The sequence below is a fragment of the Trichosurus vulpecula genome, chromosome 2 (genome assembly GCF_011100635.1).
Source record: "Trichosurus vulpecula isolate mTriVul1 chromosome 2, mTriVul1.pri, whole genome shotgun sequence".
Taxonomy (NCBI): domain Eukaryota; kingdom Metazoa; phylum Chordata; class Mammalia; order Diprotodontia; family Phalangeridae; genus Trichosurus; species Trichosurus vulpecula.
Window position 1 is genome coordinate 248,725,352 of NC_050574.1, and position 72,089 is coordinate 248,797,440.

General features: G+C 39.0%; 1 protein-coding gene across 1 annotated transcript; it reads left to right on the top strand.

The window, feature by feature from the left end:
* Positions 1-4,078: 4,078 nt before the first annotated feature.
* Positions 4,079-41,808, top strand: WDR75 (WD repeat domain 75). The gene is made up of 21 exons (XM_036746391.1): positions 4,079-4,501; positions 9,279-9,408; positions 9,951-10,016; positions 11,162-11,252; positions 13,387-13,511; positions 16,645-16,715; positions 17,562-17,678; positions 19,554-19,642; positions 22,832-22,990; positions 24,409-24,468; positions 24,559-24,674; positions 25,830-26,005; positions 26,476-26,633; positions 32,665-32,845; positions 33,363-33,457; positions 34,358-34,453; positions 34,834-35,003; positions 36,638-36,697; positions 39,082-39,228; positions 40,903-40,994; positions 41,421-41,808. The coding sequence occupies exons 1-21, from the start codon at positions 4,416-4,418 to the stop codon at positions 41,626-41,628; spliced, it is 2,493 nt and encodes an 830-aa protein (XP_036602286.1). The 5' UTR covers positions 4,079-4,415; the 3' UTR covers positions 41,629-41,808.
* Positions 41,809-72,089: the final 30,281 nt, after the last annotated feature.

A 72,089-nucleotide genomic window follows, 5' to 3' on the forward strand; every position in this document is an offset into this window, starting at 1 on the left:
ATCAAACACTGAATTACTGAGTTCCATTTTTTCTGATTCTACTTGGTCACGGATCTATTTTTTTTTTTTTTAACCAATAGCAAGCAGATGGCTTTGATAACTGCTGCTTTAGAATATAGTTTGAGGTCTGGAAATGCTATTTCCCTTTCCTCCCTATCTCTTTTCATTGTTTCCTTTGATATTCTAAATATCTTATTTTGCCAATTTTGTTAATCTTTTGTTGAGGTCTATAAATTATCTCCTTGGTATTATCATTGGTGTAGCATTAAAAAATGTAAATTAACTTTGGTAGCACTGCCATTTTTATTATATTGGCACAACTCAGTCATGAATACCAAATAAATATTCCCCAAACTATTTAAGACGGGAGTTTTTTTTAATAATTTTGTAATCAAATGGGTGTGAATTTAATATCTATACATATCTGTCGATTTCTCTAAGTATTCTAAGTTTTTTGTGTGCTTTAGTAGATTTATTTCCAGATACTTTACACATCTTGTAGTTATTTGGAATTAGATTTCCCTATTACTGACTCTTGGATTTTGTAATTAGTTGGATAGAAATATAGATTTTTGTGGATTTTGTAGCCTACAACTTTGCTGAAATTGTCTCAATCAGTATCTTTGTTAATTTTTTAGATTTCTAAGTAAATCATCATATCAGCAAATTGGGAGTTTCATCTCCTCCTTACCTATTTTTATGCTTTTAATTTGTCATATTGCTGTAGCTAGCATTTCCACAGAACGATACAAGAAATGGTCGCGAATGGAGTATATATGTTGTACTTTGTAAAAGTTTTTTTTTTTTCTGTACCTATTGAGATAATCGTGTTTGGGGATGTTTTTGTTTCCAATATGATTGTGCTTTCCTAACATTGTTACAATCTGTTTGGCTAGCAGGATGTTCTTTAAAATTTTTACATTGGTATTCATTATTGATGGACCTATAATTCTCCTATGCTTCATCCTTAAGTATTATGACTATATTTGTCTCATAGAAGGAATGTAGCAGGGTGCGTTCTTTCCCAATTTTAGAGAATATATGTTATATTGGTACTAATTGGTTTTTTTTTTAAGTTCAATACAATTTTCCTATGAATACCTCAGGACTAGGACTTCCCTCCCCCGCCTCCTTTAGTGCTTTTACACCAGTTCCTTTCCTGAATTTTTTTTTAAAGCTATTTGGTCTTGTTAGTTTGGGTATTATGCATTTGGAAAGTATTCCTCTATTTCTTTTATGTTCTCAGTTTAGTTGGACCATTAACTGCGTATAGTGGGTTCTAAATTTTTTTTTAATTTCTTCTGGCTTTTTGATTTCACTTAACTCATTTGCCATTTTGTTGATTTATATTCTACCCTCTTTTTTATCAGAATGGCTAAAAGCTTATCCATTTTTACTCTTTTCAAAGAAGCAGATTTGGGTGTTTTTTTCCATCTCCACTAGTTTTAGGGGTTTTCAGTTTATTTCTTACTTTCAATATCTCCTCTTCTGTGTTTAATGTTTGCTTTCTAACTTTTGAAGTGTATATTCAGTCATTAATTCTTTTTTCTGTTGTTAGTGGTTATCTGTCGTTATAATTTTTAGGGGCATTCCAGAAATTTTGGTATGTTGCTTCATCAATATTTCCCTTCACATAATTGTTTCTATTATTTGTCCTTTGACCCATTCATTATTTTCCTTGTTAGGTCTCCATTTTAGCCTGTTGTGCTTTCTGAACCAATTAGTATTTTTACTGTAATATGCTCTGTAAAGAATGTGTTCACTAGTTGTCTTTTTATATTTGCAATATCTCTGTACCTTAAAACAAGACCAGTTTTTCTGAAAGTTCTACGTGGTATTGAGAAATACTTTTATTCTTTATCAGTCTCATTTAGAAGATGCCGTAAAACTTTTAGCTCTAGTTTCTAGAGAAATTTACTTAGTTTTTGTATTTTCCCTTTTGTACATCTGTTGGTCTTAGCCAAAACTGAAAGGCCACTGAAATCTTCTGTCACTATTGTATTACTGTTTTCTTCTTGTATTTCAGTCAATGTTTCCTTTATTAATTCAGATGCCAAAATGCTTGTAGTATAAGTTTAATATTGATAATAGTTTGTTCTCTATGGGTCCTTTCAACATAGTGTAGTTTGATTTCCCTTTTTTTGCTTTGTCTGATAGCACGATTGAAACTATTGCTTTTTTTGGACTCAATTAAAAATAAAAAAAATCCAGCCCCTTATGTTTTTCTTTGTTTTTTAAATGTTTCCTGTAAGCAATAGATGGCGAGGGATTTATTTTCTTATCCAATCAGTCACTTATAAAAACAAGTGAATTATTTAATCCACTCACATTTAGTTATTTGGGTTACATTTCCACCCATTTGTGTCCAATAATTTTTTTTCCAAAACTAGGATTCCTCCCCCGACCCCACAAGCCGTTCTGTAAACACAGTAAATACATGTCTCCAGTTACTTTAATCTATTTCATGTCGCCCTTATTCCCACCAGCTTTCTTCCTCTCACCCTCAAGACTCCTCTCACTCTCATTTGTTATCTCATCCCCTAGTTTTGGAGTTTTAACTTATACATTCCTTTTTCTTTTCTCCTGTTAATGAAAATTCCTCTCTCTCCTCTTCGTTAGTTTATAAAATTTTTAATACCTTCTAAAAAAGAATTTCTTTTCCTGTCTCGTTTATCTACTTTTTAGGTCTGTTTTAGACTATTATTCCTCGATTTATGACCCTTCTTTAATCCTTCTTTAGTCAAGAAATTGCTATTTTGGGTTCCGTCTTCTAAAGAGTTTTCATGTTATTGCCTTGTTGGCCTTACTTCTCATCACCCTTTTCTGTTTTGCCCCACTCTTAGAAATATCAATCCTGCAGGTGATGGAAAGTTTTCTATGTCCCTAACCTTTGCCCTGCCCATAGTCATATTTTCCCATTTGCCTTGAAATCTCCCTCACAGATCCGTGTCTTCTCATTCTGCTGGGTGTCAGCTGCCCCTAGAGCTCTGATTCACCTTCTCCTAGGCCAAGACGAGTGGCCTCTAAGCACCAAATTTCTGAACATTGTAAGGTCCCAGTTTCCCTTTATCTTTTCTCCCATGGCGGTATTCAGCAGTGGTAGCCTGTACTCTCTTTTCCCTTTTGCATCCTTCCTATTACCTCTTCACCCAGCCTGGTGGAGTCTCTCTTCTTCCAGACGGACAACACCCATTTCCTCTTCACTGCTGGTCTAGCTTAATTTTTTTTTAACACTGAATTTTTTTTTTTTTACAACGAGCTTATACATTGCCCTGCCTTTAATTCAACAAATACTTAAAACCTACGTGGAGAGATTAGGCTTTAGAATAGTTTAGAAAACATAGTCTTTCATGCCTCTGATCTTCGAAATCATTGTGACTAATTTCTTAAGTTAGAGTAACTCAAGAGATACGACAAACTTTTACTTGATTAGAAGTCTATTGTTGTAGTTACGTAGCGCGAAACAGCGCAGAGTCCTGCCTGCCTTTACCCTAATAGATCATACACGCTTTGCCACTAAGCAGCTAGACCAAGATAATTAGCAAACCTTTACGATTAGATGCCCAATTTCACATTGCCCCTAACGCATAATTTTCGGATCTAGCTATGCATGAAATACGGGTCAGAATTCTTCCCGCTGTACTTAGAACCACACTAAACGATCACATGAAGCATGTTTTCTTATTCACGCTTTACCCTAGCGCTAAAGAGAGCGGCATAACCAGAACCACAAAGTCGATTAAGGTACAAAAACCCTCAAAGTCTGCCCAGGCAATCTTATCAGTTGAAACTGAATGTTTTCTTTTGGATGCGCATTGTATTATTCTTCCTCCTCTTTCTGCTTTTCATCCAAATTTCGGTGAAGCAGAAGAGAGTCCTGGAGAAAGTACCGGGGATGGACTGGACAGCAGAGCAAATGTGGTCAGATTCGAAGGCTTAAGAAAGGAAGAAAGAACGAAGACCCAGGTAAACCTCTGCCTTTGCGCGCCGGTACTCCGCACGCCACGAGAAACACGTTTGACCCCCACCCCCCCCCCCCCGGCCTCCCTGTTATAACGTTATCAGGAAGCGCCGAGACAAGCTTTAACTCATGCGCCTTTCACGGGGGGGAGGAGCCTAGTGTGACCATGGAATTGCCATATTTACTACGGGCGGAAGAGACTTTCGAGTCATTTCTTTGGCCAAAATGACACGACGGTTTTTTGTATTAAACTGGGTGATATCTATATGATAAGTCTCTGCGTCAACCTTCGTCCATTCAGAGTATCCCCCAGAAAGATTATCGGCCAACTTACTACGTAACATAGACTCTTCCGCCTAGAATAATCAGTGGCTGTGCTCGTGGAGCTGTAAAAGACAAGCTCCGCCCCCAAGGCCGAAAGTTAGAGGTCAGAGGCTCCGGCGCCGGAGCCAAGATGGTGGCTGAGGAGCACCTTCGCGTGGTTCGCAGCGGAGGCAGCAAGTTGAACTTCCGAAGAGCGGTGTTTTCGGCCGATTCCAAGTAAGGATTCCACGACGAACGGGAGCAGCGGGGAGAGGTCACGAGCCGAGCTCTCTCTCGCGCGCGCCGGCGGAGGTGCCCATCGGGAGAGCTGGGGCGGGGGAGAGCAGAGGGGAAATGCGGGGCTGGGGGCGGCCGGGGCGATCGAGAGCGATCCCGATATTTTCTGCGCCTGCTCCCGGAGTGGGCAGGGCCGGGAGGTCCCGAGCGCCCCGTGCCCGATGCGTGAAACATACACATCTGCACATATACTCGCGTACGCCGTAACACACGCGTGGAACACACCCACACCCGCACATCTACACACACACACACGCTCTGTAAACAACCCGGGGACAAAGCCCCCACGCAGCATTTCGCAGCTCTTTATCGTCCTCTTAGAACCACTCATTTTGCTTTTGGGGATATTGGTCTTTTTTCTCCACGAGGATGTGCAACATTTCTATGGCTCTGGTGCTACCCGGAACTTAGAGTCAGGAGACACGTCTGGGTTTGACGGCTTCCTCTGATGGGATCTATGAACGATGCTTTCTTGCGTGCCAGGCTCAGTGCTAAGCCCTGGGGATACAAAGGAAAAAAATACGTAGTTCTTGCCCTCGAGAAAACGCTTACATTCATTCCAATAGGAGAAGCAGCGTTTATTAAGCTGTCTCTAGATGCCCGGCATAGTGCCAGGCACTCGTTAAGCCGGTGTTTCGTATGTACTTTGTGTTCCTCCACTAACACAGCCACTCATGAATTTACCGACCCACTCGCTGTCTACAGCGGCTCTTTAAGATCTTTTCATCCTTCCTCTAAACTTCCCGTGGCTTTCCCTCTTCTCCTTTGTTCCCCATCCCACATCGCTTCTGCCCCCAAACCCTTCATCCTTGTCTCAGAGAGGTGGCCTTCCTCCTTACCAAGGCAAACCCCTCCACTTCCACAGACGATCCCACGCCATCCCATCTCCTCCAACAAATTGCTCCCTTCCTCATTCCCGCTCTCTCACTTTCAGCTGCCAAAATCATTTTCCTAAAGCACAGATCTGTCCTTACTATCCTCTTCGGTATACTCCAGTGACTCCCAGTTACCTCCAGGATCAAGTACAAAATCCCCTGTTGGACATTCAAAGCCCCCATTTCTGCACAACCTTTGTAGTTTTCGTATATCTTATTCACCATTACATTCTTTTCAATCCAATGACTGTTCCATGAACAGGACACTCCATCTCCTGGCTCCAGGCATTATTTCTAGTGTCCCCTATACCTTCCTCATCTCTGCCTCCTGACTTCCCTTGCTTCCTTCAAGTCCTAACTAAAATTGAATGTTCTACAGGAAGCCCTTCCCAACCTCTCTTACTTCTAGTGCCTTCCCTCTTTTAATTATTCCCTATTTATCATAGTATATTTGTACCTATTTGTTGCTTGGCAAGGTTAGGGACTATCATTTGCCTCTTTTTTAAGCCAAAGTACTTAGATTGTGCTTAGCACATAGTAAGTGCTTAACAAATGCTTTGTTCACTGACTTCAGGATGTTAGAAGCTCTGTTCAGTACTGTCTTTAAAAAAAAAAAACAAACTATTGCTATCTTTTTTTACATTACCATCATTTCCAAATACATGCTTCCTTTTTCCCTACCCAGGAAACCATCCCTGATAACAAAAACAAAAAATGCTTAAGAGAGAAACTAACATTGAATGACTCTGATAGCATGTGCAACGTTTCTGCACCTCTGCAGATGAGGGAGAAAAATGTGTTTTCTCATTTCTTCTTTGAGGTCAAACTTGCTCATTGTAATTTTATGCCATTCAGTTTCATTTTGTTCTTTCATTTACATCGCTATAGCTGTACATGCATATAGTGTTCCTTCTTTTGCTCAATTTTTTCCGTCACCAGTTCATTTAAGTCATTCTGTGTTCCTCTGCATTCTTCATATTCATTTCTCATAGTATAGGAAATATTCCATTAGTCACTGTTACTACAGTCTGTCTAGCTTAGCCATGCCCCAATCCACAAGAATCCACTGTTTCTAGTTCATTGCCACTACAAAAAAAAAAGTGGCTGTGTATATTTGAGACCTCCATGGATATATACCTAGCATTAGTATCTCTGTCTCACTTCTTCACATAATTCTAGATTGGTTTCAAGAATGGTTGACAGCTTCACCAACAGTGTATCATTGTACCATTCTTTTCACAATTCCTCTAAAATTAACTTCCCATCTTTTATCATCTTTGCTGATTTGCTGAATGAGGTAAAACCACAAAGTTGTTTTGGTTTGCATTTCTCTCTGCAATGATTTGTGGTATATTTTCACTAGTTTGCATTTCTTTAAGAATTGTTTACTCATATGAATCCATTGACCACTTATCAGTGGAGAAATAGATTTTGGTCTTATATGTTCATTCTTTACATTTAATATGTGCCTGACTCATCTCTTTTTCTAATGAGACATGCCCTTAATTCTCTATCTCATGTAGAAGATATTGAAATAGTTGTTGAATTAATTAGTGAGTCTCCCAGCCATAGCACTTTCTTGTAGATAAAGTCACTTTCTCATATAGTTATTCTGGTACTTAGAATAATAAAATGTTTTAATTGATCCCCTCAACCAACTCCCTCATTTTACAGATGAAACAAGTTTCTAGAAGGTAAATGACTTGCCCGTAGTCACATATCAAGCTAGTGGCAAAGGTAGGAAAGTAACTCAGAACTCTTTATTTTTGGTATACTGCTCTTTCCACCCCACAGCTCCCATTCATTCTTTCCCACTAATTATGCACACAGAAGGTCAAAGGCAGTCATTTCTTTGATGTCAAGGGCATCTTTGGTTCACATCTTGCTTATGTCATTCAGGAGCTCTGTGGTCCTACACAAGTCACATCTTTGAGCTTCAGTTTATTCCTCTCAAAAATGGGGGCACTTATACTGACTTTGCAAACCTTACCATTAATTTGTGTCAGTATTTATAGCAAAATTTTAATATTGAGTACACATTGTAGAGAATGAAAGTGATGGCTAGGGGAGTCGATGACACACAAAAATACGGCAGTGTGACTAAGTTTTTAGGATAATAGAGAGTAGTAAACGTTAGTAAATAATTCTTAAACTCTGCCCTACACCTGAGATGAGGATAATGGCTAGCTTTTGTTCTTCCAGTCTTATCCTGAAACCTTTTCAGACACGGCAGTTATATCATTGACATGTATAAGATCAGTGGATCATCTATCCAAAGATTACAGAGACTTCAAAGACCATCTAGTCCAACCAAAGACCATCTAGTCCAACCACCTCATTTTACCGATGAAGGAAAATCAGAGGCAGGCTTTGAATTCAGACGCTCTGACTAGAGAGCTAGTACTCTTCCTACTGGTCTGTTATTTCTAAAGAACCATATTATAACTCAATACAATAACTATTTAGATGGCTTCGCTATTCTAACACATCATATGGCATATGGTACCTGGGTTGGAATCAGAGGGCCCCTTTTAGCTCCGATGTTTATTACTCAGGTGACTTTGACCAAGTCATTCCACTTCCATTATGAGAGATTTACCTAACATAGCAGGAATTCTACTCTTTTCTCTTTATGAAGTATTTACCTGACATAGTAGGGATTTTACTCTTTTCTCTTTATTCTCTGAAGCTACTGTTCAGCTTGTGTGTCTGTTGGCAATATTAATACTTAAGTTGATGAATGAAACGTCAATTAAATGTTAAATTCAGAATATATTTTGGGTAAGTCAGGGAGTATCTAACAGTTAATTTTAAAAGTTTCATTATTAGGATTTACTCATCCAGGATACTTCATTCCTCAACCCTGCTGGAAAATGAGGTGTTATTATTTCTACCGTTCTTTTCCAAAAGTGATGGTGGTGTCTAACCTAAAAGATCATAATAGCTGAAGCCACAAACCAAGAGGGAATGTGCATGGGTAGTGATCTTTTATTTTTTTTAACACCAAGGATACCCATATGACTCAAATGTGAGTTGCATAGAGTTTTATAGTAAGCAGCTATATATACCGTTTTGTTTCTAGGGTAAAAAGATGTTAAATATTAGTTACCACTTACACCACATAATATTATTTGAGCTTCAGCATGAAAAACTATAAGGACTAAAATGCTGCTTTGGAAATTTCGTTAGGGCATGTGTTTTTCAGTGCTGTCCTCCATATAGAAAATAACATAGCTCACCTACCATCAGTAGAACACTGCTTTGTTCTGTCTTTCCGGTGCTGGCCATGGATTTGCATTGATGTATTTATTCACACAGTGACCTAATTCACTTTGTGACCATGGCTCACTTCTGCTTTAGTAATGGAACAAAAGGCAATGGAAAGAGTTGGGAGTTCAGAGCTTATCTCCGCCATTATTACCTCTGTGTCATTAGGCAAGTATTATTTTAGTAGGGCTTCAGAAAACTTAGTAAAATAGAAGTAGCAAAATATTACTAAACTAAAAACACCGGAAAATGACATCTCTCCTAGCTACAAAATTCTTTGACTGTCCCTCATTGATATGCTGCTCTAGTAAAAGAACTCTTAAGTCACAGATAGCATTTTAGTTCAACAAATTTAGTTGACCAGACATTTATTTAATACCTACTATGTGTAAAAACACTTTCATAGTATGCTATGCCACTAATTTATTTTTACTGTATAAAAACCATAATATTGACGGAGGGGAAAGTTTGTTGCATATCCTCATTTTATCAGAACTGCTTTTGGTCATCTGTATGGTTCCTGGAACTGCCCTACATATCTCCTTTCCTCTATTTAATGTGTCTTTTATTTCTAGGTACCTTTTCTGTGTCTCCGGTGACTTTGTGAAAGTATATAGCACTGCTACAGAAGGATGTGTGTATGTGCTGCAGGGACACAGCAATTTGGTGACCGGAATTCAGCTCAATCCTCAAAACCATCTACAGGTTGTCTTATTACTTACAATGAAGTATTTTAGCATTTGCCTCTCTGATTTTACCAGAAAATTGGGAGTTGAAGCTAGTTTAGAAACTTTAGCAGGTGTCTGCTAGGAATACAATACCACCCTTTCAACAGGCAATTTTATAAACTGCTCATGATACTAGAGCAAGTTCCCCACCCCTGTGCTAGAGTCTCTCAGACATAGAGTTAAATAACTTTCCTAGTCCCTTCAGAAATGAACGATTTGCTGATAATATAAACACCCAATATCAGGTTAAACTTCAAGCTTTAGTAAACCGGACAGCCAGCTAATTCCAGTTAGCCAAGACTTCCCAAACTAAGGTGGCTTAAAACTGATAAGACTGCCCAGTATAGAGAAAGGTGGTAAGATGGTCCATTTTTCAGAGGCAGAAAACGTGTCTTAATTCTTCAGAGGTAAACAAGGAAAAGTTTTATTATTTATAAAAAGCTTATTTTTTTTTAACAATTTGATGTTCTTATTGAATTCTCTTTTCTAATCAGTTATATGTTGCTTTCACCCTTTCAGCTATATTCTTGTTCTCTTGATGGCACAATTAAACTCTGGGACTTCGTAGATGGCATTCTGATAAAGGTATGTGGATTGGCCTTCTGTCTCCCAGCATGTGATAGCATGAGCTAATAAAATTACATCCTTAGTGGTCTAGGTCTATTTTAAGTTGTCCATAGGACATATTCTCCAAGCTTGGAAAGATAAAGAAGACAAGAATGACTAAAGAGGATACTCTGAGTGCAAAGTTTTTTCTTTACAATTATTTGTGTTGAAAGGAAGGAGAGAAACAGGCATTAAGTGCCTGCTATGTGCCAGGCACTGGATGAAGTGCTTTTCAATTGTCTCATGAGGCAGACGTGAAGTGACTTACCCGGGGTCACTAGTAAGTATATAAGGCCATGTTTAAACTCAGGTCTTCCTGATTTCCAGACTCTTTGCCACATAGCTGCAGAAATTTGGTAAGCTAATTATCAAAGTTTCCTTTTGTTGTAGGGGGTAAGAATCATTCTTAAGGGGCAGCTAGGTGGCGCAGTGAGTAGATTACCAGCCCTGGAGTCAGGAGGACCTGAGTTCAAATGTGACCTCAGACACTTGACACGCTTACTAGCTGTGTGACTTTGGGCAAGTCACTTAACCCCAATTGCCCTGCCTTCCCCCCTCCAGAAAAAAAAAAGAATCATTCTTAAAATTCCCATTGCAATTTAGAGTCTTTTGTTCTGCCCCTAAAATCATCCTAGTGTACAAATGCTGACACATTTAGAGCAGTGTACACAATGACTATTAGTGCACATGCAGAAAGAAAGAGAAGTGCCTTCTAAACATTTAATCAGTATTTTTTAATTGACTATTGATGAAGCTATTTGTGTCTGTAGAATCGTAGGGCTGTTGTTTACAGATGACTTTGTTCTACCTCAAGTGCTAAGAAGAAGCCTGGACCAAGCATAGTCTCTTCTTTTTAAAGCACACTTTGCAGAAAAAATCATATAGCTGAATCTTAAGAGAAAATAGAGTCAAGAATTTTCAAATTCATGTTTTTCTACTAGATATTGGTAATTGGGGAAATTAAAAGTTTGTAGAAATTGTTTTCTGACTGAACTATGGAATATATGCCATCCTGTATGAGTTATGTTTAATAACAAGCACTTCTTGATTTGCCAGCTCACAATAGCAATTGATTATTTTAATTTTAAATTTTATAATATCTTTGTGTGATTTTTATCTTTCAGACTTTTGTGGTTGGGTGTAAAATCCATGCTTTCTTTGCACCTGCCCATCTTGAGGACTCATTATTTATTATAGTAAATAAAGAAACACCAGGTACCTTTTAATAACTTTTCCTGTATAGTATTGAGTACAACATCCTATTTTCGGATTCCAGGTTCTCTTGAATGTGTAATTCAGGGCTCAAACAAATTTCTGGTTGTAATTACTAACTTAATTTTTATATGTACTCAACAGTTTTTGTAATTGAATTTTAATTTTATATGTTGTTATCACATTTGGGGGTTTATTTTAACTTACACCTACTGTAGGAATGATGTAACATAACATTCCAAGAAACTTGAATCTGTAGTGCAGTAAAGGAGTGATTGCAACAAAAAATAAGTCTAATAAGCACAGATTATTTTTTCATACTGGCTTGTAATGTGGTCTTATAACTGAAACATGTTCTTTTTGAATGTCTGTTCTTCATTCTATATTCTTAACCATTTCTATTATGCCAGATATGCTGGACAATTTATTTGCTGAAAGTGTAGGGAATAAGGAGGGTTGAGGTATTGCTGCCACCAGTATATTATCAGAATTTAAGTTGTTTCAAAAACTACTACTGGATTTTTGTTGTTAGCAGTTTCATAACAACTTATTTTCATCGCTATAACATTTGGACTCTTTAACACTTCAGTTCCTAATATCCTGTAAGAGAACGTCACTTGTTGTCATTTAAGAAAATGAACTAGACCAAATACTCTTATAAGAGATCTGTATGAAAGTGACAAAATTGTAATAGTTCTGAGGGGAGAGGACTCATTTTTAAGGTATTTAGAAGAAAGATACCAAATCATTGGAAAAAATCACAGTATCATTACCAGAGTAAAGGTTATTGGAAGGCATTAACAACTACAACCTCTGTGGTTACTTTGTCTTTATGAAATCTTTGAGGATGTCCTACTTATGCATGAAGGGGGTCCTTGATGGAAATGAGAAGGGAAAAGGCAGAATTTAACAAATAACTGTGTAAAGAAGACCAAATCTTTTGTCATAGAGTTGACAAAGGTATAACGAATGCAAAAAAACATTGATTGGGCATAGCAAAATATAGATTTACAGACCCTTTCAATGCATCTGTTAAGATTATTTAAGATTCACGGATAAATTCTTCCCCACAAATGAATTTGTTCATTGATTCCCTGACTAGCAATATCCAATAAAAGATAAAGCAGAGAGAAATATTTGTGTTCACTTTCTTTTTCATGGATGATGTCCCAAGACTATCAAGCTAGAACAGAACCACCCCCCGTCCCTCTGTGTTATCTACTTTATCTATGATCCTTGAAGACACTAGGATTCTTAAGGGGACCACTTTTTCCTCCACCGTTAGCATGTACACAATTCATCATTACATAGTCCCTTTCATTTTATCAAATGTTTCTGTCTTTCTATATTTCTATTTTCTCCTGCTTTTCTGTTTCAAAGTATCTACTTAATTCTAGCTTTTTCATCTAGAAGGCTTGGAAATTATTTATTTCATTAAAGGTCCATTTTTTCCCCTGTTGGATTATATTCAGTTTTGTTGGATAAGTTATTCTTAGTTTTGAGCTTTAATGTTTTGGAATATCATATAAATAGTATTAATATTTATTTCGGTAGTGCCTTCTGACTCTAACTCGATTATTTTCTGTTATACCACAGTGCATTTTAGGGTTTGGAAAAATTGTTAGAGTAAGAGAGGCTATCCAATAAAGGGAACCTATCTTTGCTTTTTATATAAGAATCAGCATCACAAAAGTAGGGTCATGGTGATCATAGGTTTAGAAATGGAAGGCATCTCAGACGTCATATAGCAGTTTAGAGAGTCTCATTTGTAGGAAACTTTCCTTGTTTCCAAACCAGTTTTCCATTGCTTTCAAATGCCTTATTTATCGGTAGAATTATTCTCTGTGCCTTTAAACTCTGTAGTCATTTTTCACATGGTTTAAGACTTTGCAAAGTGGAGGCTTGTGGGAAAAAATGTTTATCTTTTATTTATTATTGTTTTTATGGTATAACTCCTGTTGCCAGAATTTCTACTTTGAAAGGAATATCTTTAATTTCCCAGAATTACTAACAGTTACTAAGAATCACTAATTATTAAGCATCAAATGGATTTCACGTTACTGATATAAATTTCTTTGTTTAAAAAAATGCTTATCAGTTCCTCTGTAGACACATTAATAAAATTTTCTTTGGCTAGATGGGTTCCAGTTGGCTTCACTGAAACTTCCAAAATCACCAAGCCAAGAAGTAGAAGCTAAAGAATTATCATTTGTCTTGGATTACATAAACCAGTCACCTAAGTGCACTGCCTTTGGAAGAGAAGTAAGTTTTATTTCTAGACTTTCTTTTTTGTGTAAGACATCTACCATGAAGTTAATAATTTTACGTTTTTGTTCAAATGACTTTTTTGCTCAGAATTTTTTAAGTCGCTAAAATTTTAGTGCCCCCAAGACTAGAGAACTCCTTGTTTTAAATGTCTGTGACATCTTTAAAACCAAGCATAAAGAAAAGTCACTGAATTTACCTAAAGTGAATGGCATTTTAGTTTTGAACTTGCAGAAAGTTGTCATCATTTTTTTTAAAGCATTTTAGACCCTCTGAAAATGGTTGACCTCACAAAATGAAGTCTTCTTACCGATAGAATACAATTTGGGATCTTAGACATCATCTAATATAGAAACTTGTGTTCCAGAGAAGGGAATTAACTTGGCTGTGGTTACAAAGCTACCTACTGGCAGAACTTCCGTGCTGCCTTTTAAGGTTTCGAAACTTTCAGTCCTACTGACAAAAGAAAAGAATCGTTGATATTTAGCCCCAGGAATGTAAATTCACTAAAAGATCAGCAACAAATTAGAGACAATCATCATTTTATAATCCATGTAGGAATTAACTTTCATTGACCTACAAAATTGGCTTAAGTATACTTTGCAGGGTCTACCGTACTAGTTACTCATCATTCTTGCTTATAACTACAAATTAATTTACCATCCTACCATCTTCTTCTCCAGAACAATCTTATTCCTTATCCCAGTTCTCCCAATACCTTATGAAATCTAGGAAATGTCTCATTTCTGTGAGATGCCTTGCCCGTATAGGAAAGTAAGGATGAGTATGATATGGGACACTGGAAACACATTTTCCAGCTCATTTTATCTACCTGGTCAGCAAATGCTGTGCATGATAGGTAAAGCTTCATATACTTTAAGTAGAAGACTGAGTGGAATCATGTTAATGCACCCTGATGTACCTTTCCTACTTGACCACTTGCCAGGGTAGCATTTTTGTTTTGTTTCTTGGCACCTGTGGCTAATTCCTATTTCAAAAGAAGAATAAATATGTTTTAACATATACAGATTTTGTTTATTTATCTGAGTAATAGAAAATAGTTTGCCATGGTACATAGAGGACTGGACCTAAAATCACATCCTACCTCTCATACCGTGGGCAGTTCATTTAAAATCTCATTGCTTTAAGCGCTTCTGTTAAGACAGTGAGTTACTGATCTGCTTCAGGAACCCACACGTGTAGCTGGCCACCCCAAGAAATAGTAATGCTGAAAGTCTTAATTAATGATTCTCAACTTACTTATAGATTAGGGGTGGGGAACCTGAGGGCCACATATGGCCTCGAGGGCAGAGGTTCTCCACCCATTATAAATATTCCATAGATTTAAAGATGTACATGGCTAGCTTGTGTTGGGTACAGTCAGTCAACCTAGCATTTATTAAATTCCCACTATATGCCAGACCCTGTGCTAATCGCTGGGGATACAAAGAAAGCCCCACCCTGATCTCTGCTCTCAAGAAGCTCCTAACCTAATAGGGAGTACAACATACAAACAACTGATGCAAGACGACATATATAGACCAAATAAGTTGAGGTTGGTCTCACAGAGGGAAGGTACTGAAATTAAGGACTAGAAAAGGCTTCTTGCACAACACGAAATTTAACTGAGACTTTAGGGAAGCCAGGAGGCAGAAATAAAGAGGGAGAATGTTCCAGCCCTGGGGAGATGACCAGTGAAAACACTTGGAGTCTGGAGATAGAGTGTCTTGATCAAGGAACAACAAAGAGACCAGTGTCACTAGATCTGCAATTACATGAAGGGGAATAAGGTATAAGAAAACTGGAGAGGTGGGGAGGTACCAGATTACAGAGGGCTTTGAAAGCCCAACCAAAGGGTTTATATTTGATCCTGCAGGTAATGGGGAACCAGTGGAGTTGGTTTGAAGGGAAGGAGGTGATGTCAAACCTGTGCTTTAGGACGATCAGTTTCACTCGAGTTTAAGATGGGTTGGAGTAGAGGCTTGAGGCAGGGAGACCAAACAGCAGGCTAGCCCAGGTATGAGGTTATGAGAGTCTAGAACAGGGTGGCAGCAATGTCAGGAATGAAAGGGGCATTTTCCAGAGATGTTACATAGTGGAAAAGACAGGACTTGACCACTGGGAGAGTGAAAGACTAAGCAGAAGGATTTCATTCCGTTTTAGACGTGTTGAGTTTAAGATGTCTATGGGACATACAGTTCTAGATATCCAGTAGGAAGCTGGAAATTCAAGACTGAAGATCAGGAGAGAAGTTAGAGCTGGACAAATAGATCTGGGAATAATTTGCTTAAAGATGATAATTGAAGCCATGGGAGCTGAGGAGATTACCAAGTGGAAATAGTTTAAAAGAAAAAGAAAGGGGCACAGGATAGAGCATTAGGAGACTCATGGTACCTCAAAGGACCAGAATTATGTACACCACGTCATGTTGTTCCATTTATGACATTGGCAGGGTGACCACTGTTGTGGCTATAGAAAGGAGAGAATATTTCTGATGAAGGAGGGAAACTTCATTGCTCTTTGTATCATTAACGACTTTACTGGCTTTGAAGGGGAGGCAAAAGGGATGGTAAACATATATTCTCATTGACTTTAAGAAACACCTTAGTGATAAGCTATAATATCCAGAGGTGCCTGAGAATTTTTTAAAATTTGATTTTCTGATTAACCAACATTCTCTTTCTCTCTACATCTCAACCCCCGCCCCTCCCCAGTCCCTGGCCATTCAAAAACCACAACAACGAAAAAGACCCTTGTAACAAATATCTATAATCAAGCAAGCAAATTCCATCATTGGCCATGTTGAAAAAGATGTATTTCTCATTTGTGTTTTAAGTCCATTGTTTCCCTATCAGAAAACAGGTAGCATGCTTCATCTTTGGTCCTCTGGTTTACCATTGCATTGCTAAGAGTTCTAAAGTCTTTTCAAGGTTGGTTTCCTTTTTAGGTAGCACCCCTTAGTTTCTTTTTGGATGCATACATCATTAACCTAATAAACTTTAAAATGCTTTATTTTGGCACATTTGTAAGGAGAAGAATATTTGCAATTAAGTGATTTTGATGATTCAGTTTTAGGGATGTAATCAGCTTATCATGACTAAAATCAAGTTGTTTCTCTTTCAAAACATAGAGCCAGTATGTTGTTGCAGCTCGAGACTTGTATTTGTCTGTATATTTCTTCAAAAAGAAAAAGACATTTAGGTAAGAATTCATTTTGTTATTGCCTGTCGCTATTTGTGTTTAATATATTAAGTTTTTTCTCCATAAAATTAAACTTATTCTAAAACTTAAAGTTGTTGTAGTCATTTAACCTGTAGTATTCTAAATTTCAGAAATGCTTCTTGTTTAATACTGTAATGGATTAGGATTTTCCTATCTTTTTATGTATCGATTCTCTGTGTTATTTTTCTGAGTTAATTGTAATAGCCCACAGTGCCAGGAGGTTGACAGTGAATGGCCCATGCAGTGAATCTAGGCCAGTTAATAGGTGCCAAATGCTCCTCAGTCACTCTGTAGCATGGGTGGGTTGATATTTTGTTTATGGTTTGACTGGAAATTTCACCCTAATGAAGGGCTGCTTAGTCCCCAGTCATAGAATTGTCTGGCTCTCACTCAAACTTAACTGAATTTAGACTGTCAGAAGTGGAAGAGAACTGAGAAATTATGTAGGCCAATTTGGTCATTTTATATGTAAGGAACCTGAGGCCCAAAGTTTAAGCCACCAAACAAGGTAGTGGCAAGCCCTCTCATTTACAGATTAGGAAATTGAGATCCATTCGGATGACATCCAATCACATACACCAGGGTCTCTGAGAGGATTAATGAATAAAATAGGGGCATGTTACATTCAAACACTCATGGAACTTGCATATTATTGTTTACTTACCAAAGAAGATTCGTGGTCTGTTTTTTTGTTTATCTCCTAATCTTAATAGGTTAATAGATTTTGAAAATCCCACTACTTTTAGGACTCCCTTTTATATAAGCATAGCACTACTGACGTAGGCAAAAGTTATGTTTATAATCATGAACAACTTTCCCTTTAAGGTTTTCTTTGCCTTCCGAAAGTAAGAAGAACGGCAATAATATCTTTACTTGTGTAGCATGTCACCCCAAAGAAGACTGCATAGCCACTGGGCATAAGGACGGCAGGATTCGGCTCTGGTAGGGCGATGCATGAAGGTCATACCAATCTTATATGTAATATATTGCATTAGCTTTGAAGAACTTGTAATTGTACATAATCAAAAGAGAGAACACTGAAGACCTACTAAATCAATGGAAATTAGCTCCTGTTGTCTTCTGTTATTGTTGCCTTCATTAACAAAGTTTTTATATTGGTCCTTTGAAGAGAGTAGCTTTTATCTCACCTATTTTAAAAGGAAAAAAGTGAAAATAGGTGTGTTTCAGCACAGTTACTTAGCATGATGCTACAGATGATAGGTGGTGAAACAGAAAAGTATGTTGACTTTGGCATGTTAAAAACAATCATCTTCATATGGTGATTCAGTCAACAAATTGTTAAGTGCTTGCTGTGTACAAGACATTGTGATAGGTTCTGGGGTTCTAACAAAAATGAAGCAGTCCATACTCTTGGTGCTGCTTTACTGTTCTGAGAAGATGTGGCATACACAAATAGTAAGTAGAAGGGTACCAGACACTGAGGTCCTTACCCAAGCTAAACAGCCAAGCATTTGAATTCTGCTTCAAAGAGCGCAACTCTGATGGGCTGGCCGTGTTGTTCGAATGTGAATGCACGCTTGCCAAAAAGACTGTCTTATGGAGAACCCACACAGGGCAAGCATTCACATGGTGGGTCAGAAGAAGCTGTGCAAGGACACTTTCAAAGTCTCTCAAGGACTTTGGAATTGATTATGTGACATGGGAGACACTGGCACAAGACCACTCATCATGGCATTCCCACATCAGAGAAGGTGCTGTGTGCTCTATAAGCAAAGCAGAATTGAAACAGCTCAAAGAAACAGGATGTGCAAATTTAGAATATCCACCCCAAATGTTCACATGGACTGTTTGTGCCCGACCTGTAGTAAAGCATTCCGAGCTTGTATTGGTCTGATCAGCCATAGTCAGATACATTGAAACTGGACTCTAGCATAGCGATATCATTTTGGTCCTCTTCAAGAATGAGAGACAACAACCAACCAGAAATTTTAAGCTATCAGTGTTTTAAGCTTCACTAAAACTTTTGGAACATGTCATACATACAGTAAAGTTTTAAAAAGAGAGAGAGAGGCAGTAGTATTTGAAATGATAAGGAAAGGCCTCATGGAAGAGGTGGCATTGAACTGTTTTGTAAAGAAAGCTAAAGATAATGAGAGACAGAAGTAAGAAGCAAGTGCATTCCAGACATAGGGGATCACCTCTACAAAGACATAGGGGTGGATGTCATGCATGGGGGAGAACATAGGCAAAAGGTCAGTTTGGCAGGAGTAGAGAATGTGTGGAGGGAAGAATTAGGAACTAAGACTGAAAAAGTAGGTTGGAGTCATTGTGGAGGGTTTTTAATCCTCATCTCTAGATTTTGTATTCTAGAAACAATAGGAAACCACTGAAGTTTTTTGAGTGGGGGTAGAAATGGTTAGATACATGTTTTAGGAATCTCAGGTTGTCAGCTGTGTGATGGATGGATTTGAAAGGGGAGAAAGTGAAATCAGAGAGTAATTGGGGGGCTGTAGTGTTAGTCTAGTAGAGGTAAAACCCTAAACTTGGATAAAAGCCACGAGAGTGGAAAGGAGAGGCTGAAGCAAGAAATGTTCTGGAGATGGGAGCTATACAGCTTGGCAGCTGCTGGGCTAAAGAAACAGAGAGAGTTCCAAGGTTGTGAAACTGATCAACTAGAATTATGGGAGTGCCCTCCACGGAAATCAGAAAGTTTAGAGCAGGGATAGGTAGAAGGGAAAACATGAGTTGTAGGTTATCCATATGAGGCTATCTAGCAGACAGTTGGCATTATAGGATCCAGGCTATTTCTGCATTCCCAATTACTTAACTGAAATTAAGTGTCTTTTTCTTCAATAGGAGAAATTTCAATGACAATAAAAATTATACTTACACATCTCTACATTGGCATCATGATATAGTTATGGATCTAGCTTTTTCAATAGAAGGTGAGTATATATTTAATATTCTGAGTATGGAAATGAATCCTGAGTATTACACTCAGCAGTCATTGGATTTGCTTAACTTATTAGCAGAAATGCATAATATTAGCTCTTTCTTTTGCTACATATTTTCACATTGCAATATAGTTTAATGTAAGTCCTACTCCCATCTTTCATTATGACATGGAGGGGACCCCTGGGTCATTGGAGGGTATTACAGGAAGACACAAGCTCTAGTAGATTCTGCCAGGCTAGAAGGACCTCAAGTATAGGAATGCCAACAGACTGTGCCTACTTTCCATGGAGCAGTCTAATTGGGTTTAGAGAAGATCATCACAAGGAGGCTGAACACTACATAATGAATTTCTGCTACTGTGGCAACCCCTCCACCTCCCCTGAAAAAAAAAATTTTAAAAGTGACCCTTCTCCTAGGCAGTCCCCTTCTACTTCACAGTGGCAGGGGCAGAAAAGAGGGATAGAGGATGCCAAGAATCACTCTTTTTAGCCTGTCTCTGAGTATGAATTTGATGGTAGGTACTTTAAATGTGAAATCTTTATGTAATTACCAATGAGTTGACATGCTAGAAGAAGTGAATCATATTAATCTTGGCAGTATCTACAATGAAATGAGAAGACAAAAGGAAGTTTGAGTTAAAATAACATTTCATGGGATGCTTGTTCATCTCACATTGCAGTGCTCCTGTGTTTTTTGGCAAAAAAAACCCAAAACTGCACCAATATCTACTGCGGAGAGAATGAGAAGGTAGAGGAGAAATTCTACAGAAATATTGATAAAGACCTTGTAAATTACATCTGTGTATTACTCGCGATTTCAATGCAAAGGCCAGCTTAGGCTGTGAAAGGCCGTGAAAAAATGCTGGAAAATATGATTCAGGATTTTAAAAAAGGAAGTAGTCAAAGTCTTATATATAGAAAACTCACATCTATCTACAGTGGCCCAAAAGTAAGGGGGTTGGGGAAGTGTTAATTAATAGCTTAAAATTGCACAAAATTTTTGGGATACCCTGTACATCATGAATATTTTCTTCAGGAAAAGAGTAGGGAGATGCTATAAAATAATGAACAACAATCATCACCCCAAAAAAGCCACAAGGAATGACTGGTGACTAATGTGGGAATCATTTATGAATCAGCCAACTATGTTAACTTGTTGGAGCAAAGATCAAAATCAAATTAAAGGAAAAAGAATATATACTAATGTATACTAACATTAATGCATAAAGTAGGAAAGTAAAGGAATTATTATATAACTTTTATATATAATCATACTCATCAGTATGGACTAACACCATTTCCTAAAGAAGTTCAACTGATGTAAATCAGTTGCCATGATGAGAAGGCCAGAACAAAAGAAACCACCTGAGGCATTTAATAATAAATATGATCTCTGAGCAGAGAGATACGACAATAAAGGAGAAAAGAGATTTAGAATACAGTCTCATTTATAAAATTTTAAAGAGGAGACTAGTGGAAGGTTATTAGTGGCATAATGTCATAAAATGAGAAGTAGTGGGGGAAAGTTTGTCCAGAGACTCAGTTAAACCAAATCATCTTGTGACAATTTAAGGATTGAAACTAGGAGGACAACAGATAAAAAATGAGAATAAGACTTTTTTAGTAGTTTATTCATGGATGAGAGTAGAACGATCACATTTAACATCACAGTCCTCTGTGTAAATAAAACAGAAGTGTGGTACATATATGCTGGATTAGACATAGTATACACAAAGGAGGTCCATGCCAAGGTATAACATAATTTTAATGGATCAGTTGCTCTTTTTTAAACTTTTTTCTTGTTCTGTGCTTAACAAATACCACTTAATACCAATTAGCATTTCTGAATATAAAGAACAGAAAAATGGAGATTGAATATGAAATTGCCCCTCCCGGTTATAAACAGCCACTTTAAAGAAAAAATATACACACATACACATATGTGTATAGCATTTAAGTGTATGAACCTCCCTCTTTTCTCTTGGAACATGTTCTACATGTTTCCCTTCTATCACTGGTTCCTCTTTCCTAAATTTAGAAAACAGTAAAACCAAGACACAATCAAAAAAGCCTCGTCTTTGATTTAACTACACTCTTATTACACAGAACCAATCTATACATTGTATCTGAAAATGTGTATCTCATTCTGCATATTACATCTTTCACTCATTAAGGGATCGATTCTTGAGATAATCTGAAAGAAATCTATACACACATCAAGGGCATACTTGATAAAAGGGATATGGTTGGCATTTGTGAATAATATTCTATAGTAGACAACATCTTTATTATCACACATTTGACTGCAAGATGCAGAAAATACAAGATTGCACTGAATATATCCACTGAGCTATAAAAACAATTGATTCAGTAGTGCAAAATGTTGCCTTAAAGGCTCTCTTTGTTATTGTGTCCCATGCATATGTTAAGGTCTTAGAAACCATGGAATAAGCAACAAGATAATGTTGTTTGGCCATCTGATAAATATTAAGTAAGGTGTAAGACTAAGGTATTCGCCACTGATCTGGAGATGATACAGCCAAGTCTCAATAAAAGAGTCTCTTTAATTGTTGGGATCCTCCAGACAGATATTCCTGTTTTCAGAAAACTATTGTGTATCAAGCCCTAGAATGTCAGATAGGTTTCTAATGAGATCCATAATTACTCAAGAATTTTGCTAGATGACACGTATGTAAAAATCCAAGGGCATGAAGAATATCAATTGTGCAGAATGTAATGTGCTCTTAGATGGGCAGCACACAAAGCTAGTGCACCTGGAGAGAGAGAGATAGTACAGTCTTAGTTTGGCTGTGAAAACATGCTCGTTACATAATGAGTTGCTTTTCATTTGTGGTTTATTAGCAGAGGCACAATAACAAGCATTATCAGTGTGTCAAGTTAAAATGTAAAGGCAGGTCACCGTGATCTTTACTGTTGAAATTTTTGTTTTGCACTGTTCACTAACAGATTAGAAGGCTTATCAGCCTTTGAACACATGCTTAATATATTTAAGTGATCATTTGTTTCCAAAATAATAGTAAAACAATTTTAAGTGGCATACAAGATCTTAGAAGTTAAATTCTCATGTGTACTTCGAAGTATTCGTATATTTAGTCCTGTTATATTTAAAGTTTCTCTAATAAATATTTTCTTCATTCTGTGTGTATAATGGATGGAAAGGCACCAGTCTTTTGAGTGGTGGGCGTGAATCTGTCCTTGTAGAATGGCGAGGCGGCATAGAGAAAAATAAAGAGTTCCTGCCCCGTTTAGGAGGCACCATTGAACACATTTCAGCCTCACCAGGAGGGGATTTGTTCTGCACTTCTCACTCTGATAATAGTAAGTACATAAATTATCTTTAAAATGATCTGGTAATGTAACCAAATAAAAGTTAACATCCCATGAGAAGGGAGTCAGGATCTTGGATAACTTTTTAATGGGCAATTTTACTTCTACTCCTCCTCCCCTTAGTCTTTTATCAAGTAGATAGAGGTAACAACAAAGTGACATGAGCTTGATTTTGCCATCTTTTATGTACTTCCTCAAAAAATTAGTAAAATGCCAAGTGACATTCTCTTGTAATCTGAATCATAGATTTAGAGGAAGAAAACCAGTCAAGGCCAACCCCTTTGTTTTATAATTGAGGAAACTGAGGCCCGGGAACATTAAGTGCCCAAGGTCATACAGATGGTAAATGACAGGGTCATGATTTGAACCCAGGTCCTCTGACTCCAAATCCAGTACTCTACACTATCTCCCTGAGTACAAGATGTCAAAATATTTATACTAAAATGAGACTACTTGTATAATAGGGTGCATTTTGAATCAGCATTGATAGCATTCTTTAGTAATACTTGGTAAAATTCTGAAATGCTCTAAAACAATGTTTTTCCTGTTAGATCAAAACATATATATACACATACATATATATTATATATATTATATATATACATATTTAATATATATGTAAATATATATATACATATTATTTAGTTGAAAGAACTAGGGGGACAAAAAGGACTAGGGATATTTATCTTAGAAAAAAGGAGTCTTTAGGACATAATGTACATAATCAAAAGATTACTAGTCTGCTTGTGCCAGGGGATAGAAACAGGATGAGTGGATGAAAGGTTCTTGAGGCACATTTTGATTGAAAAGTAACAGAAACATGCCACTCATTAGAACTATCCCCAAAAGTAACTGCCTGGGCAAGTGTAAAGTTCCCTTTGAAATTTGATATTTTCAAATACTAGTTGGGTGACCACTTAGGGGTACTGTTAAAGGGGTTCTTGCTTCAATTAGTGTTGAAGCAAGGATCCCTTCCAAACCATGGAGTTTATGATTAAATGAGTTTTTAGATAGGTCACTTACAGTGCTTTGAGTAAACAAAAAAATCAGTTGTTCCCTACATTTAAGGATTATAAAGTTCTGAATTAGTCTAGCTTTAAAAAAGTGTTTCTTCTTCCCCCACTTCCTTGCCAAGGCTGGGGGTCTGTGGGTATGGAACATTGCATATAATGTTGGTTGTTTTTTTTTCAATGAATCGGTCAGTGTTGCTGACTACTTTTCCCTTTTTCTTTTTTTCTCTTTTCAAAAAAAAAGTTGAAGAGGAGAGGGATATGAGGAAGTTTAAGTGATAAAAAAATATATGTAGTAATAACAATCCATTTTTTTTAAAAAGGAACAAAAAATAGTTGTTGAATCCGGCTGTGTTTAGGAGTCACATAAAATCAATTGAATTTATTTATTTTCCACAGAGATTATGATCATCCACCGAAACCTTGAGGTTTCTGCAATAATCCAAGGACTTGTGAAAGGTATTGTGTAATAAAGATCATTTGTAATTGCCTGTATTAATAAACTATCAATTCCTAACTGGGAAACTACTTGTCACTTTTCCTTTGCAGATAGTGTTGTCAACACTGGTTTGATGATTGATCCAAGAACTAAAGCCCTGGTTATGAACGGGAAGCCTGGCCATCTACAGTTTTACTCTCTCCAAAATGACAAACAGCTGTACAATGTAAGTTTATAGTCCATGCACTGTCAACAAAGTATTGCCGAAAGAATTTACAGATGATCCTGGAGGTTAAAGAAATTGTTTAATAGCAGTCAATAAAAAGTTATGTGCTTGTGTTTACATTTTCAGATTAGATTTTATGGGTTATTTAGTTTTGCTTTATTTCGTGATTACACAGTGGACCTCTAATTCTGACTATCTTGCTTCCATTGCTCCATTGGTAATAAGGAAATCAGATGAGATCAGGGATGGATCAACATAAATCCATTAGCCCTACTGAGAGAAAAGAAATGCAAAATATAGAACCTAGTTATTTGTTTTCTTCTGCTTGAAAGACAGAGAACTGTTTTTTCACTTTCTTTATGAATGACCTTTTTTTTCTTTTCTTTTTTCCGGGGGGGGGGGGGGGAGCGGGGCACTCCTATTTCCTCTATAAAACAGTGATGTCATATTAAGTCTAATGAAATGATTGTGTAGAGCAGTGTTCAAATAAATGATTGACAACTCTGGGGTAAGATATTTAATTCATTTTGGAAACTGAGTTACAGATCTAATTATTATTTCAGTATTGGACATTGAGACCATTTATAATAAATAAACATCTTATCCCTAAAGACAGTCATCACTGAGTTTGTAAAAGGTTTTTTCAGATAATCTTTTTAAGATTCTGAGAAAGTTAAGACTCAGGCAGTCGTGGTTCTATTTCCAGTACTGCCAATACAGGTGATCTTGGACAAGATAATTAACCTACTTTGGGCCCTAGTTTCCTCTTCTGTAAAATGAGTCTCTTAGCTCTGATATTCTCAGATTCTGCATATTACACAGAATTACAGAACTTGTGAGTTGGAAAGAGCCTCAGTTGTTTATAATCCAACCCATACATGAAAAGAATTCCCCATTGTAACATACCTCACAAGTGGTTGTCCAGTATCTGCTGGAAAGCCTCCAAGGTGGGGGGGAGGAGGGGTATGGAGGGTGGGAAGCAGCCCACCACCTCTTGGGGCAGCCCATGCAGCTTCAGAACAAAAAAATCCTTGTCCATACAAGTTCACATTATTAGGAAGATTTCTGTGTTCTTTGTCTTTGCTTCAACATAAAAATATTTTGTCATATGTTAATAAATATTTTTCATGTCTTTTTTTTCCCCAAAAACTTTAGTTAGATATCGTACAGCAGGAATATGTTAATGATCCTGGTCTTGTTCATATTGAACTAATGAAGGCTGCATTTAGTTCTCAAGGCAACTGGCTTGCAACAGTGGAACAACGACAAGAGAAGGAAGCAGAGCTTGAATTACAGATGAAATTGTGGGAATTTAATGAACAACAACAAGGGTAATACTTCCTGTGTAGCCAGTCACAACCTGAAAGAATTAATGAATTGACTTGTTATTAAACTTATCACTGTGTTTTTCAAGTATCAGACTTTAGACTGAAAAGTCTAAAAAAGGCAAATTGAATGTGACAGGAGCTTTCTGAAAGCAGAAACACTGCTTTCTATAAAATTCCATTTACTTTTCGTTTGAAAACTCTTAAATATTTGGTGAAAAACATTCCAGTGTACCTGTAAACAGGCCACACGGTGTGTGGTCATGATAAGCCCCTTGAGAACAAGGACCATAGTCACAGTTTCTTGTACATAATAGGTATTCCATAAATGATTTAATTAATGAAGATAGTAGTATATCACTTGGCCTTTATCCAAAAAGAAGTAAATTCTGTGTAAAAGATTTTATATCAATTTCTGTCTATAACTGACATGTAATGTAAGAGTTATAAAAAAGAATTTCCTTTCTCTCGTTTAGGTTTATTCTTAACACAAGAATCAACATGCCACATGAGGACCACATAACAGCTCTCTGTTTCTCCAATACAGAAAATTCGGAAACTCCTACCTTGGTGACAACCAGTAAAGATGGCCACTTTAAAGTGTGGATATTAACAGATGACTCAGATATATATAGTAAGTTTATTTTATAAAATGTGTTATTGTTTTTTTCACAGAGTATTTGAAGTTGAGTATTTTGCTTAACATTTGAATAGTTTTCCAATGAAACTAATATTTTCTGTAACAAATGTTTCTGTTCATCTTTATTTTTTTAAATTAATTCAGCAAATTTTTTAAAAAACGCTTTTATTTTAGACAAATACTAAAACTTAGATACATAATAAGTAAAGAAAAAGAAACAAACTTAATAAACTTAAATATAAAATAAGAAAAGAAAAAAACATGTCATGTGCACAGCAGAACATAGGAGAGGATTCAAAATGTATAGCAATAACTTATCATTTTAAGAAGGCCTGTATATTAAATACTTTGCATTAAGTTGAAAGCCATCCATCTTTTCTTTGCTTCCTTGTAGGTTTTCTTTTGTTCTCTGCTGTACAGTTTTTACTTTGTTCTTTTTTCCCCCTTCCCCACCCCAAGGCTACAATTGAACATGGACATACTTATATATATAGGTGTTAACACACACACACACACACACCCACACACACACACTCTCTTACTTTCCATAAGAGATCCTTCTACTCCTAATCTTGTTTTTATATATGTGCATATCTTACCCTCCTATTACTTAATCTACCCCCACTCCAGCAATCCCTCCCTTATCCTCCCATTCCCCTGAATCTAAACACCCTTCTATACCCCGCTTTTAACCTGTTCCCTCGCCCTCCCCTCTAAGGAGCCCTCCTTTATCTTCTCTCCCCTCCCTGTCCCCTTAGAGTTTTATTTTTTTAATTTAGAAGACTTTTATACTGTTATAGATGTATATGTATTTTCCCAGTGAAAGTAGATTTCCAGAACTAATAGCCCTCCTCCCCACTCTGTATTGGTTCTTCCTCTTGCACTTCATTTGGATAAGATAATTACTCTTTTAGCTATTCTTGAACGGTTTTACTTTCTAAAGTCATATCATACTCAGGTCTACCCCAGTCTTTTTTTTTTTTTTGATTGGGGAAGGCAGGGCAATTGGGGCTAAGTGACTTGCCCAAGGTCACACAGCTAGTAAGTGTGTCAAGTGTCTGAGGCTGAATTTGAATTCAGGTCCTCCTGACTCCAGGGCCGGTGCTCCACTCACTGCGCCACCCAGCTGCCCCTACCTGTAATAGGAGGGCAGAGTTTATAATCTCAAAGAGGATCATAAACATGTCTGAAACGTTCGGAACCGCCGGATATAAGAAACTCTCAAAGTAGAAGGCAGAAGAATCAAAACATTTATTTAGGCTCCACAGTAACCAACCTATGAACCAGCAACCCCATTTTGATATATTGATCAAAAGCTTCCAGGCCCAATAAGTACGCCTTGAAAGAGTAACCAGGAGGCTACAGAGAAGCATGATTGCGTAAAGCAAAATCATGTTTCCCCCTCTATGGTAATAAGATTACCCACTGGACTGAAGTCTTTGTTCAGCTTCCTCCCGTAGGTCAGCTCTGCTACTGGCAGCTCCTGCTTCAGCTGTGGCTGTGGCTGTAACTGTAGCTGTAACTGTCGCTGTAACTGTCGCTGTAACTGTCGCTGTAACTGTCGCTGTAACTGTCTCTGGCTCCAACCGGAAAAGGAAAAGAGGATCTTCAAGCTGTCCTCTCCCCTCTTATAGAGTTTTTGACATCATCAAGCACCGCCTGAACGACCAGGGCCGATTGGTTCTTGACTTGGCCCCTCCCCCTAGCATAGCCGTTAACACCTCCCCTCAGCCAGCCCCATGACTCATCACACAGGAAGTTGTCTGCTTCCTGGAATGCTCTTTGGGCTTCCTGCCCCGGAAGAGCAAGCCACAGTGTCCAGAGGCTCAATGAGGTAAGCTGAGTCATTCAAAGAAAACAAAGGCCATTCTGGCTACACTACCCCAGTCTTATAAGCTACCTAATTACTAGTAACAATCTTAGGCATAGGTTTTATATTCTCCATACATAAAAGGTAACCATTCTGTCCTTATTTAGTCCCTTGTAATTGGTCATTGGTGTGCACCCTTATGTTTCTCTTGGCTCTCGTATGTCAAATCTTCTATTGAGTTCAGGGTTGTTGTTGTTTCTTTTTTTTGTTTGTTTTTTTTTAAACAGAGTCCTGAAAGTACGATAGTTGATCAGATGTCCATTTTTTTCCATTCAAAATTACGCTTAGCTTTGCTGGGCATGATATTTTCGGCCAGAGGCCCAGTTCTTTGCTCTTTGATATACGGTGTTCTGAGACCTGTAATCTTTTAGTGACGCCAACACTAGATCTTGTGTGATTCTAATTGTGGTAGCATCATATGTAAATTGGTTTTTTCTTGTTGCTCATATTTTGTCCTTGATCTGGGGGTTTCGGAGTTTAATATTCCTGTGAGTTTTCCTAGTAGGATCTCTTCCAGGTGGTGATCAGTGAATTTTTTCTATTTCTACTTTCTCCTCTTGTTCCAATGCTTCAGAACAATTTTCTTTAATTATTTCTTGTATCATTGTATCAAGATTCTTTTTTTGATCAGAACTTTCAGATAATCCAATTCTTATGTTTTCTTGATTTGTTCTCTAGAGCTGTTGTTTTTCTTACAGGATGTTCCACATTCTCTTCTATTTTTTCATTCTTTATATTTTGTTTTTTTTATTTCTTTATTTCTTATAACTTCACTGGCTTCCCCTTGCCCAGTTCTGATTTTCAAGGAGCCATTTTCTTAAGATTCCAGATCTCCTTTTCTAATTGGTTGACTTTCATGTTATAATCTTCTTGTTTTTCATGTATTATTCTTACTTTTCTTATTAATTTTTCCTCAGTCTCTCAAATTTGATTATTAATGTCTTTTTAAAGTTCTTCAACGAATTATTTTTGAGCAGATGACCAGTTAACATTAACTCTTTGGGGTAGAAGAGGGTATTACAATTTCTAGAATTATATCCATTCCTGACATTTAGCATGTCCAGAAAAAAAGAACTTGGCATCTTTTCCCCAAAACTCTGCACATCTTCCAAATTTCCCTCTGTTTAAGATGCTGTCACCCTTCCAGTCACCCAGATTTGCAACCACAGAGTCTTCCTTACCTCCTTTTTCCTCAGTAGACACAGCCAGTCAGTTGTCAGGTCTTACTGTTTCTACTTTGTGAATACCCTCTTCTCTCCTCTTTCAGCTGTCACCCTATTTCAGGTCCTCATCACCTCTTGCCTAGAATGTTATAATGGCCGCCTAATTGATTTCTCTGCCTTGACTCTTCTTCTCTTGAATCCATTTTCCGTTCAGCTAACAAAGTCATATTCCTAAAACCAAGTCTGACTGTGTCACTCCCATGATCAGTAAGCTCCAATGGCTCCCCTGTTACTACCCCTGTGATCAAACACAAGCTTCTCTCTATGGCATTTAAAAGCTCATCACAACATCACTCCAGCCTAGCTTTCCAGCTACCCCTTCACACAATCTGTGGTCCAGCCAGACTACTCTTCTTTTGGTTCCTAACATGCTCTGGCTGTGCCTATACCTGAAATGAGTTCCCTTAGAATCTCTGGTTTCTTTTAAAGCTCAGCTCACACTCTGCTTTCATATATTTTATAAATATTTTTGTGTTGTCTACTCTTAAGTTCTTTATGTCAGGAACTATTTCAATTTTGCATTTGTTTGCTTAACACCTAGTGCAATAAGTATCATGTAGTAGATATCTAATACGTGCTTACTGATTGATTGAAATTTTTGACCATTGTTTTCTTCTGTTGGTTGTTTTCATAGAAATAGAGTTCAGATCATTTTAGATAAGCATAGTCTTAATTCTTCATGCTTTCATTTTAGGCTGCTTTACATTTTTAGAAACTATCATTTTGGGTTTTGTCTGGACTCTGGAGTTTAGAGCTATTTTCCACTTCAGTTCCTTTCCACCAGAGGGAGCACAAGGGCAAAATAAAATACTAAATCCAATTTAACAACTCAGATCAGTCCCTTTTGCTTATGAGCAGAATAAGTCAGTAATGGAGGAAAGTATTCAGCATTGTTAAGGCTATATTAGGAAGAAGAATACTCTCCCTTCTCCCTTCCCTCACCTCCTTGCCTATGTGGAAACCAGTAACTGATGGATTTATCCCTAATTGAGCCAACTTAAGTTTTTTCAGGGTATATTTCCATTTTGAAAGAGTGTAAAAGTAGTTAGCATAAATGAGAATGAAGTAGAAGGCATCTGTTCCAAACCTCCTCTCCTCAAGTCCTCAGCTCTAGTCTCCAGCCTAGCTCCTCCTTTACTAAGAATCCAGAAACTAATTTGTTGTCAAGAAAGTTGATGGTCCAAAGACTCAGCTGCTGGGTTAAAAACTCACTATTTAACAAAAACTTCTGGAAAACTGGAAAATAGTATGGCAGATACCAGGCATAGACCAACATCTTATACTCTATGCTAAGATAAAGTCAAAATGTGTACATAATTTAGATATGAAGACGTACTATAAACAAACTAGGAGAGCAAGGAATAGTTTACCTGTCAGATCTGTGGAGAAAGGAAGAATTTATGACCAAACAAGATAGAGAACATTTTGAAATGCAAAATGGACAATTTTGACTACATTAAATTGAAAAGTTTTTTCAGTTTGCAATCAGCTATTTTAAAAAAAAGTTTTTGCACAAACAAAGCCAATGCAACCAAGATTAGAAGGGAAACAAAGCTGGGAAACAATTTTTACAGCCAGTGTCTCTGAAAGAGGCCTCATTTCTAAAATATATAATGAGTTGAATTTATGAGAATACAAGTCATTCCCCAGTTGATAAATGGTCAAAGAGTATGAGCAGGCAGTTTTCAAAGGAAGAAATTAAAGCTACTTATAGTCATATAAAAAATGCTCTAAATACTTTTGATTAAAAAAATGCAAATCAAAACAACTCTGAGGTACCACATCACACCTATCAGATTGCCTAACATGACAAAATAAGAAAATAATCAACGTTGGAGAAGATGTGGGAAAATTGGAACACTGATGTATTGTTGGTGGAGTTGTGAAATGATCCAACATTCTGGTGAGCAATATGGAACTATACCCAAAGGGCTTCTAGGTCTGTATCCCAAAGAGATCATAAAAACAGGAAAAGGACCCACACGTACAGAAATACTTATAGCAGCTCTTTTTGTGGTGTCCAAGGACTGGAAATCTAGGGGTGTCCATCAGTTGGGGAACGGCTGAACAAATTGTGGTATATGTATGTAATGGAATACTATTGTGCTATAAGAAATGATGGCAGGCAGACTTCAGAAAAACTTGGCAAGACTTACATGAACTGTTGCTGAGTGAAGTGAGCAGAACCAGAAGAACATTGTACACAGTAACAGCCACATTGTGTGATGACTGACTTTGAGAGACTTAGCGACTCATGGAAAATACTATCCACAGTCAGAGAAAGAATTTTGGAGTCTGAATGCAGATGGAAGCATACTATTTGCCTTTCTTTTCTTTTGTTGTTTTGTTTCTCCTTTCTTGTGGTTCCTCCCATTAATTCTAATTCTTCTTTACATCATGACTAATGTGAAAATATGTTTATTATGAATATGTAAGTAGAGCTTATATCAGATTGCATGCTGTCTTGGGAGGGGAAGAGGGGGATAAAATTTAAAACTCAAAATCTTATGAAAGTGAATGTTGAAAACTAAAAATAAATTAATTTTTCTAAAAAGAAAGTTGATGCTAAGAAGAGAGGATAAGATCTTTGGTTATGTGAAGCGAGGGATTATAGATAGGCAGAATGCTCCACTAGAATTCTTGTGATATCAGGAGAAATTGAGGAAGGCCTCCAGCACCTTGAGTTGACTTCCTATGGAAAACTTATAGGAGGATATGGTCAGTAGTCACACAGGATAGACAGGCATCCGTACACTGTGTCTGCATCATTGAGATCACATAATCCATTTTAAAATTCTTTTTGTAATATTTTCTCTTCTTCATTGGTGTTTATTATCTTATATTAATACTGCTGCTTTGTGAATATGTAGGTTTGTTATTATGATGTTTGGTAATGTTTTGCCAATTAGAATTTAATTCTCTGTTTTCACAGAACAAGCTATGGGCTGGACCTGTGATTTTGTAGGCAGTTACCACAATTACCAAGCAACAAATTGCTGTTTCTCTGAAGATGAGTCTTTGCTTGCAGTTAGTTTTGAGGAAATAATAACAATATGGGACTCAGCCACTTGGGAGCTTAAATGTACATTTTGTCACCGTCCTGGGAAAATTAAGTAAGTAATCTTTAATGTTAGCTGCAGTTGTATTTATTAACATTTTAAAATTTGGAAATAAATCTTTGTCCAGAGAAATTTGTTACTGTGTTTACTCCAAAGACAAATTTATGGCAGAAGTGAGTGAGTTCAAAGTTCTGATCCTACCTGCAAGAGCCCTGTGTTAGATTTTAGTGTGAGATTTTCTTTTTCTGGCTAAAGAAGCATTCAGTGATGAGTCCATCTTGTTCTTGTATTTGTCAGATGATTTGGGCAACCTCTACAAAAATGTATGATCAGATGTGTGATATAAAATTGATTCCTTTTCCCCCCAAAAGTCACCTACTTCCCTTTTAAGAAGAAAAGATCGCCTGAATAAATCTTGCTATCACATCCCATGACCCATTTTCCACTTGAATAATTGTAAACAACGAAGTTTTCATGTGGCCCTTCAAAACTATAGTTTATGTAAAGCTAGTCCAGGTTCTATAAAGTATGAGAAGCAAGGGTGCAAATTTCACTTTTTTTTTTCCTCCAGAAACCTTTGCTTTGGGAGACAAACTTGTTCCAGATACCTTCTGGGTACAACTGAAAAGAGCTTTCTGTGCTGTTGGAACCTGCTTACTTGTGCATGTAAGATCTTTTTCTAATTCATTATGACTTCCAAAGAAAATGCTCACAACACACAGGAAATTGCTACTGAACTCTGGAAATTATAAAAACCATCCAGATCCTATTTTAACTCCCTAGGGACCACTCAGTTTTTGTTGTTTTCCTAGCCAGCCAGATTCCCCAGCTTTTGAAATACTGTACCTGCATAGGTGTTAGAATATTTGTTAAGGGGGCATCTAGGTGGCTCAGCAGATGGAATGCCAGGCCTAGAGTCAGGAAGACTCATCTCTTTAGTTTAAATCTGGCTTCAGACATTTTCTAGCTGTGTGACCCTGGGCAAGTCACTTAACTCTGCCTCAGTTTCTTTATCTGTAAAATGAGCTGGAGAAGGAAATGGCAAACCGCTCCAGTATCTTTGCCAAGAAAACCCCAAATAGGGTCATGAAGAATAGAATATGGCTCAAATGACTGAACAACAAATTGTTAAGAGCAAAGTTAAGAAACAAACTCACATTCTCTAACTCCATAGGGTTTTTTGTACCACCTCTTGCTCTCCAGTGGAAAAATACCTGAGGCAGTTGCCCCTGACAAACTTTGGTTTGGGGAAATTTGATGAGTTGGAAATAGGTTGTGCAGGGTATACTGTAGCTCTGCCCTGTTCTTTGACTTCCTAACATAACACTTCAAAGAGTATTTAAGTCTTTATACATATGTGCGATGGAAATGTGAAATATTTTTTTTATTCTGTCTTCTTTCCCTGGGAATAACTAAGTGAAAGTCGCACACAAGTAAGCCAGTCAGTTTGAAGTCAAGTTTGGGGTACTTATTCACCTGAACTTTGGACAAGAAATTGTTCATGTTTTTTATTCTTTGGTAAGACTAAGAATTGAGTAGTTTCCTTTTGGTTGATTATTCTTACAGTGGAATGGAGTGTGCAACTCAGCGTTATAGTTTTGGAGCCTGATCCCAATTCAGATAATATTGCTGCGGTGTCTTGGTCCTCAGGAGGTTCAGATTGTAAGTACAAGGCCTTCCTTCACCAGCAAATGGTGATCAAAGTAGATAGAGATAATACTTGATTATTTTTTTAACTTGTGAGATAATTGAGTGAGATTTAACTTCAAAACAAATCTTCATTTGGAGCTATGTTGCCTGAGAGACCACTTCCCTTTCCTGATTTCCAGTCCCCGGGCACATTTTAAGGCTCTGCCTTCATACTTGGTTCTGAGAAAATTATATGTTTTCCTGAAAATAATTAAGGACTAGGACATACACCTTCTGGAGCAATTCATGAGTTTGGAATACTTTGCAATTCTTCGATAAGAAAATATATATACTTATCTAAAACTAACTTTACCTTTCAGAGTGCTAATGTGTTTTCTTTTGTCCCCCCTCAGTATTTGTATTTAAACCTAGTGAGCCAAGGCCATTGTGTATTCAAAAGAGTGTCTGTAGAGAGAAAGTCCAGTGTGCTGTGTTTGTTCCAAGAGATGTCCCTGAATCGTTTATCTCAGAAGATTACCAGTGGCTAAACAAATCCCAGTTTTACTTCTTAAATGAATCACAGGTAACTAGCACTTAGAGATTTTTTTAAGTGAAAAAAACAACCTTCATTTTTAATTAGAGACTAAATAGTAGAAGTCCTACACTGATTATAATGTATCTCCTACAGCCATTAGTTATTACCTCTCACAGTGACTTATTTCATTGAAGTTTTCAGTTTCCAAAAGGAATTTTATTTTGTGAGTTGTCCTCAGTGTCATAAATTAACAACCATAATAATAACTCATTTGTATAGTGTTTTCCTTGTTAAGAGGCATAGCATGGCATATTGATGCTAGGGAGCCAACCTTGAAGCCAAGGAGACCTGAGTTCAAATCCTACTTCTTATACATACTCTGTGACCCTAGACAAGTCACATAACCACTCCATGTTCTAAATAGTTCTCTAATACTCTATGTGGAAGAGAAGATAATGACCTCTCTTGGTAGAGGGAGTTTCTTCATCCTGGAGTACCCTATGCCAATGCAGTTCTAGTCTCCATCTCTATTCCTTTCCTTACTGTAATTCTGTGAGAAGAATTAGCCCAGTTTGCAGATAAGGAAACTGGGACTTGGACTTTAGGTACGTTGCTCATAGTAACTAGTCACTTAGTAGCACATGTTGGAGGCAAAACTTGAAACAAGGTCTCTTAACTTCCTGTTCCTCCAATTCCCAAATTCAGTGCTCTTTCTCCTACACCACCAAAAAAAAACCCAAAACCTACTTTATTTACAGTGCTTTTGCTCCTGAAGACCTCAACTACCTCAGTGCCATAATCCAAATCATCTGTTTCTAGTTTTCTGCCTGAACTGAGTTCTGCCATTATTTATGCATAGTATCAAAATCCAGGCAACCCACATGCCAAGATGTGGACACTTTATTAAATGTCATAGTAATTCTACACGTTGCAAGCAAAGGACATTGATATAAAGCCTGTTAAAAACTTCAGGGATCCTTGATTTCATCAGTGTGAGTACTTCTAACACAAAGAGCAGCACCTTGGTCTGTAATAAATGGTCATTGTGTATTTCTATAGTGAAAAAATATTGATCACTTTTGCCATTTGAGTGATGGGTCTCTCCAGACTTGGCTGGTCCTGGCAGGCCTAGACTCACGCTCTGCCTGGTTGGCCTTGCCGGAGCTGGAGCTCCATCACAGACGTAGCCCTCACTAGCCCTGGTTTAATTGAGCTTTGTGCTGCCATCAGGTGTCAGAGCAGGACTTGGGTGGACAATGCTGTAAACCAATAAAACAACGTGTGTTAAACCATAATTGCTGTAGTGTGGTTTTACTAAATTTTATACGGAGTCTTCCAAGAGACATTTCTGACATTCTTAAAAATAATGGTTAAACATGTTTAAAGTCTTGCATTATTTTATTTTATTGATTCAGACGTGTGATTTTGTGTAGACAACTCTCAGAATAGAAAGCAAATCATCATCTAGTCTTAGAGAGCTGACTGAGGATTCTTGTCCGCAACCGCGCAGCCAGGATGTATCAGAGGCAGGCCTTATGCCCAAGTCTGCCTGACTCCAGCAAACCACTGGCCATTTGCTACTATTATTTTATTATGAGGAAATCTATATCACAGAAGGCTCTAGCCTTGTCTTACGTTTCCCATTAAGTACAACCTTTTGTTGCTGTTTTTTCTCTTTTTAGGATTTAATGACCTTCAGTACAAAATCCCCAGAAGAGAAACTTACACCATCAAGCAAACAGGTATGTTAGAGCCTCCCTGGCAGTGAGATACTGAAGATGACCCTACAAACTAAGAGGCTCTTAGATCTCAAAAATGAGCTCACCCTTACACCAAAGCTAAAAATAACGCAGTACTGTGTATAGCGAATTTCTCTGGTTTTAAAGCTGTATTCCTTTTCCTCATGAATGAATGTTGGTTTTTATTTTTTCCCTTCCTTCTCCTTCCCTGACCATAGGATCATAAAATACTAAATTTTTAGCTAAGTCATCTACTACAACCCTCAGAGAAGTTAAAAAATTTACCCAGAGTCACACAGGTAGTAAATAACTGAGTCAGGGATTGGAACCCAAGTCCTGTTGACTCCAAACCCAGCACCTTACTGTGTTCTAGGAGTCCCATTCCAAAAATTATTTGTAGTTTCAAAACTGGAAAGGATTGGGAAGAGTTCATTATTTTAAGAGATAGGGAAACAAAAGGCCAGAGAGGCTAACTAACTCACCTGTGGTTGCACAGCTAGCAAGTGTTAGAGAAAGACCTGGATTTGGGTCCCAGGTAAGTCCAGCCCTTAATCTAGTATGCCATGTTGCATAAAGGAATATTTAAAGACTTTTAAAATATGTATTACCCATGGGCATCTGTTTTATTTTGTCTTTTTTTTTTTCAATAACATCACTGTCTTTTTAGAGGGGAAAAAACCTCCTGATTCCTCTAGATTGAATTCTTTCTTATGACAAAGGAAAGTAATTTAGTAAATATATCCAATATAGTGCCCACCTCTGAGACTATATACAAAGGAATGTTGGAAGGCTATATATAAAGAATATATGTAACTGCCAATATTTAGCGTACTACTTATTTTAAATTTATGCTACAGCTACTGATGTTGTGAAAATAAAAAATTCACTTTGCTTGGATTCATAATTACATGATATGGGCCCTCCTACCACTGGTGCAAATCTGAGGATGATAATAATAACAGGTAACATTGTTAGTGTGCTTTAATTAGTTCAGAGTACTTTATGCACCATTTCCCATTTGATCCTCATGACCAAGAAATTATTAGAGCTACCATCCCCATTTTACAGGTGAGACTATCTTTCTTTCTACTTGTATTTGTATTTCCAGTGCTTAGCACAGTGCCTGGCACATAGTAAGTACTTACTCAGTGCCTGTTGATAATGAATGAACTAGTGAGTGAATGAGGAAGCTGAGAATCAGGAAGACCAGATAAGTAACTTGCCCTTAGTCAATCACTGTAAATTCAAAGACAAGAAAATTCCAGCACTGTTTCTACTCCCATCATGCTACTGCAGACTATTCGTGATTACTTCTGTGATTTTTATCTGTGTCTTTCTACAAATCTTCAGTAGTGATCTACTACCCATGCACTGGAAATTTTCCTAGAGGTTTTTTTTTAATATGTTGTGAGCCCTGTTCCACACTTGGTCTTCTCTATCCTTTGTTTTTGCTCTATGACCAACTCCACTTCTACAGTTATTTGTGCACTTTTCACATGTGCTATAGCCCCTTTGACCCCATTATATTTCCATTGCCTTTGGGGTGACCTCCAATTTCGATTCTGGAATTCATACCCTTGGGCTTCCTTTGATTTTGGTGCTGTGATTTGAAGATATTCAAAGAGGATTGTTAAAATTTATCAGGAGGATGCTGAGCTCAGGTGGAAGTAATTTGAAAGGGTAGAGAATGGTGGGGGTTTGGCCCAGGGCCCAAGTCTGATTGCAATTGTATGTTGATATTTGTAGGCTTGACTCATGATCAGATTTGAAGGGTGATAGTACCTGTTGTTAACTATAAATATATACAAGCACCTAAGACCGGGCCAACAGCGATTGGAAAATAAACCTCCGATTAGCACCACGCCACAGCAACTAGTTCTGGCTCAACCAAAAGTCTACTTCTCATCCTGGACCCTGGTGGATTAAGCTCCACTTGTATTCCAGGTCTTGGTTTTGCCATTGTATTCTCCTGTTCTCAGGGCACACTTGCTGATTAGCAAGACATGGCCAAGGGTGAAGAGCCACAGCAACCAACAAGAAGTTCAGATTCTGCTTACATTTGATTTGACATCTGTTTTATGCTTATCTGTCACAGGAGTTAGAGAAAGGAAGGGTTCTTCTACTATTCAGATATGGCTTGAGGCAGATACCCTTATTTTTTTTTTTTAATTTTAGTCCAGTAGCAACCTGTAAAATAATAAGTTTCACACCCTGTATTTTAGAGTAAGCAAATAAATAAAAAACCTGCTACCTTTGGTCTCAAGGTGTTGACCCCAGTGCATAGTATGAAGTTAAATTATTTTACTTGTGCAGTAACTTTCAAGGAGATTCTTTCACAACCCTTACAATAGCCTTCTCTCCACCCCACCATCTTTAATTTCTTACAGCTAATAGCAGAAGAAAGCCTTCCAGCAACTCCCTTCTATTTCCTAATGGGAAAGCATAGAAAGCAGCAGGAAGCTAATCCAAGTGAAATGATGGAGAATGAGCTCATCTATCACCCTTCAGCAGAAGACATTCCTGCAATCAGTGAGGTAATACTGATAAAAATGTCAGATTGGATACAGTGAAGGTGGTAGTTTTTTCACTACTTTACTTTTCTTTTTTTTCTTTTTTTTTTCTTTAATTTATTTAATATATTTAGTTTTAGGCACTGATTTTCACAAGAGTTTGAATTACACATTTTCTCCCCATTTCTACCCTCCCCCCAACTCCAAGATGGCATATATTCTGGTTGCTCCATTCCCCAGTCAGCCCTCCCTTCTGCCCCCACCCCCCCCACCCCCTTTTCCCTTAGGGCAAGATAGATTTCTATGCCCCATTGCCTCTATATCTTATTTCCTAGTTGCATGCAAAAACTTTTTTTTTGAAAATCTTCTTTTAAAATTTTGAGTTCCAAATTCTCTCCCCTCTTCCCTCCCCACCCACCCTCCCTAAGAAGGCAAGCAATTCAACATAGGCCACACATGTATCATTATGTAAAACCCTTCCACAATACTCATGTTGTGAAAGACTAACTGTTTTTCCCTCCATCCTATCCTGTCCCCCTTTATTCAGTTTTCTCCCTTGACCCTGTCCCTTTTCAAAAGTGTTTGGTTTTGATTACTTCCTCCCCCATCTTCCCTCCCTTCCATCGTCCCCCCTTTTTTATCTCCTTCCTCCTCCTTTCCTGTGGGGTAAGCTACCCAATTGAGTGTGTATGTTATTCCCTCCTCAGGTCAAATCTGATGAGAGCAAGATTCACTCATTCCCCCTCACCTGCCCCCTCTTCCCTTCCTACAGAACTGCTTTTTCTTGCCACTTGTATGCAAGATAATTTACCCCATTCTATCTCTCCCTTTCTCCCTCTTTCAATATATTCCTCTCTCATCCCTTAATTTGATTTTTTTAGATATCATCCCTTCATATGCAACTCTCCCTGTACCCTCTGTCTATATGTATATATATATATATATACATATATATATATGTATATATATATATATATATATAAATATGTATATTCCCTTCAGCTACCCTAATACTGAGGTCTCATGAATTATACACATCATCTTTCCATGTAGGAATGTAAACTGCTTTACTTTTCTAAGTAACTTATTACTCTGCTTGATATTTAAGAACCTGAAGAGAAATCTGTCTGTTCATTGTGGTCAAATGAAGCCTCCTTGAAGTGAGGACTGGGGGAGTGGGGTGTGGTGGTATAGATATTGAAGGGAGAATTAGTTTCTTAATGTTCAAAGAACGTTAGGGCTAGAAGAAGGGGGAGGGGCAATATTAAAGATGTCTATTTCAACCCCTGTCTCCATTTTACTGATGAGGAAAATGAATCCTAGGGAACGGAGGTGACTTACCCAAGGTCTCAGAAGTACAAAGAATTGGGACTTTCTGATTCACGAGTCTAGGGCTCTAGGCAGTGCATTATGCTGCCTTCTTAGTTCCTTTAAGATAATGCTCATTAAGTAATTATATAGCATGCAGATTTAAAGCAAGAAAGGTCAGGATAAGTTGTTTGTTGCTTTGAGACATAATAGAGAAAAAAAAATGTGTCTTTATTTGGTTTTACTTCTCCACGTACCATTCTTTCTAGTATTTATTACTATAGCTTCTTTAATGGAACTAGGTAGGTACGTAGAAGATGAGGAATTGAAAAGTTCAGAGTAAAACAAAGGCAAAACGTAAATTAAAATTTGTTTGTTTTTTTAATTTAGCTTCTTCAGACTCCTGCCCATGTACTACCATCTGCCTCTTTTCTGTGTTCCATGTTTGTCAATTCATTATTGATATCCAAAGGTACTAAGAGGTAAGTAAGAAGCCTTGAAATGAATCACTTAATAGTTCATGTTTTTGTGTAGTAGTACATGATAGTGGCTGTTAAAACTGTTGGGGTGTTTTCTTCTTCTTCATAAGAATATTTGACCAGTATGTTTTTGTTATGCTAAAAATTAAAGCAGTTTAAAAATTAACATGTTAAACTGTAAACTAACGTGATGAACACAGATTATAGGGGGAAAAAGGTTATTTTCTGTGTATCCTAAATAGAGCTCATTGTGATTTAAAATGTATTTTATAGGGATTTGTACAACAAAACCCAATTTATAAAATGTAATTGCTAAGATATATTTTTGGCAATATTATCTTGATGTATAAGTACATCAAGGTGAGTGTTATAAAAAGTCATTGTATAGTAATCAATTTTGTATCTCTGAATATTTTTGTTTTGTTATAGTGCTGAGGAAATTCCGGATGATATAGAAATGGAGAGTGAAAAGGCAACTGATGACTCAGATGAAGAAAATGATTTTACTGAAAAGATCCAGAATGTGATAAATGACACAGTTATAGGGGATGAAATAACACCTCAGCTTTCTAAAACACAAGAAAAAGAATTACGGAAACTTAGAAAAGTAGACTATAGCTGGATGTGTTCTCTTTAACAACAGAAAAAAAGACTTTGCACTTTATTTTTTGTCATACTGCTGTATCCATCTTAATGTTATTCCTTGTATAAAATAAGTACTAGATTTTGGCAGCCTGTACTTGTAAGATGTGGACCTTTTCAAAAATGTTACAATAACACCTTGTATTTTTGTAATACATCACTCTTTTCCAAGTGGTCTCATGTGTGTCATGCCAGTTAATACTTAGGCCTCTTTAAGGTAGTCAGGGCAGATATTTTCAAATCAACAAGAAGGAAAAATATTAAATGATTAGGAAAAAGTATAGATGGATAATAAGCAATTAAAAGAACATTTCACAAGCAGTACCTTACAGCAGAGGTATCAAACACATCACCTATGGGCAACACTCAGGATTGCAGCCCAAACTAGATTAAAATGTAATTGGAAAATATAAAAATAATAAGAACAATAAAACATAAATATTATGTTTTAAAATTAAGGATATGCAGCCTGTGGGGATTCTTACATGTATATTAGTAGATCCTGTTCATATTTGAGTTTGACACCATTATCCTACAGCATACAGACATTAAGATCTCTTCATATCAGTCGCTTTGCCAGGCAGTGGCAAAAATGAGTCTCTGCCCTGAAGAAGCTTACATCTCACATCTTACTAAAAGATGCAGAAGTTACAGGCTTCTGGCTTTATTGACTATAGAAGAACATTTGATTTGGTAGAGCAAAATGTAGCCTTGAAAACTCTTCTAATGATTCCAGATATCTGAGAATCATGAAACAGCAGTGTTCAGAGAATCAAAACTTCCAGTGACCCAATGCACAATGGAAATACAAATGGTGGGCATTAAATAGACTCGGCTATATTTTACCAATAAAGACTGATGCTCAAGAAACTTTGCGCAAAGTCAATGGGATGCATGACCCAGAAGGAGTTGGGAGCACAAAAGTGAGTGTTAACATGGAGAATTGAATTAGGAATAGAAACTGGACTAGGGAGTTCTCAAATGAAGAAACTCCTTGCCAAGACAGGTCAATATCTCTGCAACTTACAGCTTTACAGAAAGGCTTAGAATTCTGAGAATTTAAGAGACTCGTGCAATTGCTCAAGCCAGTTTGTATCAAAGATAGGACTTGAACCCCATCTTATATCTAGGCCAGCTCTCTACCCACAATGCTGAAGTCCCTCATACAGGCACATACCTTGTTTTATGAGACTTCACTTTTTACACTTGGCAGATAATTGCTTTTTTTTTTTTTTTTTTACAAATTGAGGGTTTGTGGCAACCCTGCATCAAGCAAGTGTATCAGGGCCATTTTTCTAACAGCATGTGCTCGTATCATGTCTCTGTCACATTTTGGCGATTATCTCAATATTTCAGACTTTTTCCTTTTATCTGTTATGGTGATCTGTGATCTTTGATGTTAGTATTGTGATTACTTGGGGGTACCACAAACTGCGTCAGTATGAGACAGTAAACTTAATAAATGTGTGTCTTCTGACTGCTCCATCAACCTATTCCCTAAGACACAACAGTATTGAAATTAGTTAATAATGCTATAATGGCCTCTTAAGTGTTCAAGTGAGAAGAAGAGTCAATCGATGAGGCCAATTTCATTGTTGTCTTATTTTAAGAAATTGCCACAGCCACCCAAACTCTCAGCAGCCACCACCCTGATCAGTTAGCAGCCATCAAACCATCAATATCGAAGCAAGACTCTACCAGAACAAAGATGAGTCGAAAACAGCTGAGAAGATGGTTAGCACTTTTTTTTAGCAATAAAGTATGTTTGTATTAAGGTATATACATTGTCTTTTTAGACAATACTATTGCATACTTAACAGACTACAGAATAATGTAAACATAATTTTTATGTGCACTGGAAAACAAAATTCGCATGAGTCACTTTATTGCAGTGGTCTTGAACTGACCCCGCGATATCTTTGAGGTATGCCTGTAGCAACAAGCCTAACCTAATTCTAAATCTCCACTCCAGAAAAGTGAAGTTATATCAATAACTGAGTCCATATCTATCATTTTTGGTCCCTCAAGCAAACATAGGCATTCGCATAGTGCCTGAAAGTTTTCAAAGTGCTTTACATAATGTTATGTCATTTGATCTTTACAACAGTCCTGCGAAGGAATTGCTCTTAACCCTATTTTGTAAATAAACTAAAACTGAGAGTGAGTGACTTACCCAACCTCATCTAGCAAATGTCTGAAGAAGGATTTTAACTCAGATTCCTGTCTCTACCCACTGGGCTACCTAGGTGTCTGGGGACTCTTGATGTTATAATTTAAGAAATTCTAAAAATACCTCAGCCATCTATTTTGGGTTTAGGACTGACCTGGTTGTAATAAAAGAAGCGTATATATTCATTTGGACAAATAACTCCCCTCTTTAAAATGTGTCTAACAAATTAGGAGAGTTAGCCCTTTAAAACAATTAAGTTTCTTGAGGGCTTATCATCAGGTACTTCCCCAAAACTGGAATTTTAAAAACTCAAGAAAACCAAAACCTAGGCAAGCTAAGGCATTCTGGAAGCTTGTTTTCCTGCTAAGGACCAAATAGATCAATTGCACTGAGGAAATGCTTGTTTCAATGAAGGGGGAAAGTTGGAAAATTTTGCTGCATCACTGCTTGAGCTGAATGGTGTTGACTAGTGAGACTATGGTCGCAGAGCTACTGAGTTAAGCTTTGTGTAGACTATTATTAGAATTGGATTCAGAATAACTAGGTCAGAATCCCACAAAATATATGGCCTTTGGCAAGTCACTTGGGCTCTTCATACCTAAAATGCCTCTTTGTAAAAGAAGGCATTAGATTGGATTATTTCTAAATGTGCCTTCTGGCTTTCATTCCTCTGAGACTCTAGTAAACAGAACAGAGAACACTAAAATTATAGGGTAATAGGTCAAAGTAACTAGGCCAATGGATATACACAATTAAGAAACTTTCCTGCATAGTTCCAGATTTTTTGTGATTTTTTCTGGGTTTGTGTCTTGAACATCCTTGTCACCATAATTCTTATCATAAGAATTCTTTTTTGATTTGCCCTCTCTTTCAGCCTTATTTCCTTACTTTGGGCTTTGTGTTAGGGCCAGGCTCTATGCATGTCTGAAGGGGAATGGCCCCCCTGTGGTCAATCTTGTTTTGTGTCCTCTTGGGCCTTACTGCTACATTCTTGGGGTATTGAGTACTGTGTTATTCCAGTATCTCAGAGACGGCTCAGGCTGGTGACCTACAAGCTTTCCAAACTCGTCTGACGGGCAAACGTTGCCTGAGCATTGCCTTCATGACCTGAGTGTTGCAAGTTCTTCACCTGTGTTTGAGTCTAAGCAACAGAAATGTGAGCTTGTCCCTGGTTGGAGCTCCAGTGCCTTTTTTAGCCTGCTAGAAAACTTCACAGTGATAGAACAAAAGGATCAGTCTTTACTCTGGGCTCTCTGGTTATTCCACTGCAGACTTCAGACTGAGCTGGGTGCTGGATCTGAGTCTCTGCTCCTTTCTCAAGGTCAAAGTCACACTGCTTGCTTTTGTATATGCTCCTTTATAGGACATAGCCCAGGACCTGCAATGATAGTGACTACTCCTCCTTGCTCTGAACCACCACCCCTAGGTGCAGGTCTCCCCCTCAGTCCTCATTTGATCTTTGTAAGCAGTGAAAAATAGAACTACATAATAGTGGAAAAGCAGTGAAAAACAGAACTGCAATCAGCATCTGTTCCTGCTCCCAGAACAAGCTTGGGCCTCTGGATCTAGGAACTTTCTTGCCCTGGTGCTTACCTATACACCGGTGCTTGTTCAATCCCCTACAGGAAATTCCTTATGCACTCTGGGCTAGACCTATCCCCAGGGTCCAAAAAACTCTCTGTCTCTATGCTGCCCTCATATTGAAGAATGACTCCATGTGATTTTTTTCCTTGGATTTCCCAATCAAGACTTGGTCTGATACATTTTCTAGATCTTTGTAGAATGGCTGTAAGGAAGATCTCACCCATAATACTTTCTTTCTACTCTGTCATCTTGGCTGTTCTGAGGTATAAATCTTGACCGTATACTTACCTGCTCAAAAAACCTTCATAGCATCCTATTACCTTTAGAATAAAATACAACCTCCTTAGCCTAGCACTACTGGTCTTCCATAAAATGACTCCTAACCTCCCATCCTTTTTTCACACTTCTTCCCATTATACACTCCACCTCTGGGCCAAAGTGAACTGCTAAGCTGTTTTTCAACCTCAATGTGGTCTACTACCCCCTTGTATTTATCCAAAACTGCCTCTCCCCATTACCTACCCTTCCATCCTTGAAATGCACTTCTTCCTCATCTCTGACTTTCAGTATCCCTGTTTCCCAGCTGAAAGTGGCCTCCCTCCTCAGAGTGCCCTCTAGAGCAGTCAGGATCTCCCCTTGTACACATCATTTCCCATTTTGTATTATTCCATATGTCACAGGTGACTTTAATACCAGTACTTACTTCAGGTTTGATATTAAGTCAAAAGTAAGGCACTTGTGAATCATTGAACAAAGGAGGTTTACTTTGCCCTCACACAGCAAGGCTAAATTTATGACAATGTCACTTACCTTCTTTGGATATGGTCCTCCTCATCTCCATATGGAATTGAGTCTGATGTTCAGGGCAGACTGTGGTGAAAGACATGGTGACTCATGGTCTCTAGAAATCCATCAACTCTGAAAAGCCTAGAATAGACTTCATGTGGCCAGGATGGCCAGCGAAGTTGGACTCAATTCCCAAGGCAGTTTTGTCTTTTAGGGAAAACCTCACCATATTGTGGGTGAGAAGAAAGACAATGCGCCAGCAAAACACTGGTCCTATCACACCCAATACATGTCTACTAAATAGGCCCCATATTTTCCCACCCCTGGACCTTGACTGACACTCTTTTCTATGCATAGAATGCTTTCTTCACCCCTAATCGACATCAATTGAATTCTTAGATATCCTTTGATGTATAACTTAAATGCTACCTTCTCCATGAATGACTGGTAATGACTTTTTCCCCAGAGCCCTCACATAACACTTTGTACCTCCTTTATTCAATAATCATTAATGTTTTAGTATTATGGTTTTTGGTATATATGTTATATGCCCCCTCAGCTCTAAGAAGGCAGGGAACAGGCCTTATCTAAACTTTTTTTTAAATCTCAGCCACCCCTAACTTAGGGATCTGCACACAGTAGGTACCTAATAAATGCTTGTCTAGTGGAAGTACAATATATAAAGAGGAATTATATACAAAACTTTGAAGCAGGTATATCTTTAGGGAAAACAGACTATCCTGTAATGGCCCAGATGGAACCAGCCTCTAACTGGTGGGTGGCCGGAGCCAAACAGCAGGCTAGGGACAGAAGAGTCAGGAATCAAGTTTAATTTCAAAATGAGAGAAATGGCTTGCAAGCAAGGACACGTGCTGGAGCCTCACCCCTAGTAGGGAAGGACCCCAGGCCGTGTAAGCAGATCTCAATACTTGTACCTATGGCAATGCAGTGAGCTTCAGCCCTGACAATGAGAGGTAACAGCAACAGTGAAACAAGTTTGACTCATAGCAAGACTTCATGACCAGAACACAGGAACTTGTCCGAGCTTGTCCAGTGCTTTTCCAAACTCACACCTGGTGCTGGTCAAAGCAAAACAATAATTATGTGATTTTGCCAGAGGCTGAGATCATTCAGAAGGTAAGCAAAGGATTGTTGTTATACCAAGCTCAGAGCACAGCTTGCTTGCTGGGCCTTAGCTCTGGAAAACAAGGTCTCTCCTAATGTCTTAACGTTAACCCCTTTTGGTCAAAGGGAAGGGGTCTGGAAGAACCCCTGCCCTTCTGACCAATAAAGGAGAGACAGGTATAAGCCAAGATTCCACAAAAAGCCAGCTGGGCTGGGACAAGCACTTTTCTCCCAGAAGGTAAGTTCTATGAGGGGACCTATCGGGGAAGTGTGTCCCAGGTACCAATCCTAGACATTGTTTGCAAACAGAAAAGAGGCGGGGCCAAGAATATAGAGGGAGAAAATGCCAACACACGTTTGAATCAGGGCCTTGGGGGTTGGGCACATGACAAAAGGAAAAGGAGAAAAAACTAGGACAGTATACTCAGCCCTCACCCAGAATTTTGGGACAGCTGTCTCCTCTGGACGTCGGCTGCTTCTGGATCTGTATTAGATGAGCCATGAGGTCCCTGGAGGGTTCCGTTGTCCACTCGGGAGCAGGGGCTTTCTTCAGATGATCCCGGAGTACACACCCACAAGTTTGACACCTGGTAGGGGCCGTTAGAAACAATGATTGATAGATAAGTACAGGGCCAGTTTTCAGATAAGAAAACTCCTTGCATCAACCTTTGGAACTGAGTTTCTGGTCAGCATAACATAGATCCTTAGTTAAGAATCTCTAAACAACACATAGAGATGATCCAGTTTCCCAGCCACACAAGACTCAGTTCAAACAATGCAATAAAGTTTTTCTCACAAGTCCCATAATTGTATGATTACATTAAGTCAGGTACAGATCAAACTAATTAGAGGGCTCACAATGGATAAGTTTTGAGAAGGGAGAGTTACATGTCACCAAGGTAACCAAGAAAACATAAACATCTTGAAACAAAAGGCCAAACAATACGACAGTTATCACCAATACTAACTAAAATCAAGTATTTTAGTGACCCATTCTCGATATCCATTTAGTCAGCACATTTAATGTCTCATGTAGTTATCTGGTCCCTTGATAATGTGTTTTTGGATAATGTGCATATTCTCAGCATAGCTCTGAAAGGGGCTCTGCTTCTAGAGGTTCCTAGATAATTCTAACTTATAATATAATTTAGTAAATTTGGTTCTCCGATCTTAAAACTTCAGAGAATTTCAGTTTATATACCAGTTGCTGTTTCTGTCCTTACCTATAGGATTTATCCTGTACTTGATATAAGAATCTTTTAAAAATTTATGAGAGTCCAACTGTAAAAATGATCTCTTCTGCCCAGTAAAATTATCTGACAGATACTTTAATAATGGGAAAATAATTTCTCTTTCTTTACCATTATCCATACAATTTACATGTATTTGATTAGTAAATTAGTAAATTTAATTAGTTAAATCCTTAATCCAATTTTGAGAACTTATTACTAAAGCATACTCAAAGCCTGAATTTCCATGATAAATAAATTTGGGAGCCAATCACATTCGTATGTATATAGTTCTTAGGGAAAAGTCTAATCCTATTGCTTTTCTCAAAATTTACTATTCCATTTAATTAGAAAGCTTTCACATTACATCTTTGCCTTATTACCTTGTCTAATCATTTCTCCCTTAAGAGGAAAATATTATAATTTGACTGCAAATATAGGTTAAAATTGTAAGATGTTCATACTTGCATCCCATTATACCCAGACATGTTCCAGTATCAATCTATTATTTAATAGACTTAGTGTCGTACTTACAAAACTTCTTGATTATAGAAATTTGCTATAAAAGGTAAAAGAGGAATATAGTTATAACAATGTCATAAACATCTTTAGGGCTGTGTCTTTAAAAGCCTGTGTCCTTAAAACTGGCAAAATTGAGATAGTTAGTTTCTTTTTCCTGCTCATTCTTTCTTCATGCATCCACAAGGTAAAGAATGCAATTCACCCACACGGTGGGGTTGGGCATGATGAAGTAAAGTAGGATGGGGAGATACCTTCCTTTCTCTCCCTCTCTTTTTATCTTGGCTCTGAGAAATGGGTCTGGGGTCTCTGTTCTGTGTCATTTGTCCTCAGTTTCAGGTGATGGCAGTGATTAAGATGGAATGGGGAGTTTGAGGCACAATAACCTTTTGAGCTAGGATTACAGATAGGATGATTTAGCCAGCCATGGGGCGGGGGGACCTGGGGACTCAAGGAGGAATTTTGGACTTTAAATTTGGACTGTGTTCTCTATAGCAGGGCTTCTTAAACTTTTTTCACTCATGACCCCTTTTCAAACACCTTGAATTCATTACTAGTTTGATTTTTAATTAATTTTTGCTCGTTGCACATTTAGAAATCTTTTACTGTTGCCAAATTTTTCAGAACCACATACACCAACCCACTGTTTAAGAAGTGCTACTCTATAGGAACCCAGCTATGAACCTAATCCCTTTCCCCTCCCCAGAGAAGAGGTGGTGAAAAGTAGGGGGAGGGAAGGTGGGAAGGAAATTATGCTCCCCATCTTTTGGGGAAGTTTGTATATTGATGATTATACCATTGAAATAAATATCTCTTTGTAAAAACTACTCCGACTCTTAGTGGCTAAAGGAAACTTGGGATACAGGGGAGCCCCCACCACCTTGGTGGAGGCTAGAGCCTTTGACAGAAAGCCTAGGTACCCCCAAATTCTCCTTAAGGGAAACCAGAGAATTCCTGGGGAAAAGAGAAATTTAATCTACCTGGCCTTTCGGGCAGTGGGGGCCAGGGTAGTTTGTGCTGCAGTCCTAAGAAATGTCAGGCAAACCACAGTTAACTGAGCCAACTGTATTCATCTCTTCCTTGACCAAGTGCCATTTGGTGTCTGCAGGATGCTTGCCATCAGCACAGGAGGAAAGGGGCTAGCAGGGGTGGGGAACCTGCAGCCTCAAGACCACATGTGGGCCTCTAGGTTCTCAATCCATTTGGATTCTGTCAAAGGGCCACACTTGAGGACCTAGAGGGCCACATGTGGCCTCGAGGCTGCAGGTTCCCCACCCCTGTGGGACTCCAGAATCCCCATGGCCACAGGTGCTACCTGAATTGAAGATAATAATAGCTGGTTGTGATATGGCATTTTAAGGTTTGCAAGGCTCTTATACACATCCTCTGCTTGGATTCTCTCAGCAACCCCTGGGGAGGTAGGTATAATGGGTGTTGTTAGTCATTTTGCAGATGAAGAATCCCAGGCCAGAGAAGCACAGCCACTAGCCCATGATCACACAGCTAGGAAGTACTAGGCTGGATTTGAACCTAGGTCTTCTTGACTCTTAACGGGCAACTTAATGGGTGATACAGTAGATAGAGGGCTGGGCATGAAGTCAGGAAGACTCATCTTCCTGAGTTCAAACCTGGCCTTAGATCCTTACTATCTGTGTGACCTTGGACAAGTCACTTAACCCTGTTTGCTTCAGTTCCTCATCTGTAAAATGCGCTGGAGAAGGGAATGGCAAACCTCTCCAGTGTCTTTGCCAAGAAAAAAACCAAATGAAGTCACGGAGAGTTAGACACAACTGAACAACAACAAACCAGTGTTCTTTCCACTGCATCATCGGTCAGTCAATTCAGAAGCCTTTAAGTGCAAATGGGGTCACAAAGATTCAGATACAATTTAAATGATTCAACAACAGCTCTCTTGACTCTTAAGACCCTAGGCCATAATGCTTCTTGGGTCCTCCAGAGCTCTCTGGCATTTGGGCCGTCTTTCATCTTGCAGCTGCAGAGCCACCTAACTAGTTTCGTGTACTATCAATGGCTCACTAACACTAGCCATTCCTTAGATAAGCTGGAGTTTACCGCTGCCCACACAGGCGGAACTTCCTAAAGCCGTTCTAGGATGGCTTCCTCCTCCACTTTACCACGTCCCAACCCCTCCCTGCCATCTTCCCCTTCGGCACCATGAACAAAGTACAATACAGTGTTCTGTATGGCTTCTGGGGGGCAGAAGTAAGATCAAGTCAAAATATGGAAGAACTTTCCATCAGGCTATGAGCCCCTGTCACGTTGGAAATTCCCCGATACTAAATGCTGACGAAGGAATTCCCATAGGGGTGGGGATGGAGGAGTAGATCTCCCAGGTGCCTTCCCACTCTAACATTCTATGATCAAAGCAGTAAATGTTATTGACTAATGCGACATTTGACTCAACCAAGATCACGCTCAAGTCACCTCATACCGCTCTCTGGCCTACATGGTCAATACTGGATCATCCTAGTAAAAGCTAAACTTCTTAAGGGTGGGGATGCTACCTATCTAAAATACAAAATATGTGTAATCAATTATTTCCGCAGCAAGCCCTGGGAGGTCTAAAGAAATAGTCCGCTTTTCAAAGGACCCATTTATAACTGTGAAGCTCAGACTATATATCTAACGAGATCTGACCTGAAACAGACTTCATGTTAGAGTGCAAGGAACATGGAGTCATTCTAGCAGACAGTGAGCTGTCATTTTCTCTAGTCCCTTGCTTTCCACCTTTGTCGGGTCATCCTGCCAATCCCTTAGGCCCCTTGGGCTTCTTATTTTCATTTCCTACAAAATACAACATTGTGAAAGCCTATTGATTTTTCCTACTGTTTCATGTGTCCTTGTAATGTTTGTTCTCACCTTGTTAGTTTGAGTTTGCCAGGGCAGCAATCCAGAGATCATTTTATTCTTTCCATGACACTTGGTCTCTAATTGAGGGAAAGTTCAACCATGTGGGACATTAGTTATGGCCTTATGGACTGAACAGCAAGGCTTTTCAATATTTGCATGGTTGACTGAATTATGGAAGAGCATATTTCCCACCTAATTATGCTTTTTATTAAAATTTGTTAAAATGATTTTTATCGAATTTGTTAAAATTTAATTTCACATAGCTGAAATTGTACAGAGCAATAGTTAAAGAAATAACATTTATGTACACAGTTATTTTACTCACGAATCTTGAGCAATTCTTTCTTTTTTCCAATTTTTAAACATTTTTTTAAAGTTTGGAGTTCCAAATTCTATCCCTCCCTCCCTCTCCTCCCATCTCCCTGAGATGGTAAGCAGTCAAGTATAGGTTTTACATGTGCAATTATGTAAAATGTTTCCATATTAGTCATTTTGTACAAGAAGACTCCAATAAAAGAAAAAATGAAAGTAAGAAAATGAAAATAGCACGCTTCAGTCTGTATTCAATCAACATCAGTTCTTTCTCTGGAGACGGGTAGTATGCTTCATCCCTTTGGAATTGTCTTGGACCATTGTTGAGAATAGCTAAGTCGTTCACCATTCTTCATCAAACAATATTGCTGTGACTGTGTACAACGTCTTCCTGATCCTGTTCACTTCACTGTGCAACAGTTCATGTAACTCTTTCCACGTTTTTCTGAAATCGTCCTGCTTGTCATTTCTCATAGCACAATAATATTCCATCACAGTCATATACTACAGCTTGTTTACCCATTCCCCAATTGATGGGTATCCCTTTGATTTCCAATTCTTAGCTACCACAAAAAGAGCTGCTATAAATATTTTTGTACAAACAGATCCTTTTCCTTTTTTTGGATGTCTTTGGGATATAAACCTAGCAGTGGTATGTATGGATGGATCAAAGGGTATGCATAGTTTTATAAAGCCCTATGGGCATAGTTCCAAATTGATCTCCAGAATGGTTGGATCAGTTCACAACTCCACCAACAATGCATTAGTGTCCCAGTTTATCCGCATGCCCTCCAACATCCAACATTTTCCTTTTTTGTCCTATTAGCCACTCTGATAGGTATAAGATGGTACCTCAGACTTGTTTTGATTTGCATTTCTCTAATCAATAGTGATTTAGAGCATTTTTTTCATATGTCTATAAATAGTTTTAATTTATTCATCTGAAAACTTCCTGTTCCTATCCTTTGACCATTTATCAGTTGGGGAGTGACTTATACTTTTATAAATCCAACTGTCTTCTCTATATAGTTGATAAATAAAGGTTTTATCAGAGATACTTGTTGCAAGAACTTTTCCCCAGTTTTCTGCTTTCCTTATAATTTTGATTGCATTGGGTTTTGTGCAAAAACTTTTTTAATTTTATGTAATCAAAATTATCTATTTTACATTTTATAATTCTCTCTATATCTTCTTTGGTCCTAAGTTCTTCCTGTATGCATAAATCTGACAGATAAACTATTCCATGCTCTCTTTATTTGCTTATGGTATCACCCTTTGTGTGTAAATCATATACCCATTTTTACTTTATCTTGGTATACAGTATAATATGTTGTTCTGTACCTAATTTCTGCCATACTGTTTTTCTGTTTTCCCAGCAGTTTTTGTCAAATAATGAGGTTTTGTTCAAAAGCTTGGATCTTTGGGTTTATCGTGTGCTAGTCATTTGCTGTAATATAATTTGTACCTGATCTATTGCACTGATCCGCCACTTTATTTCTTAGCCAGGACCAGATTGTTTTGATAATTACCACTTTATAATACAGTTTGAGATCTGGTATAGCTGGATCACCTTCTTTCACATTTTTTTCATTGATTCCCTTAATATCCTTGAGGTTTTGTTCTTCCGGATTAATTTTGTTACTATTTTTTCTAGTTCTATAAAATAGTTTTTGATAGTTTGATTGGTATTGCACTCAAGAAAGAGATTAATTTAGATAGAATTGTTGAACAATTCTTAATCACTGCTTAAAATAACCTTTGTTTCCCTAAATTTGATAGAACTAAATTGTCCTAAATCTTTTGATTTTATATGAAAATTTCCCCTGGTTTTGTTACCTCTGGCCCTGAATTTGTGTAAAAGCCCTTGGAGGTAGCTTCCTTCCTGTCTCTTATCTTCACTCTGACAGTTAATAGCTTCTCTTCCTCATAGTTCCAGAATATCTGTTCCCTATAATAGTAGTTCATTTTTATGAATAACTTTATACTTCATGAAGCGTGTTTATTAGAACACCATGAAGTACATAGTAGACATATTCTTTTCCAGATGAGGATCTTCCAGATGAGGATATTGATACACAGCAAGACCACATGGCTAATTTAAACTGGTGAAACTCAAATCCAGGTCTTTGCTTTTCAAGGTCAGTGCCCTTTCTGTTATACCCCAACCCAGCCTCTTAGCATGGGTTGTTAGCTACTGAAAAAAACAGCCTCATATAATTTCCTTAGCATTCCTAATTATCTGGGAGATCTAGGATTTACATCATCTTTCCTCTGCATCTTCCTTTATTCTGTGAGAGATCAGAAAGAGGTGAAATGTCCACAGCAGTACCACAGCATTGATGACAACTCCAGTGTTATTGATTTCCAATCAGCAGTTTCCCGGCCAACAAGCCTCCAAGTCCCTCCCATCAGATAAGCATTCACAATCATTTGCAATCTCTTATGTGCGATTTTGTTAATTTTATTGTTGTTGTTCTTCAGTCATTTCAGTTGATATTGCCCTATTTGGAGGTTTCCTTGGCAAAGATACTGGAGTGGATTGCCATTTCCTTCTCCAGCTCACTTTACAGATGAGGAAAGTGAGTCCAACAGGGTTAAATGACTTGCCCAGGGTCACACAGCTAGTCCATGTCTAAGGCCAGGTTTGAACTCAGATGAGTTCCTGACTTCTGACTTCAGCCCCAGCAGGTTAACGCCTAGCTGCCATAATTTTATTATGTTCTCAATTATATATTTGAATGCCTTCATTTATCAGTGAAAGCTAAAATATACATGAAATGAAAAGACAATAAAGATATGTTTTGAAAAATAAAACAGATTTGTTTTGGGGATGAAATTATGCCTATGTGTATAATACTAACAGCTAACATTTATATGATGCTTTAAGGTTTTCAAAACATTGTGCTTATGTTATTTCACTTAAACTTCATAACAGCCCTATGAAGTACATGCTTTTATTATCCCCATTTTACAGATGAAAAAAACTGAAGCTGAGAAAGGTTAAACAAACTGCCCAGAGTTAAATAATTAATGTGTCTAAATCAGAATTTGAACTCAGGCCTTTCTGACTTAAGTCGGTACTCTATCCTCTAATTTACCCTTGTTGCCAATAGATTAATTTAGCACAAACAAATGTGCAAACAATAACAACTAAATGGAGGATTTCCATTGCACACACATATTACAGGTGTACAAAAAAATTTTGAGGAAAAGAGGAAGGTTTCATATAAGGAGGGAGATATAGGGAGCTTTCTGAATAAAGGAAGTGAAGGAACCAGATGCTCTAGGAAGGCACAGACGTTTTCCTCTCTTCTCTCCGGTTTTTTGTTGCACCTCTCTCTTGATTCTCCCCCTCCTTGTCTGCTTCTCAGTGTACCTTTGCAGGACTATCATTTACATTTTACACCTCAACTGTAGCTGTATCCCAAGTGGTGGGGTATAGGCTCTGGGAAAGCCCTTAAAGTCTCCTTGAATCTGCCCACTGGATCTGGCATTCGCCTGAGGCTATAAACTTTTCATTATCGCTAAACCCACATCTCTGTTACCTCTGGATTGCCTCTGGCTACTTCCTACCCTTGATCCTATCAAAATCCCATTCTCTTAGTTCTTGGCCTCAGACCTCTAGTCACCCCAGTCCCATCAAGATCCTCCCCAGACTCCTCCTCAGGATCCTCCCTGGACCCTTCCTTTCATCACTCAGACTACTTGGCCACCCTAAATTCCTCCCACAGTCTTTCTGTATATAAGATCCATCTTGCCTCCATGAAGGTGCTCAGATTCATTCTGGCCCTCATCACAAGGGCTCAGGTTGTTCTGGCCAGCTTGTCAATACAAATGTCTCATTCATTTGGGCAGGACCCAACATGTTGCTATTTTGGGGTCTCAGCACCCCTAAACCTCAAAACATGGACCTGTTTTATTCTTTTCCTATTCTCTCAATGTTATCTTCACTATTCCAAAGATTCCCAGATCTATGATTTAGCTACTAACCTTAATGCTTAAAACTGGACGAAGACTTTTAGGATACCCTATCCAGCTCTGGTCCCTCTCCTGTGCTCCCATTTTATGTCAGTCACATTTTAAGCTTGATATCTGAGAGACCCTGTCCAATATAGAACTCATTAATCACAAACTTGGTCTTCTTCTGAATTGTTAATAAATATAAATAGAAAAGTATTTGTGTCAAAGGTACCCCCATTCGTGCAGGTTCACAACCTTTGAGTCTTCCTCATATACCCTAACCCCATATGTCTCATCAATTGCCAAGTTTTATTGATTCTACTTTCAGTTTTCACAATTGGCCCTTTCTCCAAATGTCTCATTCTCCAAAACCATGATGACCTTAGTTCAGGCTTGCAATACCTCTCCCCCCACCTGGCCTCCCCCTACAACCACCCTAACCACATAGTTGCCAGTGATACTTCTAAAGCACATGTCTGACCATACCACCTTTCCAGTCTTATTATAAATGACTCCCTTTCACATACTCTGGTCTAGTCAAATTGACTTTCTTCTGTTTTCCACACATTCATCTCCCATTCCCATGTCTTTTCACAAGCTGTCCCCTGGAATCTACTCTTTTCTCACTTCCGTCTCTTAAAATCCCTTTTTTCCTTCAAGCTCATCCCAGAGACCACCTCTTCCTACAGGAGACCTTTCCTGACCTCTCCAGCTGTCTCCTTCCACACTCTCCCCCTCCTCCCCAAATTACTTTGAATTTATTTTTAATCTATTTTTATATGCCTACATATGTGCATTTAGTTTTCTTACTACAGAATGAACTCAATGAGAGTAGGGATTGTTTCATTCCCATTTTGTTTTGTATAAGAAAGCATTGTACCTGACAAACAGTGGGAACTAAAGAAATACCTGTCATTGATTGATCTGTTGATTGAAATTGGTAGAAGGCAAAGAACTGAAGCAAGTGGGGTATGTGTCGTATAGTTGAAGAGGTCAGGAAACCATATGAAGAGGTAAGGAAACTATATGTTTTAGGGGTGCTCAAGACCCCAGAATACCAACATGGTGGGTCCTGCTCGAATGAATTCGACTCAAGCCTTTTCACAGCGAAAGAGAAACAAAGTTTATCACAGATTCGCCACATTGGGTTGTCTTAAGAAATCTCACCCTTTGTGACCCTCAGTTTCACAAGCGGGCCAGATTCCATCTGAGGTAGATGGAATCCGAGCACCTTCATGGAGGCAAGATGAAACTGATATACGCAAAGATTGTGGGAGGGATCTAGGGTGGTCCTGGGGTGATGGGAGGAGGGGTTTAGGGAGGGTCTTGAGGAGGAGCTTAAGGAGGAGCTTGATGGGACTGGGATAAGGTCAGACTCCAAGAACCAAGAGAATGGGATTAAGGGTGGAAAGTAGCTGAAGGCTACGTGGAGATAAGAGACCATGCAGGGCTAGGCTAGTTTAAGGGTAACAGATTTAAGCATAGACACTTTGATAGAATCAAGGGTGGAAACTAGCCAGATAATGGAGGGTTAGGACCTAGCCTCGGAGATTTGGGCCTAGCAATAATGAAAGGCTTATGGCCTCAGGCAAATGCCTCATCTAGTGGGAAGATTCAAGGGGAGTTCAAGGAGGCTCCCACAATCTAAACCTCATCATAGTGAACCTGAAATTAGGAGACCTGGGTTCCAGTCCTACATCTGATATTTATTACCTGTGGGGTCTTCAGTAAGTCACTTCATTTCCCCGGGCCTCTATAAAGTGAATGGGTTGGACTGATGGGTTTTAGACTGTGGGAAACCCCTTGAATCCCACCCTGAATCTTCCCACTGGATGTGGCTTTTCATGCCCAAATAGCCTAGCCTAGCCTTCCATTATCTGGTTACCTCTGGATTGCCTTCTGGTCATTTCCCACCCTTGATCCTAACAATATATCTATACCCAAGTCTCTATACCCAAGCCCTCTATTGTCTCCAGGTAACCTTCAGCTACCTCCCACCCTTAATCCCATTCTCTGGGTTCCAGGAGTCTGACCTCACCCCAGTCCCATCAAGATCCTCCTTAGAAGCCTCCTCAAGACCCTCCCTAAACCCCTCCTCCCATCACCCCAGGAACACCCTAGATCTCACCCACAATCTTTGTATATATAAACTCCATCTTGCCTCCATGAAGGTGCTCAGATTCAATCTACTTCAGATTGATCAGGCCCGCTTATCAAAATGGAGTGGCACAGATGGTGAGATTTCTTAAGACAACCCAATATGGCGAATCTTTAATAAACTTTCTTTTTTCTTTGGCTAAAAGAAGGCTTGAGGCAAATTCATTTGAACAAGACTCAGTGTGTTGGTATTTTGGAGTCCTGATCAACCCCTAAACCTCAACGTGGTTCCAGGACCTCATCAGGACCAGATGACCTCCAAAGTCCTTTCTGGCTTTAAATCCCAGGATCAAATCTTGGTGAAACAGAGTAGTGTTAAAGAAAGGAGAAATTACTTAAGCTAGGTATTCTTGAATTTTATGACATTTTAGTTTGTAAAACCCTAATAAATCCAGGAATTCTCCTGATGTGTGCAGTCTTGACTGTACTTTGTATCAGGTGGGAGTAAATACTTGAGCGTGGGCTTCAAAGTCAGACCTCTGCCAGTTGTCCCTATTGTAGTTTTCCTGCTTCATTATCATATACCAGCCTGCCAAACCTTTTGCTGCTACCTGACAAACTTTCTCACTCCATCACCCTCACAACTCACATACTGGCTACCTTCCTGACAGCAGCCCAAACTGAAAGGATCTCCACACAACCTGTACATTAAGCAGCCGTTATTCCTGTCCAGGCCTGGGTCCCGAGTTCTCCACAAATTATCTTTGGAATCTAATTCAATTAAGTTCAGCTCCACAAAAGAATTATGACATGCTTACTCTAGACAAATTATTGTACTGAATGCTTGGAATACAAAGATGAAATGGTCCCTGCCTTCAAAGTGCTTATATTCTGAAGAGGGAGAGGGGTGGGGAATCTAATCCAGAAGGTGGACAAACCCGCGGCAAGGGTTTTTCATTGTTTGACAAAAGCAACCAGAAGCCAAGTGTTTGCACCACATAAAGAGGTATCTGCATGTATTTATCCACTCAGATGCCCAAACAGATATCTTCTTCCCCAGTGTGAGAAAGAACACTGTGCTGCCATCTTCTACCATCACAGGCTCTTTGAGGATCAACTTCTAATCCAGGAGTCAGCAAGATCTGAGTTCAAATCCAGCCTGAGAAACTTCCTAGCTGTGTGACCTTAGGCAAGTCACTTAACCTGTTTGCTATTGGGGAAGGAAATGGCAAGCTACTCTTCTATGTTTGCCAAGAAAACCCCATGGACAGAGGTTCCCAGGGTCACAAAGAGTTAGACCTAACGGAACAACAACAACCTTAATCCTATACCCAACAAGCTCTTATCTTTTCCATTCCTAATCACTCTAACCAAGTCACTATTTGCCTAAAAGAAAATCTCCTGCTTCAGCTCCTGGCTCTCTCATCCTCATCTCCTTCAGCCCTGCACTTCTTAAATCCTTATGTTGTTCTTCCCTCCATCTCCAGGATGCCATCTAAAACCCTGTTCTATCATTAATATGCTGCCCTTTTCCCCTAAATGTCTTCACCTCATGCTCCTATCATCATCTTGCACTCATGGAAACCCATCATCTGTCAGCTGCTTCCTTGGCTACCTTCTCCACTACTTGTCCCATTACCCCAGATTCACCGAGCAGAAGGAGGAACACGTGTATACCTTGCTCCTCTCTGACACTTCAGGACTCTCTTTGAAGTTCACTCCGACAGTTTTTTCTCCCCAACTTGTAGTCTCAGCCACTGGAAACTTGGATCCCACCATCTAGCTCTGATGAGATTTGAGGAGGGTTTCAGGGCCCGCCTCCCCCGCCCCCCCCCAGCCAAGGACTGAAGTACAGGGGAGGGTTGTCTGGAATGAATTCATGGACTCAAGCATTCTTTAAGTCAAGGTGGCAAAGGTTTACTGTAATGCCGATATAGTGGGCAGAGCTCCTTAGGGAACTTGGATTCCTTAAGGAACTTGCCACTTAACAGGAATGATGCTAAAGCTTATATAGGAAAAGTAGTGGATTATCTGGCAGATATGCTAATTAGGTGATAACTTACAACCTTGGTCACAGGTTGGAGAGATGTGGGGAAGGTGAGGAAGTGGTGATGGTGGGGTGCTTGTGTGCTTGGTCACAGGCATTCACATTCACTACTGGAAACCAGGGGAAGGGGTTTCTCAGAGGTGTACTTTTGGTCTGTTACATCTGTAGCCAAGATAGCTTTGAAAGTTGATGTCTACAGCTTGACCTCTGGATTGACTCTGGGAATCAACATGTGATAACTCTGTGGTTACAAGATAGTTTTGTTTTCGCAAGAGAATATCTCCAAAGGTCAGCTTGTTCTTGTGATGGGGAAAGATAGTTTATTTTACTGGGGACCTGCTTAGGAGTAATTGCGGGGAAAGGTAGTTTGTCTTACTGGGGCCCACTCATGAGTTATTGCTAGGCATAGTACCCTTGAGCTGGGGAGAAAACTGTCAGGGATAGTGTTTTGAGGCTAGGGAGAAATGTGATGCTGGAATTGGGGTCCAAGCACAAGCACCCAAGTACCCTATCATCACCACTTCCTCGTCATGCCCCTTCATGGGTATCCTCACCTTCCCCATATATCTCCAGCTTCTCTTTATATTCTGTCGTCCCCTATTGGAATGTAAACTTCTTTAGAATGGAAACTATCTTGTTTGCATATATTTCTATCTCCAATACTAAGCATACGCAATAAGGGCTTCATAAATGCTAGCTATCTACTCTCGAGAATTCAATTATCATCTTCGTGCAATGATGTCCATTATCTATAGACATTGGCCTTGGTTTCTCCTAAGCTCCAGTCTCACATGACCAACTGCCTATTAGACATTTTGTACTGATTGTCCTGTAGGCATTTCAAATTCAATATATCCAAAACAATTCGTCATCTCTTTTTCAAAACCCAGTCCTCTTCCAAATTTCCTTATTTCTTTTGAGAGTACCATTATCCTTCTAGTCACACAGATTCAAAACCTTAGCATTATGCTTGATTGTTTACTCTCACTGTCCATCATAGCCAATAAGTTGACACATTTTTTCAATTCTGTCTCCATAACATATTTTATTTCCATCCTCTTCCTTTTACCCACACAGCCACCAGCCTGGTTCAGATCCAAATCACCTCTGGCCTACACTAATGCAACATACTTCTAATTGTTCTCCCTCCTTAGGTCTCTCCTCTCTCCATTCCAGAGTCCACACAATTGCCAAAGTGATCTTCCTAAAGCACAGGTCTGACCCATGTAACTCCCATGCTCATTAATTTCCATTGACTTCTTATTGACTCTATATTGGCTATAGATCAATTACAAATTCCTCTGTCATTTAAAGCCCTTCATGGAGTCCAGGGGTGGGGAATCTGTGGCCTCAAGGTCACATGTGGCCTTCGAGGTCCTTGGATGTGGCTTTTTTTGACTGAGTCCAAGTTTTATAAAACAAATCCTTCTGTGAAGTTTGGATTCCATCAAAGGACTGCACTTGAGGACCTAGAGGGCCACATACGGCCTTGAGGCCACAGGTTCCCCACCCCTGCCGTACTGGTCTTCTTGCTCTTCCTCATACAGGATTCCTTCTTGCATCTCTATGCCTTTATCTAGGCTGCACCCCCACCCCCACATGCACATACCCCAAGTATATTCCTTCCTCATGTCTACCTTTTAGTATCACAGTTTTATTTCAAAGCTGTGGTCAAATGCCATCTTCTTCCTGAAGCCTTTTCTGATCTATTCCCTCTCACCACAACCAAGTGCTCTTGTTATCCCTCCCACCAAAATATACCTTGTATATATTTTTCATATACACATGTGTGTATATGTATACACACACACATTATCACCTCCTATAGAATGTAATTTCCTCAAGGCAGAGATTCTTTCATCTTTTTCCTTGTCTCTCCAGTACCTGGAACATAACAAGTATTTGATAAATATTTGCTGATAGATTTATCGATAGGTTGATCCACATCCTTCTTGCTGTGATTCCCTGATATCAAATCATTCAACATCCTTTCTCGGGGAATTCAGCATCTAGCTCACAGTTTTCTTCTCTTTCCCAATACTGGTCTTTATATTTGGAGACTTCTATATATGCATCCACGTCCCTTCAAAGACACTGAGCACATCAACATTCTCAACTCCAGTAATTTGCATCATCATTCCACCTTAAATATCCCCAGAGAAAGTTACAACCTCCATCTCACCAGTACCTGTAACTAGGTACTTCCATGATCCAAAAATTCTATCTTTCCTGCTCATCCTCTGTCTCTCCTCCTAAACCTGTGTTCTTTGCTGGACCATGTCACCTCTCTTCCCTACTCTCCCTATCCTCCCTGGTGTCCCCTTACTGTTCTCCCTTCAGTCTTGACCTCATGGCTATGCATTTTAATTAGACACTGTCATACCCATGATTTCCTTGTCTCCCTGCCATGTGACTCCTCATTCCCAGTCCTACTGGCATGTTGCTGAACACCACTGGAGAAAGTCATAAAATGCAATGGCTACATCCATTCTATCTTGCCTGATATCAACTGAGGACTCTCTGGTCCATGCAGATCTTTTTATTCTTCTCCAATTGACTCTTTATTTCACTCCCCACTGTGGCTCTTCTAAACTTTGTCTTCTTTCTTTACACCTCCAACGCCATATTTCCCTTTCACTCTAAGCAGAAGACCTGGTCTCCTACCTTACCAAGAAAAAAGAGGTCAACTGATCGACAATAGAACTCACTCTCTTTTGTTCCTCCCCTTTACTTCTTTATTTCTATTGAGTGTACCATCATCCTTCATGTTCAAAATGTCATTGTCATCCTCAACCATCTCCATCACGCCCATCTTGTCAATTCTCTCTCCATATCTTCTTTCTACTTACATGACCATTACCTTATTCTACTCTCTCATCACCTGTCACGTGAAATAGTGACATTGAAATATTGAAATAGCCTCCTAATTGGTTTTCTTCATTCCATTATCTTCCCTACCTCGTCCATCTTCCTCCCAGCTGCCATAATAAACTTTGGAAAACATAAGTCTGACCATATCACTGTCCTAATCAAGAATCTTCAATGGCTCCCTAGTGCCTATAGAATAAAGTTCAGCATCCTCAGTTTAACATTTAAAGCCCTGCCAGACCATAGTCCTCTTTTCCAGTCTTCTTTCTTATTGCTAGCCCTTACTCACATTTACTACACTACAGCCAGTAAGCCACTCTATCCATGGCATTCCATCTCCTACTATGAACCTTTGCTTCTTAGAAGTTCTAGCATTCTTTCTAGTACCAGATCAGGTACCACCTCCTTCATAAGACCTTTCCTGATACATCTCAGTTGTTAGTGTTTTCTACCTCCTAGAATGTTTAATTTGTATGTGCTCTGCATTTTTCTGTCTCCATGTTATAGCCTGCCCTTCTCTACCCCCCACCCCCAGCAGATGCTAAACGTCCTGAAGAGAGGGATAATTTAATTTCCTTTATCTTTGTATCCCCAGTGCCTGGCACATGATAGGCACTCAATAAATACTTTTTGAATTAAAACCAATTGTAGAATTTGTTAGCTATGGCTTCTCTACTGCCAAGCAGCCTCATCAATTACCAAGCCTGATCCCTCCAGGACAGTCAATAGCCATCTGTTCATCATACCTCATGAGCGTGGGTGGGAGAACAGACATCGTTGAGCAATATTTCCATGTGGTAATAATCACAGGCAAAAATCTGCCAAGACACCAAAATGTTCCACCCAAAGTAAATACTTCTTTGTCCGTAGTAGTGCTTAGGATAGCAGAAGGAAGCAGTGGAGGTATAGTTTGCTTTATGCAATGAACATTTTCCTCATCCATCCATACATACATATATATATACACACACACACATATATACACATATAAATACATATAAATTTGTGTGTGTATAATTTAAGTGTACTGGGAATGCTTGAAATTAATTTTTTTTCATTGAACTCTGAAATTCTCATCTGCTGATCTTTCCACTTATCCCACTCTCACTTTTACAAAGCATACTCTTCAACTTTATTGCAACCTCTAGTCCTTCAAACCCTGCTTCTAGGAAATGATTCCATTCCAGCTTCATTGGTCTTCCAACACCATGGCTCTCTATCAACCAATAAATCAATAAGTATTTATTAAGCTCCCACTATGTGCCAAGCACCGTGCTAACTGCTGAGGATACAAAGAAATGTAAACGACAGCCCCTGACCTGGAGGAGCTCACAATCTGATGGGGAAAACAGGCACCAACAAGCTACACATAGGAAAAATAGGAAATAATCAACAGAGGGAAGGCACTAGCATTCCAGGAGATTGGAAAAGACTTCTTGTAGAAGGGGGATTTAAACTGGGATTTAAAAAAAGCTAGGGAAGGCAGGAGGTGAAGATGAGGAGGGAGAGCATTCTAGAACATATTGGGGGGGAGGTGAGGGGGCCATAAGTTGTAAGAAGACTGCAGATGAATCACGGGAGGACATGAGCCTGAGTAGATAGTGTAAGAAATGGGAGGAGGAGTTTTGTTTCCACGGAACTAAAGGTGTACCTCCCCCCCTCCCCCACCCCAGCTTTAGCGGAAACCAGGCCTCAAGGTCAGTCAGGTGAGAGGTCAGAGGCTTGTACACATGCGCATGCTTTTTTAGCAGGCAGTCAGGGGAATTAGAGAGGCCAAACCACTAGTTGAACCAGTTCAAGCCTATCTAGGGTCTGGTCTTGGTCAAGAATCCAGGCCTACTGATTTGCATAATTTGCATATGTTAAAGAGGGAAGGTAGGGGAAGTAAAAGAATGTAGATTAATCCTAAACTAAGACAAGGAAAACCTAATTAACTTCACTTTTGCTTCTTTATCCTTATTATCCTACCTATATAAACTGTATGATCTAGGAAAACTATGTAAAAAGTAAAGACTGTACACTAACCATAACTCTAGCAGGAGTGGAGGGAATGGTTACCCCTGCTCCTGCACTCAGTGTGAGTGTTCCAGCAAGTGCTATACTAAATGCCTTCCTCTGCCCACTCTGGTCCTGAGCTCTTTGAGTGAAAACAGGCAAATCACATGGATCTTCCCAAGGTCATGCAACCAGGAAAGCTATGAGCAGTGGAAGCTTGTCTTGGGCTGACTTCCTGACCCTGCCTTGGGGTGTTCTGTGATCCCCACTGTGGTGTTAAGAGGGCTACCACTCAGGATTCCTCCGGGGAATCCTGTGGTCTGCGCAGCCTTCTTAAGGGGACATCACTTGGGTCTTCTGGCCCTGTCTTGGGAACCTTGTGATCTTACCTTAGGGCCATCGCTTGGGTCCTCCTTAGGGTCTGACCCTTAGGAGGCCCTGTGATCCCCACAGATTAAGGAGGGCTACCATTTGGTCTTCCTCTGGGAGTCTTGTGGTCTGCACAGCCTTCCTTAAGGGTCATCATGTGGCTCTTTCCTGGGGTCCAACCCTAGCAGGTCCTGTGATTTCCCCACAACCATTCTAAGGGGCCATCACTTGGGTCCTCTTTAGGGTCTGACCCCTAGTGGGGCCTGTGATCCCCACAGATTGGGGGGGGGGGCTACCACTTGATCTTCCTCTGGAAGTCCTATGGTCTGCACAGCCTTCCCTAGGGATTATCACAGGGCTCTTCCTCAGGACTTTGGACCTGCCTAGGAAGTCCAGTGATCCCCAAAACCGCATTTCTCACAATAGGAATAAGAACACCTGGATGTGCTATCTGTGATCTTGGAGAAAGTGTCTACATTGATGAGATCATAGATATACTGATATATTGAAGTATCAAGGTATTTTTTAATTGGAAGGAACCTTGGAGATCATCTAATCCTATACTTTGGCTTTATCGAAAAGGAAACGGAAGCCTGAGGTTGACCTCTTTTTTTTTTGGTAAATGTCTAAGGTCACACAGAAAATGACCATATCCACGTTTGAACCAAGGTCTTCTAACTCCTGGTCAAGTGCTCCTCCCACTATGCCAGGCTTCTTTACACTCCCACAGCTATAGCCTTAATTCAATACTTTAAAACTAGAGTTTTATAATAGTTTCCCATCTGGTCTTTTCGCTTCCAGTATTTCTCCCACTACACTCATTTTTCATCCCACTGGGGAGTTTTTCTTCCTCAAACACAGCTTTGCTTATCTCCCTCCCTCACCTGAAAATCTTCAGTGGCCACTAACCACCTACGAATAATTTTAAAATTCCTCAACCTAGTGCTTAAGGCTTTCCACAACCTTGTTCTGAGCTACCTTTCCGGCTTTATCTCCCACCCTCTTCTATGCACTCTATACTCCAATCAAACTGGAGCCCTCACCATTTTCTGAACACATCTTGGCTTTCACTCACTCTGTCCCTCCAAGTCCATCTGTCTGATTCCTACCCATCCACCCTTCAAAGCCAAACTCAGATACCAACTCCTTCATGAAGCCTTTCTTGAATTTCTCAGCTAGAAGTAATTTCTCCTTCCTCTGATTCCCTATAGCACTTTCTACGTCTTTCTATGACTTCACATATCATAATTAATATCTGGTATCAGTTACAGTATCGTTGACATGGCTATCTTACTAGAAAATAAGCTAAATGAGTTGGTAATCAAATATTAATAGAAAGAATGAGTGAATGTATCTGACAAGTGAAGTGGTTAGATTAGGTGACCTCTTAATGTCCCATTGAAGGGGCAGCTAGATGGCTCAGTGGTTAGAGAGCTGGACCTATAGTCAGGAAGACCTGAATTCAAATCCAGCCTCAGACACTCACTAACTGTGTGACCATGGCTTAACTCTGCCTACCTTAACCCACTGAAGAAACAAGTGGCAAACCACTTCAGTATCTTTGTCAAGAAAATCCCACGGACAGTACGGTCTAGAGTCGCAAAAAGTCAGACATGACTGAATGACTGAACAACAATGTCCCATTCAACTCTAAAATTATATAATTCTAACACTCCACTTTGAGAAGCAAAGAATCATTCCTTAGGTATCTTTCACATAAATTTGTGTTTGTATATGTCAACCAGGGTTGCTTAAAATGGGGTAGATTTATGGCTTAGCCATCACTTATAACTGACTAGTACTGTTGTACCAGACTGTGGCGTTGTGGCTGGCAACAGAAACCACTTCAACTTCAGCTTTTCATGTGGTGAAAGGTTGGCTGACATTATTAGAGGGAACTAGGTGGGGCAGCGGTTAGAGCGATGGGCATAGAGTCAGAAAGACCTGAATTCAGCCCAGCCTGTGACACTTCTTAACATGTAACACTGGTCAAGTCACATAACCTCCGCCTGTCTCAGTTTCCCAAACTGTAAAACGGATAATAATAGCACGCACCTCTTGGGATTATTGTAGGGTAAAATTAGATAATATCTGTAAAGCACTTTGAAAAACCTAAAGCGCCATATAAGTACCGTTATTTATTATTATTATTGAGGTAAGCTTTAGTTCATCTTGACTTTAGAGACCTGTAAAACTAAAGCTTCCTGAAAGAGTAGGACTTATTTTTTGCTATTGCTGCATCTGAAAAACTGTCTTCTAGTGTAACTTGTTAATATGGTACTGATAATTGAAAACTGGCCCTACTGATAGACACTATCTCTGACACCTGAGGATCAGTTTGGGGAGGCTCATTATCAGACCTGCTGTGGGGTAAGGAATACTTCATCCATAGAAACTGTTGAAGCCACCTATTAAATTTTTGAAGGGTTTGTAGTCTGTAAAGAGGAAAGGATTAAACAAGCCAATGAAAACCAGTTCCTTTAAGTATAAAAATGATTTATTTCTTCCTATGTTTTCAGGAATAAGTGTTAGCTTCTTGATTCACACCATAAATCTCTATTTACAGACATAATCATGAGCACATGCCATGCTTGTGGTTCTGCCAGTACTGCCTAAGTACACACAAGGTACTGGTTGGTTTTTATCCCAGAAGAGAAAGGGATAAAGTTCCATACCTGGTTTCCAAAAACCAGCTTCATAAGTACAACATGGTGGATGCGTGGCTAGACAAGTTTGTGGGGAACAATTTACCAGTTTTAGGTGGTCTGCCAGTTCAATGAGAGTCAATAAATAGTACATCATGGCAGCCAGAAAAAAGATTTGACATGAATAGTCTAGGTTGTATTAAGAGAAGCCTGGTGTCCAGAATAAGGGAGGCAACGATTCTACCCTATGTTCTGGTCGGGCCATGTTTGGAGCAAGGTTTAGAGTTGCGGATACCACATTCTAGGAAAGATATAGACAAAGAGGACAACCAGGGTGGTAAAGGAACTGGAGAATCTGCTGGGTGAAGGTCAGCTGAAGAAACTGCAGATGTTTAACCTAGAGAAGAATGGACTTAGAGAGGCCATAATAACTATATCTGAACCATTTGAAGGGCAGTCACATGCTAAAGGGATTAGATTTGCTCTGCTGGGCCCAGAGGGCAGGTTTAGGAGCAATGAGTGGCAGAGAAAGATTTAGGCTTGAGATTTGGAGAAATATTCTAACCATCCAAGGGGGAGACAGGAGTTTTTCTACACTGAAAGTCTCCAAACAAAGGCTGGAAGACCACTTGATGGGATGTTATAGGAGAAGTTGTTGTTCAGGTATAGGCTGTACTAGATGGCCTCTGAAGTCCTCTGACTCTTAGAGTCAGTCATTCTGCGATCTGCCTGGTGGTAATGAGAAATGCCAGAGAAGGGGCTCATTTGCATTGGTAGAAGGAATTTTCTCACTAGGGAGTTCCCTTAACCAATGAAATCACAGGTCTAGTCCCTATACTGAGAAAGCCTTCAAGTGAAATGTATTAATGTTCCTATCAGATTTTCTTCCTTACTTAAGGATGTTTGTTTTACTTATGGTCTGTTAAAAAAAACAAGCACCTAAAGCTGGATTTTTCAAATGTAAATGACAATGTTAACTTATCAGATTTCTCGTTTCCCTGATTAATCAAGTTGTCCAGAATGTTTTAATAGACCTTAATTTCTGTATATTTTTATTAAGGAATGTAAGGGCTGGTTATATTTCGGTATCCTCAAGTTAAAATGATTAATCTCTCCCCAGATAGAGAATAATATCTAAAGCCAGAAACAGTTTAAACAATAATAACAACCGGATGCAAGACACTTCCTTCCCCTAAACAGTAAAATGAACCAATACACTCTTACTGTTATATAGATTTCCACACCAGAGTCTGACATCTGGGAGGATTACATTGCTTTCTGAATTGTGTCCATTCTGAATTAAAGTAGTTTTATAGAAAGGGTCCCCTGCCCCCACCACCACAGACCTACATGTGCACATGTACTTGTTTTGATCAAAAACCATTGACCCTTTAGTGTTTTCCAAATATTTTATATAATTATCTCATTTGAGCCTCACAGCATCCTAAGTTCATACAGACCTAGAGCTGGAAGGCATCAAGTCCAACCTCTTCATTTTGTGGATGAGGGATATGAGGCTGGGAGTTAGAGGTAGTATTATCCCCATCTTAGAGATGACAACACTGAGGTCTGATGAGATGAAATCGTTTTGGTCATGATCACAAAGCTACCAAGCGTCAGAGATGGGATTTAAACCCAGGTCTTCCTGACGCTGTCTCCAGCATCGTAGCCACCAAGCTTCTCATGACCCTAACCTAAGGACTTCATGTTCTTTTCTGAGTGGAAAGGTAGATGTTATTTGCAACTAAATAGTGCAGCAGATAGAGCCCTGGGTGTGGAGTTAGGAAGACCTGGGTTCAAACTTGATCTCAGATACTTACTAGCTGTGTGACCCTAGGCAAGTCACTTAACCTGTGTTTTCCTCAATTTCCTCGTCGGTAAAATGGGGACAGTAAGAGCACCTCCTTCTGGGGTTGTCCTGAGGCTCACATGAGATAATATCTGTAAAGCACTTTAGAACAATTCATGGCACATAGCAGGCGCTCAAGAAATACAGTTTCTTTCTTCTCCTTTGAAGAACACAGCGGGCAAAAGCCAAGTACTTAACTGACAACAAATACTGTCCTCGTCGGATTCCGCCAACCTCTGCAACTGTGTTTGCCCCAAGGGTACCTAGTTATCTCCTCCTTTAGAAAGGGAACTGCTTGAGGGCAGGGACTGAGTCATTTGCCTTTCTCGGTATCCCCCCTAGTAAGCACCAACAAATGCTTTGGGATTGGTTGATTGACTGATTGAAATTCAACCAAGCAAGTCAACATTTGTTCTCAGAGATTTGACAAGGTGTGCAACCAACCAGTGTGGCTCTAAGCCATCTGGGAAGTCATTCTGACTTTTGTTTCTGCTTGAGTCAAGATTAGACTTTTGAGTTCTCCAGGCTACAATCAATACATACCTATAGACCTAAGGATGACCACACCCAGCAGTCTAGCCAGTCTGGGCTCTGATGACTAGTGTTTGTTTCTGGGATTTTTTTTTTTCCTGGCATTAATGAAGTCACAGTATAAAGTCCAACACTGATCAGGACTTTGTTCTAGGAATGATGGTGCTAGAAGGCAGGTACAGGGGGAAAGAGTGTGAAATCAGAGGTCCTGAGGCAGCTAGGTGGCGCAGTGAGTAGCACACCCGCCCTAGAGTCAGGAGGACCTGAGTTCAAATTTGAACTCAAACACTTGACACACTTACTAGCTGTGTGACCTTGGGCTAGTCACTTAACCTCAATTGCCCTGCCTTCCCCTCTCCAAAAAAAAAAAATAGAAACCAGAGGTCCTGGGTTCAAATGCTGCCTCTTTCACTTATGATCAGTGTGATTTGGGGGCATACTTAACCTCCTTGGGGTCCAGTGCTGGTCCTGAAGTCAGGAAGACTCATCTTCCTGAGTTCAAATCTGCCCTCAATTACTTAATAGCTGGATGACCTTTGGCAAGTCACTTAACCCTGTTTGCCTCAGTTTCCTCATATGTAAAGTGAGCTGGAGAAGGAAATGGCAAACCACTCCACTGTCTTTGCCAAGAAAACCCCAAATGGCGTCACAAAGAATCAGACACAACTCAAACAACTGCACAACAACATGGTCCCTTGGGGCTCCAAATCTATGGTCCCAGGTCTTCCTGGAGAGGGAAGTATGATACTTAATGAGTGGGATAGTGATGACCTCTCATGGAATCTGGGTCTGGTCTCCGCCTTTCTGTGAATTGAGTGGGATAAATGGAGGAGGGGTGGGGGACTTTTCAGCATGGCTCAGGGCTTCTGATTGACAGCTAGGCATAAGTTTTGAGTTACTAAGAATCACCTGAACTGTGTCCTTACCAAATAAGGATAAAAGTATTCTTAAGAATTGTTATTGGCTAAATTAGCATTTCCTTGTTCCTGGTACCTGGGTTAGATTTCTTGCGAGATTGTGAGCCTGAACTCCACCAATGAGAGTGAAGGTCAGTGGTGGGAGGGTGATAGAATGTGCTAGGGTATATAATCATGCTTTACTTCCTGTACTGTGCGTCTCCTACTAGCTTGCTGCTGGTGGTGATGACGCCCTTTATTGTGAGATCATAATAAAGAAGTTTTCTGTTTCTACCTTGAGAGACCTCTGACTCTTTTAATTAATTGCTGGCAGGTGGTCTCACCCCACACATTTAATAACCCTGATTTTTTTTTTCATTTTTATAAATGGTGCTGACGCAGCGTAATACTCAGTCTCTAGGACTGTATTTGTTTCATTTTCCAGTTGTGTCTGACTCTTCATGACCCCATTTGAGGTTTTTTTTGGCAAAGATACTGGAGTGGTTTTTAATTTCCTTCTCCCGCTCATTTTACAGATGAGGAAACTGAGGCAAACAGGGTTAAGTGACTTGCCCAGAGTCATCCAGCTACTAAGTGTCTGAG

Coding starts and splice junctions, on each gene's coding strand:
- WDR75 (XM_036746391.1), top strand. CDS start 4,416: ATGGTGGCTGAGGAGCACCTTCGCGTGGTTCGCAGCGGAGGCAGCAAG. Junction 24,469..24,558: donor AATCCAAGGACTTGTGAAAG/GTATTGTGTAAT, acceptor TTTCCTTTGCAG/ATAGTGTTGTCAACACTGGT. Junction 34,454..34,833: donor GTCCTCAGGAGGTTCAGATT/GTAAGTACAAGG, acceptor GTCCCCCCTCAG/TATTTGTATTTAAACCTAGT.